This window comes from Physcomitrium patens, chromosome 10 (genome assembly GCF_059467195.1).
Source record: "Physcomitrium patens ecotype Gransden chromosome 10, ASM5946719v1, whole genome shotgun sequence".
Lineage (NCBI taxonomy): Eukaryota > Viridiplantae > Streptophyta > Bryopsida > Funariales > Funariaceae > Physcomitrium > Physcomitrium patens.
In genome coordinates this window covers 4,606,651-4,678,739 of record NC_143419.1, presented here as the reverse complement: position 1 = coordinate 4,678,739, position 72,089 = coordinate 4,606,651, and the positions used below count along the sequence as shown (strand labels likewise).

Sequence of the window (72,089 nt, the reverse complement as noted above, 5' to 3'; positions counted from 1 at the left end):
ATGCCAATAATAATACTTAGAATTATTATTTCGTTGTACTTGATTTATATAACTTTTTTTTGATGAATTCACATTCTTGTCTCTTTATATCTTCCTTAACATCTTGATTGTAATCTATGTTTATAATAATTTACTCTATATTCTTTTCTATAATAATATCTTTCTTCGCATCTATAAGTATTATTCCATGTAGTATCTTCCTTCCTAAAGTATTGTTGATTTGAAGGACATTGACTTCTATCTTGATTTATGGATAAATTTCTTCATATAGGTTTTTTCTTCTAATATTATTTAATTATAGTTGTACCTAATGAATTACTTAAATTCTATCTTTATATTATTGATTGTAAGTACAATCATTAGTTTGATGTATGTACGTATTATAATTTGTGAAAAAAATTTCATATGACACTCAAAAAATAAATGTCCTTTATTATTGCATTTCATACAAATAACATCTATTCTAAATTTCTTTGATCCAATACTCAATTGACTTATTTCTTCTTTTAATTTCCTTAAATATTTTTTAGTTGTCTTTTTATTTCTTTCTTTTAATTTTCTTCCGTTTTTTTTATCTAAATATTCACTAGAATCTTCAAAGTCTATACTATAAGTTTTTCTATCCCTATATATACTTAGTTCTACTTTTCTTGTTGATTGTAGAGTTTTTTTTAATATATCTATTGGTATTAAAGCTACACATTTTCCTACTTTTTTTAAATCTATTTAATTTAATTTTTTAAAAAATAATTTATGGGATTGAAGAAAAAATTTATTAGCTATTTGTATTACTCTTTCAAAGAATTCTTTGATATCTTCTTCCTTCTTTTGCTTGAAATGTGAAAGACTATCATTTTTTTTTTTTTTATTAATCTTTTGTCCTATGAACCAAATAATGAATACATGTCTAAGATCTTCTTAAAAAATAAAGTATCCTATAAGATACCAAATATATCACTTAAGTGCCTTCTTTCTAAGTATTACTAAAAAAAATATTAATTTATCTTCATCTACTAATTTTTTATTAGCTTGACAGAAATTATTAAAATTTTAATGTAAATGTATGGATTTCTTTTGTCCTTAAATTTGAATAATCTAATTTTTTTGTATCTAATATTTAGTACCATATTAGTTGTTGCTCTTTGTTGTAATGGTGTGGATAAATTAAAAGACTATTGAAAATTATATAGGTTCTATATTTGTAGTATAGTTTACTAAATTTAATTCTCTTATAAATTCTTCTATGATTAAAGGACTTCTTGATTTTCTACCAGCAGTACTTGTCAAATTTGTGTTGACTTCACTAATAGAATTTAAATCTCCTATTAAGATTTTTAACTTAAGTCTTCTAAAAGAATTTTTTCTTTTATTGTATCATCTTTTTTTTTACTATTTTTTTTGTTGATTATTTTTTTTCTTACTTCTTCTTTTTTTTATTTATATATTCTAAAAATATGATGTCATTCAACAACTTGTTTCCTTGGAATTTTTGGACTTCTAAAAGATCCAATTTCTTGATTCATTACCTAATGCAGTGTCTAATTTTTGTAGTCATTAATTTTATATCGTTTTGTGGTTTTCTTATTGCCAAAGTTGACTTTCATATAATATTCCTTGATTTAGATTCTTCTTTAATATGCATCTTATTTTTACCTTTTTTTTAGCTAAATCTAAATATTATTATTATTATTATTATTATTATGATTTGTCCTACATGTTCAATTCTTTTGGTTTGATGTGCAATATAGAATTGTTTTGTACTATCTTTATTTATGGTTCTTAATACTTTTGATAAAGTTGCTAAGTTTCATTTAAGAATATGACTCATCTCTATTAAATAACCTGTATTAATTTTTAAAATTTTATGAACTTAACTACTAAGACTGGTGACGTTGTTGTACTACAATTGTTTTTAGTATATAAAAATTAATTAAAATATATAATATATTTAGAAGTCTTGATGTATATTAGAATTATTAATAGATTAATTTAAAGAGAATTGATGTAAAATAATTTATTTAAGGTTATTTATTTAAAGACCTACATCTTTTTTGAAAAAATTACTACATTTAGGGTTTTTATGAAAGAGTTATAGGGCATTAAAGACAACACATGTAATTCGAAGGCAATAAGTGAGTTGTTTTATTGATAGTAATGGTTGAAGCCATATCTTGAATTGTTGAACGAATTTTTGACTCAAAATTTTTAAAAATATGAGCTATTAGGTTAATAAGCTATATATCAAAATTTAATGGTATTTGAGTACTTGATTTGTGAAATGTGAAGAAAATTGCATGTAAGTGTATGTAAGCAAGGGTTTAAAGCCACTATTAGGATTTTGGCAATATCCCAAGATCCATAATAAATTTGCAATTGAAATTCGTTTTGGTAGTTTTTTAAAGTACATCAGTACTTCATGCAAAATTTTAGTATTTTTAGACAGTTTGATTGTGAGGTATGACTGTTGAAGTTTGGAAAAAATTCACCTTAAGGATATATAAGGATTTAGAATATTTTTATCATATTTTGGGTGTTCTTTGGTAATTATGGCTTACATATTGATGTAATTACTCCTATAGGGATAATTTTATATACAAACTTGGTACTTTCTTATTTTGAGACTTAATTAAATAATTAGTAATAGCTAAAAGTTTAGCTCTTTCTTGAAGCGACTCTCTTTACCTTGACAATGTATCCCTAATATGGTTGCTAAATAAATACTTAGATTCTTGTATCTCAAGAATCTCAAGTATACCTTCTATATTTTTAAATATAAACTATCCATGTACTTATCTTAAATCTTCAAGGTTCTTATTTTTATCAAAGTTGTGGTCAAACAATTCAGCTTTAAAACTATCTTCAATTTATTTGTCAATTTTATTTGTCAATTTTATCTTGTCTTATTTAATCTAGCCTTCAAACATCTATATCTTCATGGATTTTATCTTATCTTCATCTTCTTCAATCTAATCTTCAAACATCTATATTTTCATAAACTTCATCTTGTCTTTAACTTCTTCAACCTAATCTTCAAACATCTATATCTTCATAAACTTTAACTTGCAATTCTTACAACTTAATACTAGATCAAAAGTGTATGAAATTCCATACAAGTATGTCAATTGTAATCTCTTTATTATGATTTTATTTTGATAATAATAACTTAATTTTAAAGCTTTTTATAGCTTTTTATAGTAAATTTCTTCTAAAATTATTTAAATATAATAAAAATAATGTATTTCTAACTTCTATAACTATCAAAGGTGGTTTAACCACCTTATCTTTTACACACATAGATGGCTAATTCCTTTGCCTTTTCATACTTTCTCATCTTTTTTTAACCTTATTTATATTTATTTCTATAGGATATTTTTTTATTAAAAAATTTATTCTTTTTTCTTTTTTTTATACTGCTTTATTTTCTTCTCATTTTTCTACAATACATCTCTTTAATAAAATAATATCTTTATTTTATTAATTATAATTTTTAAAGTTAATAGGATTTTATTAGGATTTACTTAGGATTATATTAGAATTTATTTAGGATTACATTAGGATTTGATTAAGGTTTACTTAAGATTTTTATTTTGTTATTTTTTTAGGATTTCTTTATTATATATATTTCTTTAAGATTAATTTATAATTTCCTTATGATTCTTTTATAATTTTTTTAAGACTTCTTTTGGATTTGATTAAAATTTGATTAACATTGTTAAGATTTAATTGGAATTTATTTAATATTCTGCTTGAGTTGTTAAGACCTTATTGTTGCAATTTCCATTTTAGCTTCTACAACTAGGTTCCTAATGCAATCTCAAGCAAACTTCATAGAATATAATAATTTCTCATCTCAACTTTGAATTGAGATGCAAGAATCATTTGACTATTTTCATATATTCTAGCTACTAAAAAAAATGCAAAACTCATCTTTGAGTCAACCTCAACTTGGTATGCATGTCCTATTAAAATTCCACAACCATGATATCAAGAATTACACCATGTATCATTATTGATGCTGTTGTGCATGGTCAACAACCAAAGAAACAACCTTCAATCTATCCAATTGCTTCCCACTACTTGAAAATTGCTACTATTCACCTAAATCACATTGTGTCAAGAAAAATTGCTCAACTATGGCATTGCAACTTTGGCCACATCAGTACAAACATGTTGAAACAACTTGCACAAAATAAGGCAATTATTGGCTTACTTCTCAAGCAAGTTTGGCCCAATGTATGTTCAACCTGCATTTACGGAAAACCAACAATCACAAAGCTACAAAAATTCACAATAAAAAATTAAAAGAAATCTTTTAGAAATTTGAAGAAATTAAATGTATTAAAAAAATCAACTTTGACTTTTTTGGCTCTTTATTATTTTGAATATAAATTAGTTGTAGTACATTTGGCATTACATTTAGAATAAATATAATTAATAAAACAATAAAATTTAAAAGTTTATTTTATCAAAAATATCTATATTTTAAATTGAATTTTGTTAAATTCAGATAATTTAGTATAGTTTTAATTGTATTATTAAATTTTAAATTCTTATTTATCTTATCTATAAAAAAAATTATTAAATGATAGTTTTTAGGATTTGTTAAGAAATATCAGTTTAAGATTTCCACTCACCTCCAATCAAATTTATAGTTGAAAATTTATTTGGTATTGGTTTCTTTGTTTTGTGACCAACATGGTGGTGAACAAGGGATTATTAAGGCTTGTTCTACTATTATGTTTGAAATTGGATTGATTTACTAAATCTTTTAGTTGTGGTGTGGATTACTAAAGTAATAGTTTAGATTTATTGTATCCAGATTGAAAATATACGGATATATATATATATATATATAAAGAATATTGTTTTCTATACTATTATGTCATTGTATTAGATCCTACATCTAAAGACAAGTCATGTGACCTTTCATATTAATACATAATCCAATGGATGATAGATTAATTTCATCTTGAAACTAGGCTACCAATTTCAGTTTAACATTTTATATCTCAGAAAGCCACAGTCAAAACTACTAAACTGGAAAACTGAAAATAATAATTATTGTGATATTCAAAATTAAACAGTTGTCAATTCTGTAGTTGTATTTTTTCTTTCACTTCCAGCTTTCCATGTAGGAAACAATCAAAACTATTGAAGTCATATCGAAATAAGACCAGAGCCCTCACAGCTGAAACAATATCAAATTTACTAGAAGTTTTTTAATACAGAAATGCATTTCTTATTTATTTTTTCCCCAATAATATTTTTTGAACAAAAACTCAGTATAACAATATGTTCAAAACATAAAGAACAAAAGCTTTTTGATCCAGCAACAACAGAGGAAATAATATTTCTGTCAATGACCAAACTAAAAAAAAACACACGTTGCCTACCAAATCTAGTACACCAGAAACTACATGTTGCCTACCATTGCCACCACACCAGCAACAACATGATACACTTTTGTTCATTCCGCATATTATAATAAATGATCTTCAAAGTTTTGTGCAAAAATTGGTAACCTGTGAAACACTCGACAACAGTATAACCAATTGTGACTGTGATTGTCGAGTGTTTCACTGTTGTAAATATTGTGGGGAGTAGCTTAGTGCATGCCGGATATGAGTGTAAATGTATATATATATATATATATATATTTGTGTGTGTGTGAGTGTGAGAGAGAGAGTATCTCTGTCCGAGATCCACGTCAACCACAGTTGGATTCCAACTTCACATGCACGGTGTTGACAGGGTGATTAACTGAAACAATTGGAATTGGGTTCTGAGAGCATTGTTCTGGCGAGGTTGTGTTGACTTTCGCGAAACGGACGGCGTTGTTCGAGTTTCGTTGCGGTGAGGTTTGTTAGAGTCCAGATTTGACCGAAATTATTTCTGCCTAGGAATGAGGTTTGCATATTGTCTGCAATCAGTTCGTGCGGAGTTTTCTATCAGTGACTACTGGTGTAGTCACGCTAATTTCTTTCAGGGAGTCGTCTTCGAGTAGAGAATTTTTATCGTTTCTTGGTTAAAGAAAATTTCCAGTATTTCTTCACTGTCGTCGACGCTAATTTTCAGTGTTTCTTCGCTATTCGTTAATTTGTCAATTCATTATTTATATGAAGATTTAATTTATGATAACGCACACGAAGACTTTGAAAGCAGCTTTCAAGGGTCTGTGATTTGTTCCCATTTTGTTTGTGCATCCTCCAGGCGCCATGTTTCACTCTAGTTGTTTGAGTGTCATGCCCGATCACATCTTAGAAGACATCTTGGCACTTATTTCTCTGACCTCACTTGTCGTTGGTACCTACGTTTGCAAGAAATGGCGATCTATCATTAGCTGTCCAACCTTCCTTGACCTCTACAGCCAAATCCAGGAGCATTCTGAGAGCTTTCTATGCGTGAACGGATTTCGATACAAAATTACGGACGCAAATGCAGATAACAACGGTTCTAGAGGCGAAGATCCCGCCGAGCCCGTCGTGTCAACAATCTGGAGACACTATTGGGGCACCGGATGGCTTATCTTCGATCTCTCCGAACAATCAGCACTGCAGAAACTTTCGTACAAGCTGGGAATTCTCGACAAGCAATGGAAAGAGACTCCCGCGCTCATCTATTCTCGAGTTTTGCCCATAGTTGGGATGCTTAAGCGCCTAAGGAACTGCAGCCACATGGTGATTTGCATAGGGGGTTTAATTTCCAACACGATCAAAGAGTCCATTTCCAAGGTTCAAATCTTCGACTCCGAGTCCAACGCCTGGGAAGAATGCGAGGATTTACTGGTGGAATTCCATGGTATATCCACGGCGAAAGCAATTTCGACTTTGGTCTGCAACCAGAAGCTCTTCATCTTTCACATTTACTCGGGAATTATGGGGTCCTTTGATGGGAGAACGAAGTGTTGGAGCCAGGTGAAAACATTCCGTCCACCAGGAATGCAGTATAACTACTTGGCGCTTCGGATGGGTAGGCTGTAACTCGTGGGAGTGAATCCGGAGAATGACAAGTTTTTGTTTCGGGGCTGGGACGTAGATGATGTTTCAATGGAATATTCAGGGCCATCGCGGCCCCTGCTGTTCAATTTCGTACGCACGAAAACTCAGCATGATTCACGCAAGTTGAAGGCCTATGCAGATGTGGTTTCTCGTCCACCAATTCCGTCTCTGGATCTTTCTGCTTCCATTCCCGCATGTCCAATGCTTCTTCACTACTTGATTGCCATTGTGAGATGCTTGTCGAGAAGCACATCTAAGGTTTTCGACGCTTGCGTATGATCGGTAGGTTAGGCGGTGGATCAGAGTAGAGACATAATGCAGAACTTGTACATCATTGCAGTGCTGCAGCTCTTAATTTAATTAATTTCTTGAAGACCATATCATTCAGTTCACAATGGAGACTCGAAGCTCATGTAGGTTATTTACTGTCGCTGAATCTATCAACAAACTTATCAAGTTTAAAAACAGAGATCGTGCTTTTCTCACTGTTGAATGCTGTGATTCTTCACATCTGAGAATCAATCTGGGGCCCTCTACATGTCATGAAATAGAGCGATGTGGATTATCACCTGATAATGCGCATCCGCTGTCAGAAACCTTGACAATTTCAACTACTTGACTTAAACACACGAAAACGGCCTCTCATAAATGTGAAGCAAGTCCCACTGGTGGATGTTACTGGAAGAATTTCTGCTTTGTTGAGAATTGAAGTTACAGTCAAGAGTTTTATGGCTATATCAATCTGTTTTGTTTGTTAGATGCGCCTAGGAGTTGTTTGATTGTAACTCAGTTCATCTCTCATAAATAATTCTCCACTCTTGCAGTGCATGTTCCTTAAAACTCACAATTCTAGAAACGCCAATGAAATACTAGAGCCAGATGTTGATGCTTGCCATGTTTAAGTGCAGTGAGAGCTTACGAATCACAGGCATCATGAAACGTGAGATTGGGGATGAAAAGTGAGTGACAGTGCTGTTGGAATCCTCAGGACAAAGCTATGTCGCTTAAATTGTCATGTGCTCAATTGGGTTCTCTTGTAAGCTTGTGTTAAAGGAGTTTCAAACTCAGTTGCACCAGAAATGAGCCTACAAAAGCCAAAATAAGCAAACAGTTTGAACAACTGTTCAAGTACATCATGCATACATCACCTTCCAAGGACAATATGCAAGCATCACTCAATGAACTTAATAGATAATTATCAGAATAATATTAACGTATGTTACTAGTGATACCATTTCAATGATATGTGGGTTTGATAGAATAAAATTAAGAATAATAGGGTTAGAATCTAAAAATAGGGACTTCTTAAAGCCACATCCCAACTTTGTTAAAGCCACACCTCCCTTTCCACTAAATGATTTAAATTGTATTAGTCCCATGGTTTGGACCTTGTTCCCATCCCACATCTCCATTCCCTATTCCTGTTCTTCGATCCCAAACACTGCCCCCACCTCCCTGTCCCAATCTCCCCATCCCAATCCCTCATCTTGACCCTGCCCTTGTCTCCATCTTGTCCTGACCCCGCCCCCATGCCCACCCTCGCTGTCTTCACTCTTCCATAAAATAATTTTATAATATTGTTACTTTCAATATTCAATAAATACATTTTTTTTTTTATCATTTCTTCTTTTTGAGTTAATTTTTGAATAAACAAACAATGTATTGATTTAATTGCAAAGTCATGGTCAATTTAAAATACACAAGAAATATTTAGAGCCAACTATAGTATCAATTTTCTTTTAGTAATGTAAGCTTTTTTCAAAAGAACATTGAAGTAAAAGAATTACCAATTAATAACTTAGAATTTTTCTATATTTTATGTAGAATATATAAAAAAAAAAAATTATAAAAAGAAGAACCTTAAAAAATCAATAGAAAAATCATCAAAATATAAAAACTTATTCAAGTGCTTCATCATGTAGTTTTCTTAGTTTCATAACATCTTTTTACAAAAACATATTCCACAAAGCCCTTCTATATGTTTACTTAGTACAAGAATCGCCATTTATATTGCAGCCAATTAGCATATCATCCAAGTAAAATATTAATCTTGTATATAATTTGCATGTAAGTATTATTCTTTGAAATAATTTATGATAATTTTTGGTGAATTTTTACAAAAAATACCAATCTTAGTAATACAAATAGAAGTTATTAAATAATAGATGATATTAAAAAATATGTTTAGATTTTTTTTATAAAATTAAGTAAGGCACTTATTTTAATTAATTAGACCTCTTATATGTGAAATCTACTATCAATTAATAATAAAATTAAAAATTGCAATAATCCTTACAATAGTACTATTACTTTATTTTATAATAAAAAAATATATATTATTCTTTTTGTGTTGCAAGTATTATTACGGATTTCGTATTTGAAATATATTCATATTAATAATAATATGGCTGTTATTATATCATGCATTATTAAAGTTAATTAAATCTTTGGTTTTAAATATTTTTTTATATTACTAAAAAAATTAATTAATATTTTTTTTAAAATCATATATGTATATATGTATAGTTTTTATTATGTGATAGAAAATAAAATACTATAAAAGATGTAGTCTGATGATTGAATACTTTAATGAAAAATATACAAAGTTTGAAGTACTATTTAAATCAATTTTTTAATAAAAAATCTTTGCTATTAAAAATAAAAATAATCTTTTCTTTATTATTTAATTTTAAAGAAGATGATTTAAAAACATGTATATTTTCATTTTTGTTAATGTATTTTAAATTATATTTGAAAAAATAAAATAATTAATGGAGTTTTTTTCTTAAATAAATAAAAGAACATTGTATAAATATCTTACATCAAAACTTATTTTATGGGGTGGGATTGGAGGTGGGGTTGGGACATGAGGGGGTCAGGGATATGAGACTAATACAATTTGAATCAGTGAGAAGGGAGGGTGTGGCTTTAACAAGTCTCTAAAAATAATGTAATAATAATGTAATGTATATCAATGGACTTAAAATTTTTAAATTTTTAAATTGGAATCTTTAAATATTTAATAACTATATTTTTTAATATTTAATATTATTATGAAACTTACATTTTTTACAAAATCACCTACAAAAAGCAACTTAATATTAATCAATTGTATTAAAAATTAGATACTTTTTTTATTATTGTTTAAATAAAATAATGTTACTATAGTTGTCTATTTTGTATTTAATTCTTTTTAAATACTTTTTTAGACTATTTTTTATTTTTGATAATTTTTTAATATCTATATATATAATTCAAGGTGATATAAATCTAAAAGTATATAATTAATAAAAAATAACATAATAAAACTTATAAATTTATCTAATTTATTTTTAATATATTGTAGTAAGATTTGATACTATTATTAAATTTAAAATATGCATAAAAGAAAGATTATATTTCATTTTTCTTACATCTTAAATTTTTTAAAAAAAATTAAAGTATAAAAAAATCTATCTAAAATTTTTAAATTCTATATTACTATTTTTTCTAAAATATAAAAATATCATAATTCTATTCTTAAATATTAAAATATTTCAAAGAAATCATAATAAATTTTAAAAATTAAATATAACATCTATTAATATATATATATATATATATAATTATATTTAAATCAAATAAGATCTAAATAAATATAAATAAATTTTATTAATTTAAATTTTTAATTAGATTTATATTTCTAAATTTTTCATATTTAAAATATCTACAATATATTTATACATTAAATCATATATATATTTTTGTATTATAACATATTTACTAAATAAAAGAATTGGTGAAGACCAAAATAAATACATAATCAAGTACAATATTAATAGATGTTTTTTAAAATTTTATTACTTGTAGATTGAGCTTAGCTATAAAATTAAATTTTTATGCTACTATATGCAATAGAAAGACTTTTATCACCTTAATAGGATTACGAATGAATCAAAATAAGATAGAATGGGTCAAAAAACTATGCAAGTATTTTTATTATAAATTTAAAAATAGGTTCTTATAAAATTTATTATAAAAGTAGTATAAATAGTATCCAAGAGGTTTTTGAGAGATAGAATGGATCAAATTCAAACTCTTAGCAAAAAAAATAAGAATTTGTAGCAAATAGGGATTTTTGAGAGATTGAAGAGGGAGATTACTTTACTAATTTTAAGAGTATTTTTAGAATATAAGAGTAATAGGATTATAACTTAGAAGATGCCTTAAATAAGGTAGTAAAATTTGGGATTTGTAAATCTTAAGTTTATAGTTAAATTTTTTAAATTAAAAATTTACTTCATTATTATAATTAATTAATTAACTAAAACAATCAATAGTAGAATCTATTTGAATATAAAATAATTTAAAATCAATTTTAGGCTCTAAAAAATATAATCTAAAGAAATTAATTATAAGATTTATTAAATTTAGATCTATAAATAATACAAATAAATATTATTTATAGTTTATTAGATAACATTTGAATTATACATGATTATAAGTATCAACATTTGTTGCATATTATATATGATCTATGTGGTATATTTGTAATAACATAGACCATATATGTCAATATCTATGGCATATTGTTAATGGCTTCTTATTCAAGAATTCTATAGTAGCAAAATTAACAACTAGTTTGGTAGTGCAATCTGAGTTCAAAAAGTAGGTAAAAAAAAGTAAAAAAATCACAATGAATACCTTCAATAATTCATAATAGTGATTGGTTATTGGCACTTATTGCTACTTTATGAAAATGGTGCATCTGTTAACTTCAAATATTGAATTTCAATCTTCATTTGTGCTCATCTTTGAGATCTTAAATTAGCACATACATTATTAGTGCAATATTCAAACTAAATTATATATCATGAAGAAAATTTGATTCAAGATGATGACATGAGGACTTTCTTTTGTGACTTTGGACTTTTATATCGTCAACCATTTAACAATCAAAAGTTATGTATATTCCAAAAGAATTTCTATTCTATCATATTTTTGTATTGTGTGCATTGTCATGTTGTAACATGGCTATTAGGTGAAAGACGAAATGAAAGATTATATTATAAAGGAGCTTAAATAAAAATATTTTAATAACTTATCTTTAAAATATAAATAATAGATAAAGAAGTAATAAAAATGAATAAGTACGAATATTACCTTCTTATAAAAAAAAACTTCTACTTCCAACAATTCCAAGGTTCTGTCAAGGACAAAAACTTGAAGAAAAAGTAATTCAGACAAGTAAGCATTCACTCAAAGAAAGGTAACAAAATATAAATAAACAAGTATGTATATTGAAAGAGAAACTGGAATGGCTATTACCAAAGATTAGAAAACATGAAGACTCTTGAAACTAGACTGGAAATAAGAAAGGAGTTGAAAAGAGTGAAGAAGACTTCACTCTTGTCTCTATATATACTATCTAACTAAGAGCTATGTGGTGACGTTCTATAGGACCTCCAATATGTGTTGACTTTGTAGGACACATGTCTTGACTTACAAGGCAATTTTTTCTACGTGTGGGCTATATTGTTAGCTTAGTCTTCAAGCTAACAACATGTGTGGCACATGGCCAACTTGTTGACCACGTTTCTAATCCAAAAAGTCAATTAAAGACACCTATAAAGTCAAAGCAGTATCTATAAAGCTTCTAAGATGCTTTCATATCAAATACTATAGAATTAACTTACTTTTATCTATTTTTACTTACTTCTACCTATTTATATATGTAAGTACTGGCTTACATGAGTATGTCTATGATATTATCCTTCTTTCTAGGGACGAGTTCCATGAGAGCGGTCATCATATGTTGAAGAAATCTATGATGTGACGAATTATATTCGCCACATACTCTGATCTTTGTTCTCTTCGAAGATGATTGATAGGGCCTCTCAACTATCGGTAGTATCTCATACCAGGGCGGGAAGACCACCCAATCATTTGATCATTGTTGAGGCCTTCATAACTTCCTTCAAATACAACATTTGGAATACCATCAAGAGTTATTCTTACTTCTAGTAAAATCACCAAACATCGAAAGTTCCTTCCTAAGTCGTGATATCAAACGCATTGTATCTTGCCATCTATTCGAGGAAGAACATGTCATTCTTGAAGATCTTCATTTTAATTGCATTGTCTTAAAAATTGTGATAATTGTAATATCTCATCCAATATGTCAACAAATGAAGGCTCTTGAGTCGAATCCGCTAGTTGTTGGTTCTCCATCTCCTGAGCGTCACTACTACAAAGAAGCTATGAACAAGAATTGAAAGTAGAATGTTATCTTGCCTAGATGTTGTTTCTTTTATAAAGAAGGTTTTCATCTTCATTTTGATAGATTTTATCAATGAAAACCCTCCACCGCCTTTATTGCGTTTGGAAGATTCTTTATTGGCTTCCATGTACGTTCACTAATATCATATCCGTGCCAATGGACAAGATATTCTAATTTATTTTGGCATCGCCTTAAATCTAAGACTTCTTCTACTTCAAACTCTTCATTATTGTCCACTTCTATAGGAAGAGGTGGAGCTTGTCGTCTTCTTGGTATGTCTATTATCTTGTATGGTTTAAAAAGAGACACATGGAATATTGGATGGATTTTTATTGACTCCGGTAGATGTAAACGATATGCAACTGGATTGATTTGTGCAGAAATAGAAAATGGTCCAAGCCTTCGATAGTCCAACTTGTCACAAAGACGAGTGGTCTTGATATTGCAAAGAAGTAGCCATACCTTATCACCTAAGTGGAATGGTGGTTACTTCTTTTGATAGACATCCACATTGAACTTTTGTTGTTCTTGAGCTTCTTTTAACTGCGCCTTCATCGTTGCATGTAGCTGTGACAAATGAATCGCCAAATCTTTTGTAGCAAGTTTATCAACTTTTGAAAAGTCAAAAGTATCAAGTCGTAGATGATAACCATAATTAGCAAAAAAAGGTGTTTGTTTTGTAGAAAAATGTACCATGTTATTGTAAGCAAAGTCTGCCAATGGCAAAACAGTTGTCCAATAATCTTATTGGTAGTTAATGATACAACTTAGATATTGCTCCAAAACTTGATTAACACGCTTTGTTTGTCCATAAGTTTGAGGATGGAATGCCGAAGATAGTTTTATATCCACTTTTAGAATCTTGAAAAGAGTCCGCCAAAATCTTGATACAAATTGAGTTCTCATATCTAATATAATATCCTTGGGTAATCCATGATAGTGATAGTTATTGTTAAGAAAAAGCTTAGTTGTTTCTTTACTTGTGATAGATTTTTTACATGGTACAAAATATGCCATCTTCGTAAAATGATCTACTATCACGAATATAAAGTCATAAGAACCTGAGATTGGAAGATCCGTGATGAAGTCCATAGAAATAGAAGACCATGGTTGTTCTGGAATGGGTAATGGTTGAAGAAGTCCAAAAGGTTGATGATGAGGAGTTTTTTATCTTGAGCAAATATCACATGATTGTACAAAATTTTTGATTGCCTTCCATATTTGAAGCCACCAAAAATCCCTAGATATCAACTCCAAAGTCTTATTGTATCCAAAATGTCATGCTGTTGAAAAATCATGATGAACTTAAAGAACACGTAAATGTGCTTCTCCTTCTAGAACATATAGGCATTCTATTCCTTTGAAATAGAATAGATTATTCTTGAATTTGAATTTAGAAGGATCATGAGATTTAGAAGAATTATTCTTGATATCATGAACAAGAAGGTCTGAAGACATACTTAATTGGACTTGCTTGAAAAAAGTTAAATCAACATTCAATGTTGATTTTATTGCTCGAAGATGAAATTGCTTCGGCTTCAAGAAAACTGTTCTTTATTACTCAAAATCGCATCTCTTTCTTTTGGTGCAAGATAAGAATGTCTAGACAAGGCATCAGACAAATCTTGTTGTTTTCTCGACCGATAAGTGATGATGAACTCGAATCTTGATAAAGACATACTCCAACGAGCTTGACGACGATTTAATATGCGAGCTGACATAAAATACTCAAGATTCTTATGATCCGTATACACGGTGACTGGACTGGAAGCGCCTTCTAGATAATGACGCCATTCTTGAAAAGAATCCACAATTACAAGAAGTTCTTTGTCATGGATCTCATAATTGATTTTTGGTGCTAAGAATTTTCTTGAATGAAAGGCTACTAGATGAAGTTTATCATCTGTTCCCATTTGTGACAAAACCACACCCAAAGCAAAGTCTGATGCATCTGTTTCTATAAAGAACGCTTTCAAAAAATCAACATGATATAAGATTGGTGTAGAAACAAATGTCATCTTCACAGATTCAAAAGCAACTTCCGTTTGTTGATTCCATTGGAGTTTGTCTTTACAAGTCAAACGTGTAAGTGGAGCTGCAACTTAAGAGAAGTCTTTGATGAAGATCCAATAGTAGTAGGCAAATCCCAAAAATCATTGGACATCTCTTACCGTTTTTGGGATCTTCCAATCTATAATAGTTTGAACTTTCTTAAGATCTATCATAAGTCCATCATTTGAAATGATGTAATCTAAGAAATCAACTTGAGTAGTGGTGAATACACACTTTTCTATCTTGGCATAGAGTCCTACATCTCTTAATTTTTGTAACACATGATGAACATGAAGTTCATGTTCTTCTGAATTCTTATAATAGATCAAGATGTCGTCTAGATAATAGACCATAAAATCATCCAAAAACTCTCAAAAAACATCATTCATTAGATGTTGAAAAGCAATAATTCTTTCATGAAAGATGTAGGTCTTGAAATCGCCATTCTAGTCGCACCTTTCGATCTTCAAAAGCTGCTGTAAAACTCCTCGTACTCTCAAAAGAGTAACAGTATGTCTTAAATAACACCTTAACTTCAAACGATTATAACTTTTTCACCCTAACTCCAAATCCTCTAATTTTTGTACACAAATTGTTCTCCAAACCCTAAACTTTACAACCTTAGCTTCTAATCTCCGCAAGCCCCCTTTGAAGTCGCCGAAACCCTTCTTAAGATCGTAGGCAGCCTCCTCAAAGCCCATTGGGCATGGTATTCGACCAATAGGGATGAAGTTCCCCATTCCTTGCCTTCATCCGACCATGCCTTCCTTTCATCCCTCCCAATTAGCTTCTTACTAGTTTAGATTTTCATCCTTAGGTTTCCACCTTTTCCCAAGGTTTCATACTAAACATTTAGGTCACATATATATATATATATATATATATATATATATATTAATATCAAAATCAAAAGAAATAAAAAAAACAAAGTAAAGTTTCTTATTCCAACTCATTTTAATTTAATCTAATAGCCACTCTAATATACATTTAGATTTATCAACATATAATATGTTTTAATTAATTTTTACATACTGTAAGCATTTACAGTACGACAATGTTGTATTCAAAATATCCATACCTAGTTCGAAATGCAGTCTTCCATTCATCTCCTTCTTTGATGCGTTCTAGATTGTATGTTCTCCGAAGATCTATTTTTATATAGATCTTAGCTTGATTCAAGTGATCAAAAAGTTCAAATATTAAAGGTAGTGGATACTTGTTCTTGATGGTAATCTTATTAAGTCATCGATAATCAACATACATCCGCAATGATCAATCTTTTTTCTTTACAAATAGAATTGGAGTCCCTATCGGAGATTTAGAATGGCGTATGAAAATTTTGGCTAGATTTTTTTCAATATACTCCTTGAGTTCAGTCAACTCATTTTGTGATAAATTATAGATTGGTCCGAATGGCGGTTATACTCCTTCTTGAAGGTCAATTGAACAATCATAGGGACAATGTTTCGGGAGTGTATCCGCATTCTTTTTTTCAAATACATCTTGAAATTTTTGATATTGACTTGGAATGCCACGTGAAGTCTTTGCACCATTATGAACGGATGTGGCATAAATAATATATGGTGATTCTTTCATAGCAGCATGCAAGAAAGCTTCTGCAACTATAAAAACAGGTTTAATTGAACTGGACTTATGACTCTCTACTTGATTAACTATACTGGTAGTTATACTTTTAGAGAAAGTAAGAGTTTAGAAAATCCATTCTATTTGAGGGTTGTATTTTTCTAACCACGATAAACCTAAAATGACTAGATTAGAGGGAGATCTAATGATATTAAATACTACAAAGCTACTATGACTATTGATTATTACTTCTATAAGAAGGGTTTCATGAGTAATATCTCCAGAAGATAATGGACGACCATCTATGATTTCTACATGAACAAGTTTAGTTTCTTTACTAAAGATATGCTATGTCTTTTAGTAAATTCTTCATCTAAGAAACACGCTAAGATTCTTGAATCTAACAAGGCATAGGCTTTGTAATGTTTAGGTCCTAAAATAATATTTAATGTAAAACAAGGAGAGGGCTCTGAGGAGAGAATATGACCTTTACTAGATGTTGTGCAAGGTTCCAGCCACACGATCCCTATTGTAGTTGGACAAACTCGTTTTCTGACATATTGTCTTCTTTGACAGCCATACTCCTCATTTTGTGGTTACATTGTTTCTTTGGACAATGTTGAGTAGTTTTTTTTGGTTCTCCACAATACAAACATAATCCTTCTTGACAACAACAAGTCTTTTCTTGTTCAATAAGACGTTTGAAATGTATTGCATCGATTTATATATCTTTTACTTCTGAAGATATGTGTTGAGAAAACGTACGTGTTGCCATTGAATTGTAATAATGTTGAGGCCTACTTATGTGACTCTCAGATCGAAATTCAAAAAGTTGATTGTCACATTTTACTACAAAATCAATTGCTTAACTCAATGTTTGAGGATCGAGTAAATTAAGCATCAATTTTTTTATCTCATATTGTAGTCCATAAAAAAATTGGCTAATGAGTGCAGCATCATCTCACATGGTATCAATTACAAGTTGTCGAAATTGTAAAGCATATATTATTACAGATTGATTTCCTTGTTGCAAGATATGGATCTTATTTGTTGCAACACGAACTGTATCATGTTCTCTATACATAGATCAAAATTCTACCATGAAAGCTTCTAAATTATCCAATATTGGATCTTATCGTTTAAGAAAAGATGAAAACCATGATAATGCAAAATCAAAAAGTAGTGTTCCAATAAACCTGACTTGTGATCCTAGAGTTGGATAGCTTTGGGATTGAAGTTCGATTGTTAATTGTACTTGATTGATGAATCCTCAAAACTTTGATCTTATACCATCAGATTTCTTGAGTAAGGTAATTCTTGGTTTTCTAGCATTTGAATGGTGTTCTACCATAGAAGAAGGAACACGATTCGATGTAGATGTTGAGGCAGCTCTGACCATCTCTATATCTTCACTTTCTGTTATTCTTATTCTTCCTTCTATTGGTGAATTAAGTTGATGCATCATAAGCATTAATTATTTCAGTTGTTCTTGCATTTGTATCATTGTACTTTTCAATTCGACAAGCTCTGCCATGATAACACCTAAGAAAAAAATGTCTAATATTGCTCAAAATAAGTAAGAAAATAGACTTGAGAACAAAAAAAATACTAAAAATAATATCAATTTAAAAGAGGGTAATCTGCAACTCTTAATATGCTTATGTCTTATCAAGAAAAAGGGATAATCCACTCTTGATTAAGAAAAGACAAAGCTCTGATATTGTAAGTGTACTCTTGTCAATCTGTCAAGAACAAGAATTCGAGGAAAAAGCAATTCAAACAAGTGAGCCTTTACTCAAAGAAAGATAACAAAATATAAATAAACAAGTATGTATATTGAAAGAAAAACTAGAATTGCTATTGCCAAAGACTAGAAAACATGAAGACTCTTGAAACTAGAGTAGAAACAAGAAAAGAATTGACAAGAGTGAAGAAGGCTTCACTCTTGTCTCTATATATACTATCTAACTAGGAGCTACGTGGCGACGTTCTATAGGACTTTCAATATGTGTTGACTTTGTAGGACACATGTCTTGACTTACAAGGCAAGTTTTTCTACGTGTGGGCTACATTGTTAGCTTGGTCTTCAAGCTAACAACATATGTGGCACATGGCCAACTTGTTGACTACGTTTCTAATCCAAAAAATCAATTAAAGACACCTATAAAGTCAAAGCAGCATCTATAAAGCTTCCAAGAAGCTTTCATATCAAATACTATAGAATTAACTTACTTTTATCTACTTTTACTTACTTCTACCTATTTATATATGTAAGTACTGGCTTACATGAGTATGTCTGTGACAAATTCTTTACTTGATTAAAAAACAAGATTTGAGAGGAAAGTACTAAAAAGTTTTTTAAAAATTTGTTTTATATGATTTAAAAACATATTATATTTTTGAGGGCTTTTCAAAATAAGAAATGTACTCAATGGTTTTGGATTTTAAAAAATAAAAAGATATTTATTATTTTAAGTATGGTGTGAATATTATAGCACATTTATAAGTGAAATTTTGAAATTTTATCATTGTGCTTATCTTCAATGTGTTTAAAAAAATTGATGTCAATTAAATAGTTAGATTAAAGGATATGAAAGTTTTATCAAATTAGAATCTCTAATTTTTAAAATTTATGATTATTGAGAATTTTGTGATCCTAAAATATTTTCCAATTATATTGAAGAAAAAAAATTAGTAAAAATAATTTAAACTTAGAAAGCTATACACAAGCTAATTTTTTAAACAATTGAATAGTTCAAAAAGAAAAAATTGTTGCTAAAAGATCAACATCTAGGTTGAAGGAGGAAAGTCAATATCTAAGTGGTTTAGAAGCTTTTTCTTTTGATTAATGAATCTGATTTTTAAAAAAATTGTATACTTATTAAGTGCTTAAAATTTGAAATGTAGGTGAAATTTGAGTTGAAATTAATAATTTATTTAATATTTATTTAGATTTTAAAACAACTGTAAAGATTGATTAGGATTTATTTTGAATATTTTTGAGTTTGTTTAGGATTTTTTTTAGATCTTTTTAGAATTTAATGAGAATTTGATTAGGATTTGAATATGATTAATTTAGGATTTTATTAGGATTTAGGATTTGTTTAAGATTATATTAGGATTTATTTAGGATTTATTTAAGATTATATTAGGATTTATTTAGGATTTGTTTAAGATTATATTAGGATTTATTTAGGATTATATTAGGATTTGATTAGGATTTATTTAAGGTTTCTAATTTTTATATATCTTTAAGATTTTTTTGATATTTATTTAAGATTTTTTATTATATATATTTCTTTATGATTCTTTTGTACATTATTTATAATTATTTATTATTTTTTTAAGATCTTTTGGATTTAATTAAAGATAGATTAATATTTTTAAGATTTAATTAAATTTTGTTTAGAATTCTATTAGAGTTGTTAAGACTTTCTTATTGAAAATTCTATTTTACCTTCCATAGCCAAGTGCCTAATACATTCACAACCACATTTTAAAGTATATGACAACAATACATGTAGTTGGTCAACAAAATAGTTATCCAAAAGACAAGAACTTGTTGTAACATGGATTGAGCATCTTATACCATCTTTTCAACTCAAAAATATCAAGCAAGAATTTTTAAAAAATTATAGTACTAAGATGACTAGAGCAATAGAGCTGAAAACATTCCATAAAAGTTGCAATGAGAGGAAAGTACTTGATGTTACATACATGTTGTCTTAAAGTATGTTATTTGTTTAAAAAAGCACCAAAATATATAATAATTTAAATTAATATTTAATTTTCCTTATCTTGGTAAAAATATTCTAAAATTTAAATTTTAAAATTATAAATTTGATGCTCAATAATACATTCATATACTTATACCATTATTTTTTTTGATTTTTTTTATAATATCTCTTAGCTTTAAAAAATCGGAATTATTTTTAAAACATAAATTTTATTTATTTATATATTTATATAATTATAATAATTTATATTTTAATTTTTTAGCATAAAATTATTTTGTATATAAATAATTCTTTAATTTTAAAATTATTTCAAAAATCTATTGATCTATTTTATTCTATTTTCTAATAGATTGATTTTTAAACATCCATATGCAACCTTATTATTTTTTCTAATAAAATAATTATTAAACCTATTTATATTAATTATATATGGATATAATTAAAAACTTAGAAAAATTGGAATAGATGCTTATTGTATGAAGTAAATAAAAATATACAAAAGTGGGTAGAAATATCTAAGATAGATAATATTGTCTTTAAGAGACTTCAAAGAAGTTCTTTAGATATAGATAAGATCTTTAGGTTTATATAGATATGCCAAGTGGCAATTGGAACTTGTCTTATAAGTATTTTATTTTCACAAAGTTGTATTAGAAGCAATCTATAACTTAACATTTGAGCCATAAGTAAAAATTATATGCACACTTCTATTTAGAAATACTCTTTTTTTGTTTGTATCTTTGATAAAAAAATAATTTAAAACTTTTGTGTGATTTAAACTTATTTTTAGAGGAATTTAAGACTACATTTGAAGAAAGCAACCAAAAAAGAGTAAAAAAAATAAATTTGCAATCTTTACTAAAATGATCATATTTAATTTTTATTTATATTGTAGAATTCTAAAAAAGTACTTGCAATGTGGATTGAAAATTAATGTTTTTATTATTTAATTTTGATATAATTTTAAAAATACTATTAAAGGTCTATTTTTGAAAATTTCAAAAAAAAATTATTGCAATAATTCACCAGTGAAGTAATTGCATACAAGAATCAAATCTTTGAAAGATATTAAGAATAAAGATTTAGTTGAGGAGGAAAAAAAAAGAAATAAAAATGACTTCTGGAACTATAATAAATTATTTATTATGACCAAAAGCTATGTAAAGTGATACAATTCAATTCAAGTAATTAATATCAAAGCATAAAAACAAGTATTGTTGTAAAAAAAAAAAATGTATTTATATTGTAAAATTTTATGTCATAAAATACAATATTATCATACAATTACATCTCATTGCCAGCAAAGACAAAGTATTGTTGTTGTATTGTACCACAGCTATTAGGTAAAGAAAGATAAAGAAAAATAACAACAACATTAATAATAATAAGAATAATGTGGAAGCCAAATGTAGATGTGTATAAACATAAGCCACAAATCAATTCCTTTTAACATCTTGTAGTAACAAGTTGGTGCAATAATCAATTAGAGACTAATTGAATCTTATCTATTTATTATAGTTAAATAATGTGTTTTTGTTAAATCTCTCAAAAGCATGATGTGTGTGATGAATATGATTTTGGATGATGTAAAAATTCAAGTGGTCAATCATGACTCATTATATCAAACCAACTAATCATATACTGTATTAAAAACAAATCTTACAATGTAAAAAGTTTCAAAACTACACAACTTTTCTTATTGATTTCCTTGAAGAAATCTATTATTCTATATATTGAAAACATGTCCAAAAAATGGGATATCACAATACACTCATAGAAATACTTGTATTCTAGAATGCTTTAGAGAATGTACATATGCCAGTCCAGATTTTGTGGTAGTAATGTAGTAGGAAAAATAGCCTATGATCAGGAGGACTTGTTTGAGTTACTTATGAACATAAAGAGGTGAAGAGTATCTGCAAAACTCTGAAGGATTCCATGTAGAGACAAGCCATACAGAACTTGAAAGAGGTTTAGAGCTTGATAGCCTATTTATCAGCCAAAACGGATCTGGAGCACAACAGTGAAGATGGCACAGAGCCCACCATAGCCACCGAACTCTCTCCAAAACCTCCTAAATCCTATAAACAATCACACCTAAACCCTGAACCCAACTATGAATATCGTCATCTCTGTGACCAAGAAACAGGTGCATGCACATCAATTGGTTGCATGCAAAAAAATCTGTCAGGGCGGAGTCGGATGTGCTGAAGATGCTTGCGGATCACAGACCGAATCCCAAATTTGGACATTCATATTTGCGCTGTGTCTTTGACAAATCAGCACAGGACGTCTTCAGTTCCAGAAGTGACTAGGCTATAGAACCTTCTTGAGAATCGAGAGGAACAGGCCTCAAGGGAGGAATTTTGCGACGAGGTTCCATCTTGCAATGGCGATGTTAACCAGGACCGCGCAGTTGTGCATTCTGGGTAGGCTTCTGGAGGGCTTCCAAGTGGCTTCTCGGGGTCCCTGTAGATCTGTTGCGTGCGGAAGAAGACCCTGTGCATAAGAGCTTCGCGTTTCATTGTGAGCTTGGAAGATCGGAGAGGTGTTTGTTGTGATTTGTGTGAAGATTATTACTTTTGTTGCATTGGGCAAGCTTTAGATTCGAAAACAAGGGCACCGGCCTTCTGATTTGCGCAGCACCTTTTCTGTCAAACTGAAAATTGCGTGGTGCGACTTCGTTATCACAAGTTCAATTTTTTTCTGGATTTAATGTGTGCGGGATACGGTTGATGCGTAGATTACTTGTGCTATGATTTTCCTTGTTTGTGCCGAATTTCGAGTGTGATTCCATTGGTTGCTGTTGTTTCCCTTTCACAAGTTGGAGATTTCATCAACATTGTTGTTTTTTGAACATTGGGGTTTTTAGAGCATGGCCTAAAATTCGGAAGTGAATCTACCACTATAGATAGGTGTGCTGGATCTTAACAATGGAAGGTGCAGTAAGGTTTGGGGTTTGATGTTGAATGATTTCTCATTATCTGTGATCACTTGACGATAGTGGCTAAGAGCTGCTATGTGATGATCCACTGTTACAAACTAGAATTCAGTTGCATTCAACTAGTTCAGTCTCTCCTCCCGTGGTCATGGAGGACCTATTGAAAAATAACTAGGTGTGAGATATCTTAGCTCTGCGACATCTCAAGTTGTTGGTATTGTGGTTACTCCAGGAAGACGGTGATCCGAATTTGATCGCATCAGTTGTGCGCTGCGGAGTAGGGGGTCAAGGAAAATGGCACAGAAGAGCCCCTATTTGAAGCAAAGAGATGGCAATGGGAGCGGCTTGAGAGTTGGATACACCGTGGATGACCAGGAGCACGATAAACAGCCACTAGACCCTGGCCTTCCTCTCTTACAGCATGCCGATCTGGAAGACAAAATTGTCCTCCTCCGTGTTGACCACAATGTCGTCAAAAAAGGTCAGATTTACCACCACACTACTCGAAAGCTATGTAGCTATTTAAATACATCCTGTAATCGCCTGAAAGAATCTCATTGTCTTAGGTTCGTAAATCCAAATCAAAAACCATGTCTCTATAAAAGGGTTCATTCTGGACTTAATAACTCCTTCAAAGCTTTTCTGGTTTCAATCTTTGCCTGTAGCAGCAAAAGCACTCAGGTAATCAAACATGAATGTCATTGAGCAATCGTACGCAAAATGTGAAGCGAGAACGCATTCATCACGAGTGTAGGATCTAGGAACTCGAAGGTAGGCATCGATCCTCTAGAATGTTGGGAGAGGTCAAAGGTATCGATCGACAAAGCCATGATGAACTAAGTAGGTTTTGAGACACAAAGATCAGCATGAAGTACTCTAGTCAAGCTCTCACTTCTGAAGTGAAATTATATCATTTTGGAGGAAGTGCAAAATCGAGCTCTCTATTTGAAAGATAAAAAAATCCAAGTCCAACAGATCAAAGGAAGCTGTAGCCAAACAATGAAGGGAAAGCTGAATATATTAGTTGATGAAAAGTTCCGTTTTCACAAGATTGTGATGTTGATTGTGCATGATGGGTGTGTCAGGAAAAATATTGGATCAGTATCGTATCGACGTGACATTGGCCACTATGTACAACATCATTGAACGCGGTGGCAGGTGGTCCTCTTGAACCGATTTCTTTACAAGGTTTTAGCATATTGAAGGCAATTTGGAGCATTGTGTTTTCGTTATCAATCACAAAAGGTTTAAAATGCTTCTGTATTTGAGACGAAAATTGATATGCAAGTACCTTTTTATCAATAAGAATGTCGTCTACTGGAGTCAGAGTTTTTAACCAGCTAGACATGCATTTCATTAACGAAAGTCGCTTCTTGACAGACTCATCATTATGACTCACGTTGGGCGTCCATACGACAAAAAAACAAAAACCCTGGTCGTCAAGCAAGATGATGCAGTGGATGCAGTGGTGGGATACTTGCAACGAAAGCTGCGCATCAAGTTTGCGGTACCTAAGTTCCATGTTTTTGAGAAAGAGGGGATTCACGACGTTGATACCTCTATCAACTGGTTAATTCAAGACTTGCGAGCTCGCAAAATTGGTGGCATCTACCTTCCAAATACTCGTTGGTTTGCAGTAAGTTCATCCTGATTCATCCGTTGAAGTGCAGCCACCACTTATTACAACGTCCTCCTACATTGTCAACTTTTGGAAGCTTGGGTTGAATTCTAGTTATGGGGATGTCTGGTATGAATTTTTTTCTAGAAATTTGAGTATGCTTTGGATAAGAGAGTCACTTAGGTATGTAATTTTTTTATGACACTGAATTGTTTGGACCTCCTAGTATCGTCATCATTGTGAAAATTTTAGATCATAAACCTACAACTTCACATGTTGTGTACAGGGAGAAGAAGATAAAGGTGAAAAAATGGAGCGCCTAGCAGTGCAGCTAGCTGCGTTAGCTGATGTATATGTAAACGATGCCTTCGGCTCATGGCAACCACACACCTCTACTTATCATGTTGCGAAATATCTGCCCTCCTTCGCTGGCCTTTGTATGCAGGTAATGTGGATGTAAGTTAACCGCTGGGGTGTATCATTAATTCTTCACGAGACATATTACCACGCTTCATGACTTGACACTTCTTTATATTCCTATCATTTAAATTGAATGTACCGTAGCTCCATATCATTAGTATCGACTTGCTCATGCTGTGGATGCTTTTCTCTCTCTGACATTTGCAACTCCTCTCATGCCAAATACTAAGCAGCACTGAGGTTTGACTTAAACAAATTCTTAATGAGAAAGTTGCGTTAAAGATCTGAAACTAGAGGCATTTGCTTACTGACGTCTTCATTTACTCTTATTTAGGACGAGCTGTCCAACGTAAGGGCGGTACTGGAACCAAAGAGACCGTTCCTTGCAATAGTTGCTGGTGCAAAGTATGATACCAAAATAGGTCCGCTGGCAGCGATTTACAAGAGAGTGGACCATCTCATACTCGGTGGGCTCATCTACAATACATTTTTGTGCGCCAAGTACGGTGTAAAGATCAAGGGTGTGGAGGTGCGTTATAAGATGTTCGCTCTAAGTGGTTGAAATCAATTCCCAAATAATGCCAGAATTATGGTTTTGAGAATTTATACTCAGCACTTAAACCACGCAAACCACCGACTTCTCGAGTACTTTTAATGTAAATTTACAGTTTGCATGATTCCTGCAGGACTCCGACATTGCATTAGCAAAAGATCTCGTGGAACAGGACAAAAATGAGAGAAAAATTCTGGAATTGCCTTACTTAGTGGAATCCGATACGTTGGAGGGCCGCATCGAAGGAAAGTTTCGAACAGTCCACACCAAGGTACTTTCCCTGCTATATTTGCTGTAAAGGTCGACTTCTAGTGCTTCATGTGGGACACTGGTTATTCGTTAGTTGCAGATTGGGAGGAGCGACTCGAGACAAGTGGTTTACCTTGGTTAATGTTCTTTGCTTGCGAAGTAAACTGGCTAGTTCCTGTGTTAAGGAATTTGTGTTGCCCTTGTATGTAGGACTTCAAGCCAGGACAGGAGTTCCAATTTATTTTGGATGTAGACCCTGCATCTTTCGAGGATCCGGAAGTTCTAGAGGGGCTCGCCTCTGCAAAAACAATATTTGTTAACGCCGTTATGGGCCTGATGCCAACGTTTTGGCACGGAACTAGCAAAATGGATGAAACTATTGACAACAATCGCACTGCTCAAAAATTCTTTGGTGGAGGTGACACTCTCCAGGAATTTAAAAGGTCAGTTTTTCAATACCAAAAAATTTATCGCTCTTTTCCTTTGCTTCAAATTAGTTGTTGAGTCCTAAATTATCAACGCGTGCATATGGTGCGCAGTAAATAAATTTTATTGGCAGCATATGTGATTTTTTTATTGATTGGTTCAGATGTTGCTTCCAGCTGATGTCGTCAAATAGTATGGATAATGTTCTTCTCTATGGTGTTTTTGTTCCAGTTGTGTAACGATTCGTTTGCATTTGTATTGATGCTACTAATTTTGCTCTCTTCCTGAAGTAGAATCATTCACAGAGGTAGTCCTTGTCCAGTCAACTATCCTGCATCATTTGCGTCTGGAGCTCATACTTGCTTACGATATTTCTGGCATTGATGTCAATCGTTCAAAACACATTGTTTTATTGCAGAAATGACTGTTGCCGAGCAGGCCAGAAATGTTACGGTTTGCTAAGTAGTTGACTTTTCATTTTTTGCAACAGTTTGCACCCAGGTTTGTACCATGCTGCGCTGGACAGTCCCAAGTACTACATGTTCACTGGAGGAGGTACCGTTCTTAAGGTGTTGGAGGAAGCCGATCCCTTCGGCCTGCCCACTGTAAAAGCACTTTTAGCAAATGGAGAGGCGTTTGGGTATCAAAATTGGCGTAACGCCTCTGCAATGTAGCACTGGCTGCAAACTGGTTCAAGTTGATGGGGTCAAATTTTACTTTGAAGTGAAAGTACTTACATTCTTGAGAGCAGCATGACCTACAAGTAACCAAGAGAACTTAAGTGTAAGCGAGGCAAATAGTTAATGAATTTTGTTGACCAGTAGCTACGAGTTCATGTGATCAGCAGAAGGGGGCGCTTTGGATTTTACAGTCTGAGAAAATACACGCACATACGCAATCACTTTGTTCATCTGTTTTGTAAAGTTGCACTCTTCGTCCAAGTGCTCAGACCATGAAAAGTCTAGCATAACAGGAAAGTGGATTGGTATAACAGGAGCATAGAGAGTACTGTATTTTCTACCTTTCTACTTACTTAGTAAGAAGCCTTAACCATTGTAAGCATATTTAGCATCACTGCCAGAATTTAGAGATGCCGATGAATAGAGTTCAGCATGCAGTCCGACCCACTGTTTTTGGACCCTTGGAATAAACTCTTCATAATCTAAAATAAAAACCTGCAAATAAGCACTAAATACACAACTTCCCTGTTTCACATCCATGTACTGGAACCAGATCCTTCCAAGTTCGATCACCAGAATCCAAAGATTCCAAACTCGCTGTTCAGTAGCATCCATTCATGCAATCGGTTTCAGTTACTCTATCAAAATTCCTGGAACCAGCTGACTCTCGTTTGATAGAACCCTCGAACCAACTCGTCCTGTGAAAGAATCCAACTCCCATCAACAAGTTAACGACAACTGACACTGACAACACTCAACAACGACATCGCTCAACCACTGTGGGTGTGAGCTCCATGGACACAGGTCTACTGTGCAGAGGCTCTAATTTTCTGGACTCTGTTCTGCGGCTACAGGTGGCCAGCTCGCAAAGCAAGAGCTGCTGAGCCCACGATGAGGATGCAGGTCAAAGAGATAGCATTTCAGAAGTGGTTTCAAAAGGGGCTTCCCAGGCCAACCCAGCTTGAGAATCTCCACCACATCCTTCAATTCGACAAGAGGGGATGGTGAGTGTACCGAGGGCCCTTTGCTGGCATTCTCTGCTAATGGGTTGCTTTCCTGCGATGCTCTCCACCACAAGCACACAAAGCGCCATGGATTCCACAAAACAGCGAAGTACAAAAGGGGCAAAAAGAGGACAAGCACAGCAGAGGACCATGTTGCATTCCCAGCGTTGAACGATGCGAGAGGTCTCCGAACACAGATCTGTTGCCGTGTATGTGGAGCCTCATCGACATGGGAAAATTATTGCTAAATTCTCGTTAATTTTCCTCACTTTCCAACACATTCTTTGTGTGGGTTTTGGGATTTGTACCCTTCCTCCTAACCCTCCCTGGTCTGGCACCCAAACGATAAAGAACCAATGGTGCCTTGACTATGAATCCTTCACAACCCATTCTCTCTCTCTCTCTCTCTCTCTCTCTCTGTGTATATGTGTAAGACAATAATTAAGTCTCTAAAAATATATATATATATATATATATATATATGTCCTTGTAATATTGATAATTGAACACTCTTCTTTTTTGAATTGGATTGTTAAGTCAAAATATGTGTTTTTTATTTTTTATTTTTTATTTTATTTTGTCTTGAACTTAACCCCCACTAATCAATGCATCGGGTATATATATATATATATATATATAAGTATATTCACAGTATTAGCAAACATGACTATGGAGGCTTGATGTTTTTTTTATCACTGAATGTGGATGTTCTTGTGAAGCCATGGCACTAACACCACACATTGTTGTGCAGAAATATTATGATTTCTTGAGAAGGGATATTGTGAATTAACTCCAAAGATGAAATTTAGGTTCAAAGTAATGAAATAGGCCTCTTTTGTTGAGATTCCTCACAATTATAAGTGTGTAGAGTAACCTTTAGCATCTAACAAGATCATAATAAATATTTTTACAAAACATGTTTTTAATATTCTATTGGAAAGGTGGTAAAAGTAGACATTTGAAGGTGGAATAAATAGTGTTTCCACAACTTAAGCAACAAAGTACAATGGCAAGACCAACAGGTCTAAAGTATACTACTAAACCTTTTGTAGATTATGAAGATGATGGTCAATGTCAATATGTTCTTGCAACCTTCCAAAGAACATTTACAACACCTTGGATTGTTTCTGTTCATTAATTTGCAGAGTTTTGAAAACTCATTATCCTAAATAATTATTCTTTCAATGTGTTCTCCAATATGCAAGTAATATACATGTATCACTAAGCATATGAGAACTAAAATTTTAGAATCTACATAAATAAAATGTGTTTGTTAAAATGTCACTAATTACAACTTTTATTGCACATGATTTATGTTAACAAATATGAATTTCTGAAACTTTTGATTGTAGAAAAATTAAAATCAATTTTAGTGAAATCTCGTATATTTCCTTTTTCAGAAAAAGAGTAATTTATTTAAATAGCTAACACCAATCAAAAGGCATAAATATTTAATGTAAGTTAAAAAATACTTAAACAATTTCATAATATCAATAGTTTTGATTATCTAAAGAACTATAATAAAGAAACAAAATAATCGGCACATAATCTCATGAAAAAGCTGAAAAATGTTATTTTACAGTACATAAATTTTAAATCAGGATTCACAACATGGATTTTTAAAATAATTAAAAATGATTATATAATAATACCAAATCTTAGCTTGATATATTAAATTTATATACTAAATATTAAAATACATAAATCAATGTGATAATTTTTGAGATGTCTCTTAAAGAATTGAAGATGCTCCAAATTTGTGAGTGATTTATTTACATAAAACTATGCAAATTGAATATTTAAGATATCCTATCACTTTGCATTGCTTTCAATGGCACTTCTAAGCATAAGCAATCAAAGATTTAAAAGTAAAATAAAGTAATATAGTCTTTGGAGAACAATAAATTAACCTGTCTAAATCTTAAATCAGCCCACCTTACTTCCATGATTCAATTTTTGTGATTACTTTTCTAATATGGGAACAAAATAATCTATGAAATCAATGGATAATGACAAAAATTAATCCAATATTCTCCTTGGAGGAGAAGGGATTTGGAGTCTCTCTTGCATTGTCTTGTGTTGCCTTTGATTTTGAAGTATACACACTTTGGCAGCATATACTCCTCCCTCCTCCTACTCATCCCTCTCTTGTGCCATAAAACATGGTTATTACACCTTCATATTTGCAAAGGGTATATTTTGAAAAATTATTCATTTAATTAAATAGATAAATTTTGAAAAAGAATGTAGACAGATTTAATGACTTCTTTAATATAGTATATAGGTTTTAAATCACAAGTATGGCATTTAAAATTATATGAAATATTTATTTGAAAATTATGGATTTTAAGATGTAAATAAAATTATGCATTTTATAACCTAATTAGTTTTAAAAATATATTATTTTTAATTATAATTCTTTGTAATATTTATATGTATATATATATATATATATATAAAAATTTTATTCTATTTTGTTATAGTCCTAGTACATATTTTTTACATTGTTTAGTTTTTTATTTATAATTATTTTTTGTTTGTGGAAACTTGACATGAAATTTTAACTTTTTAGCAATTAATACGAGATTTTTTATTTTTGAAATTTAAATTTAAAATTTTATTTATTTTAAAAAATATAATATTATTAATTTTTAATTACTCAAATTTTAAATTCTATTATGTAAGTTATATAAGTTACGTAAGTCACAAGCCTAATACCTTTGAAATATATATTTCAATTGTTAGTGGACTACAAAAATCTTGCTTATTGTCATATTTACATATGTCTATTTAAAGATTTTTATTTAAACTTATACATCTTCTAATTAATATAAATACATCCTTGATACAAATTTAGTTGCATACACATTATAATTATTTTTTAAAATATATGTATTATTCACTCTACTTTACAATACGATTGCCAGTTCTCTTGACACAAATTTCCCACATTTTACAATCAAGCACCTCAATCAATCACCTCCATTGCATTCAACACCTCATTTAAGCGCATACCTCAATTCCAGACACCTGGAGTGGATCGGTACCTCGATCGGTACCTGGGCCATGGGGTTCAATCTCGAGCTCCATCGTCGACGCTCGGCAACAGATGCCGGAGAATCGCTCCTTTAGATTTTTGTTCAAGACTGAAACCCATCGACTACTCAGATTGATTGTTCAACAGAAATCCGTGCATTGTGTCTCTACGCCTTCGATCCGTTTGAAGCTCACAATCCCACAACTTTTTTTACTTTTATTTTTCTTGACTTCGTTAAAGTGATCGAGCATTGAGTGAACGACAAAGTGGTCCAGATCGACGAGTCCGCTGCCTTCAAGAGGATTAGTTGCCTTTAGCAGGAGTCGAGGCATCGGAGACGACTTATGGAAATGAACGGTGCAGAGATTGAGAAGAACGCTTCGCGTGGGGGTTGTGACAGGACACCATCGTCCAATTCGACGACACCCACATGGTGCTGCTCGAACTTCGACGACCGCGGAGCAGGTCAAGATCGCGACCAGGAGCTTGGTGATCCGATCGGAGGTGGTTGAGCGCGTTCTGTGAGGTTAAGCGCTACGGAGTTAGAATCGGTCCTTTCCTTCCAGGACTTCAGCTCCCCACCCCCACAGATCCCCATCCCACGCCCTGCGGCGGCCTGCACCGCCGGCGCGACGACGCTGGCGGTGTGGCGGTCATAGATTTCTGTGGGTTGCTGATGACGGCAGTTTGAAGACAAGGGAGACAAACAAAATCAAAACAAACAAAAAAAAAAAAAGTATTGGAAGGGTATCTTATCTTCATGAACTTTCACTAGAATTGATATCAGTTCTAGATAAATCTGCAGATTGAACCGACGCAATCGTTGGTCACAACCCGAATCCAGTCAGGTAGAATCATCGATTACCGGAGCCTTCGAGCTTGACTGAATTGCTGGCATTACAAATCCTCACAGGAGCAGGCAGGTCGAAGATTCACGACGTGTGCTTCTGGATTCATCGGGGTGAACGACCACGGCCGTCAACGACGCTGGAACCAGCACAGTCTTGCTGTTGCTTCTCATGCAAAATTTTATGTGGGTTCCTGCATCACACATAAAATAGGGTTATGTAAAATAGATACTTTCCTGTGAGAGTTAGTTAGTTTGTTTGTTTTCTTTTTTCCTTCAGCTCTGAATAGAAACGAACGAACTCTCTCTTTGGTTCAAAACTGATGGTACATGTGTGTTTATATATCTATATAATAAGATCACTTAAGGAGACAAGTGGTGGCTCTCATTCACTGCATGCACGCCTCTTGGTTTTCATCAAAAAATTTAACATTGTTTAGAGTTTGAAAGGAAGCAAAAGCTTGACCAAAACCCAAGAAAAGTTCACAAGGAGTTCACAGTGTTCATTTTTTTTTGCGATTTTGTAATTGAATGCACTCAAGTGGAATTCACAAGGAGTTTATAGGGCTCATTTTTTTTTTTTTTTTTTTTTTTTTCTGTGATTCTATGATTGAATGTGAAGCCACATTTTTTTTCTATAACTGAATGTGATTGAAGGTGAAGTTCAATAATTTGGAGAGAAGCTGGCAATCAAACATCAACAAGGCAAAGTACAAGGTGTGAGGAGCGATGGGATTTTGTTAGGTACATATCTCATCCTAAGCTTTGACTATGTCAATGAGAATATAAATGGCGATGAGCCATAGCCCAACGCATCAGCTTTTGTAAGTGGTGTTGTTTCCAATTCAATGGTATTGAGAATTGGTTGACTGTGCTGGGTGATTACTTATTTTTTATGTTACATTTAGGTACAAGTTAAGGAAAATGTGTTGATAAATGGCGTTTGGAGTGAGGTAGATGTTGGACATGAGTATGGAGGTTGTTTGTTGCAACTGTTAACAATGCATTCCTCTATGTAACAAGGCTAAGAACATTGTCTCAAGTCATGCAAAATTTTAATTTGGAACCGTTTTGGTTAGAATCAAACTCTGATGCAAACATGGTGGATTGAATTGTTTGTCACCAACTCATTTCATCATACTTTAAATGACACTTTAAAAGAGGTGAAACTCCATTTATGTTACTGTCAATAATATTATAATGAATAACATTATATTAACAACATTGATTATTATCAAGGATATTATATTATTGTAGCAATCAATAACATAGGAAGTTCATAGGACTCATGTTTTTCTTACAATTGAATGCAATTGAAGATAAATATGCAATTAAATGCAAGGCATTAGCTGTGAGAGAAGAGAGATAATAAGTGTGTTATGTAATAAGAATAAATTTTTATTCTAATTTATTTTAAAAGGATTCTTTTTCAAGCTCAAGCGTGTTGCATGTTGTAGATTCAATTGATTTATAGAGACGGTGGAGAATCAATATTTGTTGCTACATTATCTTCACTGCTACAAAATTTGCAACCCCTATTGATATAACCTCATCATCAAATCATATCAACCCCATTCCATGACAATGATATAGATTCATCTAGCAATAGAGTTATCAATAATATTATACTATCATAATAATAAATGATATAGAGAGTTTACAAAGTTTTTTTTTTTTCTATAACTAAATGGGATTGAAGATGAATGCATAATTGAATGCAAGATACAAGGCATGAGAAAAGAGGGATGATAAGCATGTTGCATAATAAGAACAAATAGACAATCAAATATTAGCAAGACAAGGCACAAGTTATAAGAGGCAATGAAATTTTTCCAAGTGCACATTTGACCTTGATCAATATTACAATACATAACATGTAATATGGATAATGTAATTTAATTTTTTTATATCTAATTAGTTCTTTGAACAAAATTAATTATTTTTTTTGCATATTATCTATAACAAAAATATGGATTTTTCTAACCTACTTCATAGCTAAAAGTTCTATTGTATATATATATATATATATTTTAATTTATTTATACTACATTATATTTAGATTTGAAAAATATTCTTTGTCTCAAAAAATACTTCATTTGAGTCACACTTTCTATAATAACAATATAAGCTCTTGTTCACCACATGCATCCTTCTTGGTTTTGATCAAAAAACTTAATATTGTTTGGAGTTTGAAAAGAAGCAAAATCTTGACTAAAACTCAAGGAAAGTTCATATAGAATTTTATAAGTAGTTCACAAGGCTTATTTTTTTTTTTGCAATTTTCAATTGAATGCACTCAAGTAAAGTTTATGAAGAGTTCACAAGGCTCATTTTTTTGTAATTTTGTGATTTCTATAATAATTTATATAAATTGTATGATTTCTATAAAAATTCTAAATAAAAATAACAACCGAGAGCTATTTGAAGTCATTCTATAATGCATGGTACATGGTCTATGTGGAATGTGAAATCATCAAGCCCCTTGCATAGAAGACAATCATTATACAAAGAAATATATAAAAATATTTGTATAAGAAACAACAATGAATGTCCATGGATAACTTTAATATTAACAAAGAAATGATAGAAGAATATTTGAAGTTCAAGGAATGGTTGTTGACAATAGGAATGTTGTTTCATTTTTTCCAAAACTATCTTAGAAGTACAATTGTCATATTCATGTTGAGATATATGCAACTATTTGTGCCATTAATTATATCTATAAGTATATCTATAATGGCCATGTTTGTATTGTAATGCAATTTGAAAACCAATAAGCTAGGATCAAATAATATTTGGATGCAAGATACTCTAGAGCTTTGGAGGTTGCTTGAAGGATTTTTGGCATGTAGATCCATGAAAAAATACCAAAAGTTATTTTTTAGGTTGTTCATCTTTCAAAAATACATGAAATAGTATATAATCCAATTGACAAGGCAGTTACAATTTTAGAACATATTGAAAGAGAAAAGACAATATTAACTTTATTTTTTAAGATGTGTATAGTAATAGTAGTGGCAAGACAATATACATACCAATAGTTTTTACAACATTTTATTTAGCATAAGATAAGAAAGATATGGACGTTAAAAAAACATGGATTTGCTATTGAAAGATTATATTTTATAAATCCGGCAATGGAAGAAAGATATTATTTGAGGCTTTTGTTAATCCACATTATATAAATCTTTGATGCAAAGGATTGCTATAAAAAAATTTTGAATTGCTACTTGAAAGAAGAAGAACCACATATTTTACATTCAAGATTCTATTAGATTGTAACAAATACTATTTTTGTTCAATTACTAAGAATTTCGACCATAATAAGTTTATTTTCCAAACTTTACTTATTATTTGAATGAACTTCTTATGCAATATTATTATTGTCCTAAGACAATTGATTGTTCTTTTAGAGACATTTGAGATATTGATTGCTTATTTTGAAGAGCTACAATAGTTTTTGGTGGAGATTTTTGCTAAATATTTTCAATAATTATAAAAAGAACTTATAAAGAATTATAGCAACATATTTTTGATGTTCAATATTTTAGCTTCAAATAAAAATCTATACATCAAAAGAAAATATGAGGTTGAATTTAAGAGCACTTTAAGTAGATATTAAGTTTTCTAATTGACTTCTTTAAGAATAAAATACATACATATTATATATATAGATGGTGGAATATTTGAATTCTTTATAGTTGCATTATTGTTGATTAATATTTCTATTTTTTAATTATCAAATTAAAAATGGTAACAATTTATTGCTCAATAATATAGTTATGCTTTTTGATCACATGATTGTTGATCAATAGTTGATACCCTTAGTTGATATTGTTTATTTAAGGCTGATAAAATAAGATATAAAAATGATCATTTTTTAAGAAATAGAATCATTTTATCTACACGGAATGATCATATAGAAGATATTAATGAAAAGATTATGGCTATATTTCCTAGGAGAGAACAAGAATATCTAAGTCCTAATGAAGTTGTTGTTGAATATGGTATTGACAATAGTAATATTTATCTATTCAAATTTATTAAGTCGCTTAATCCATCTAGAATACCCAGATTAAGGCTTTGTCTTAAGATTGAAATTCCAGTATGCTACTAGAAAATATTGCTTCTAGCTAAGGACTTTGCAATGGAATCTAATTCATAATTACATGACTAATAGATCAAGTTCTTGAAGCACGAACTATTAGAGAAAAATTTGTTAGAAATTTAGTATTCATTATGTGGATTATATTAACTTCCACAATTAAAGAACTTTTGTTAATTCTAAAGAAAAAGAAATTTCCAATCCACCTTTGGTTTGCAATAACAATAAATAAATCCCAAAAACAATTGATAAAGCAAATTAGTTTGGATCTACATCAACCTATTTTTTTCCATAGCCAACTTTATGTAGCACTTTTTAAATACTCTTCTTCCCACTCTATCAAGATTCTGCTTCCTAGAAATGATAATTTTAATTCCACGCTCAATATTATTTTTTCAAAAGTTTTAATTAGAAAAATATTAAAAATTTTATATTTTATATTTTATATTTTAATTTATTCACTTTATTTATTTTAGTACATCTTTGAATGTCTTAACATAATTTTATGATTTTTTAATATAATTTATTATTATTTTAAATATTTTCACAAGTAGTTCCTTGAAAAAAATTAACTACTTATTTTGTATATTATTCATGACAATGGCATGGATTTACCTATCCTACTTTGTAGCTGAAAGTTCTATTGTGTATTTTATTTCTTTGTATCTATGTTATATTGTGTTTGTATTTGAAAAATATCCTATGGCTTAAAAAATACTTTATTTGAGTCACACTCTTTGTGACAACAATATAAACTTATTTAGTATATATATATATATATATATATGTGTATAATTTGAAAGATAAATATATGTGATAATATGTGTAATTATTTCTTGAATATAAAAATAGAAATAAAACCATATTCACATATTGATACATAAAAAATAATCAAATCATATATATTACATGATATTAAAATTAGAATTTATAGATTTATATTTGCTTTTGTTATTATAATATCAAAAAAAGTAGTTATATATATTATAAATTTGATATATTTTACCTAAATATAATTTTTATTTTTATAAAATTTTAAAAATATAGAATAAAATTTTAATTTTTCTTTTAATTACTAATAATTATAAAACTAAATATATTATGTATGCATTGATAATGGCTTTAAAATTTATTATTTTATTCTCATATAATATCATTCTATTGAAATAAAATTTAAAAAAGTTTCTAATTAAATATCATATATATTACTTAAAATAAATATATCATAGAAAATAAGCTTATAGGTCTTTTAAGATCTAAGATTATTTATTAAAGTATACTAATTAAAATATATATAATTTTTTGAAATGGTAATTATTAAATAAATTAATATATATGCTTCATTTAAAAAATAAGAAAAATAATTATATATATATATATATATATAAAATAGATCCATCAATTTGCTAAATCTATCATTAGAGAAATAGATGATCTTTAAAACCATTAATACAATCATGGCCCTCGTTTTGACCCCCTTTGTTTTCAATCCCTACTTCTTGCATTCATAGCCTCTACTCACTTAAATACAACAAGTACTCATATGGTTCATTTATTCTTCCATCTTTGACTCATTAATAATTCCAATGCTCTCTTCTTTGGACAAAATCAACCTCACACACAAGATAGATTGCAAACTTTACACCATCCACTCCTTCAAAACTTTTATCTATATTTTTAGTCCAAATAAAATTATCAAAAGAAACAATGTTCCTAAATTTTGCCACTAAAGGCTTTCACAACTATGCAAATGACTTGCCTTGATTAAGCAAATTGCATGGTGATGATGCTCCATATTTTGGAGGTTTATAATGAGGTAAGAGTATGTATACATGAGAGGTTTACAAATTCAAAACTTTCACATAGAATTGTATTGTCTAAGCTGAATCACTAGGAGGTTGAGAATGAATATTGAGAAGCACAGGCTAAGAACAAAGGAAGTAGGAAATAAAGGCTGGAAGTAAAGATTAGAAACAAGAGGAGTCGAGATAAAGACCATGATTGTAAGATTTATTGTAAATACACTTTCCTTATGCCATGCATACTTTCATACACACCCTTGCAAAAAAATAAATATTCTTGATTTTTACTCATTATTCTTGTTATTTTCTATAACTATAATATTAAAATTTCATGTACAGTTATTTATTTATATTCTATGGTTATAAACCATCTTAGTCTTTAATTTTTTTATCATTGTAAAGTTTTTTTAATTAATTTTTTAAGTAATGAGAAAATAAAATATTATATTTTAAGATTTTTTTATATTTTAGTATGAAAAATTAATAATTAATTTGAATAAAAAAATTACGGTATATATGGAATTATGTTTGGCACAAGGAATATCAATGGAATAAAAAAAGTGTGTTAGCCAAGCAAATAATAAGATTTATTATATCATGTTAAATTACTTATATTATTTTTAATTATTTATGTAAATATTGATATTTATAATATCATTTTCAATAGCCAATAACATTCCATAAAAAAATCCTTGTTAAATTATCTAAATTTTTTCTAAATAAAAAATATTCTAAATTATGTTTGTTATATTTTTGATATTATAAAATATATTCAAAATTTTCTAAATAATTTTTTAAGAAATCAATATTATTAAATCTTAAAGTAAGAAGACCATCTTGCTACTTGAATAATTTTAAAGAAATATATATAAAGAAATTAATCTAGATGTTTTTTAAAAACTCTTTAGAATATCTTTTTAAATGTCTAAAAGTTAAATCTTCTTTAAGAGAACTTTTAAGAAGCTTCTTCTAATGAATCGGTAATCAATTTATATAAAAAAACTTCTTTAGAGGCTTCATAGTTGACATGGCTAACAACCATAATTTTTATAAATTTATAAAAACTTATTTAAAAGCTTAGATAAAACAATCTTAAAAAATAAAACTATAAATTATTATTTTAGATGAGAAGTATACATTGAAAAAATATGTAATTTGTATTCATATTTTATATTTTATTTAAGTCTTAATTCTTTATAAAGCTAAAGGTTATTATATTTCAACAATAAGTATATCATTATTTTACTGTAATCTAGTTATAGTTTCAGCTTGAAAATTTCTTTGAATTAAATCATTTATTTATGACTAAATTTTTTCATCAAGTGTCTGATAGTGTAATAAAATAAGTTTTTTATTATAATTTTATTTTTTAAAATATTAAAAAAATTATATACAAATATTTCTTTGAAAAATATAATACTTATAGAATAATGGATTATCTACCTTTAAGTTAATTAGTCTTAATATTTTTTCATTTTTTATTTTATCTTCTAAGTAAGATTATTCAAAATTAGATAGTTAGAATTGCAATAAAGGTATAAAATCAACTAATAAAATTTTTGAAGATTTTAAAATAATTTAATTTATATAAACAATAAAAAATATCACTTTTTTTAAACTTGCAAAATCACAATAATAAGTATACCAAAGTATTTTATTTTTTATGAATTAAACTATTATAGGCACTTACAAAAGGAAGAAAAATTTGGTACAGCAAAGAAGTTTTATAAACTAAAATTCTATTTTAGAGGATTTATTTATGAGGTATAACATGTTATTAAGCTTTAATTAAACATCTATCTGATTCATGAAATTTGAAAAAATAAAATCAATCAACTGCTAATTTAGAAGATTATTTCATTATAAATTTATTTTTTAAGCAGAAAAAATTAATGAAAAAATTAAACAACTTTTTTGGAATTTATAAATTAATTATATAATAATTTGAAATACATTGTTTAGTTTGATTAACAACCAATACCATTAATTATTGACAAAATTCTAATTGTAAAAGAAAAGAAAAAAATAGATATCTAATAAATTATAATAATTAAATAATTAAAATTAGATATCTAATAAATTTTGATTGTAAAAGAAAAGAAAAGAAAAGAAAAGAAAAAAAAAAAAAAAAAACTCTTTCTAAAGAAAATAATAAATTATATGATAAATATTTAAAATTAAATTTATTTTCAAAACAAATGTATGTATGTGTGTGTAGAATAGATATTAGTTCGTTTTTGTAAGATATTGGTAAAATAGACTAATAGTCCATAGAATAGTCAATTCAGGAAGAGGGATGGTTAAATCATTTATTAAAAGCGGTTATTATAGGATTACAATTAGAATCTGGAAATCAGTAGCAATTATATAGGAGTTGTAGAAGTTAGTTTGAGGGGCCAAACTATGAGAGTCGTAAGCCAAGGGCTAAACTGTGATAGTCATGAGCCGGAATTAAGCTTGGTGCTACCTCTTTGTTTTCTTTGTTTTCTTTGTTGTTGAAGAATAATGGATAGTTTTTGAATATTGAGAAGTGAGTCTGTGGAATATATCAGAGATTGATTTATGAATTATTGATTATGTAATTGGAGTATTATGTGATTGAATTATATGAGAAGTTATTAGAAGATTGATTATGATTGGAAGATTATGATTGTTGTTTATCGAGAGTTGTGTGTGTTTTGGACAGAGTAAGTCTGTGATTACACAAATTGTGTGGATCTAGATTGATTGGAGTGAAGTTTGTTTTCCTGGTATTGGATGGAAATTATTGTGTTTTGAGCAGTCTTTTGAGAGTGCAGGGTTGCATATTGTGGTTATCAGTTGATGAAGGAGTATTGTTCCTGGAAGGAAGCATTGTAGTGTTTCTTGGTATTTTAGTGGTTTGAAATATAGTTAATCATGTGACCCTAACAAGTAAAGCTCATGCGCTTAGTCTTTCCTTGAGTTCGAATTCTCCTATACATATTTATTCTCAAAAGAAATTTGTAGAATAAGTAAAATGACAATTATATTTTGGTGCCGCTACCGGGGATTGATAATAGGATTGAGGATTAGGAATTAACCGTCGAATGAGTAGATGGAAAATAGGAAGCAAATTCAGCAGTATATAATTGAAGATTATCATTATTAAGAATGAGAACATTGCAATAAAGAAAACACGTCAGGCGAAAGAAAGACAAGAGAGAGCACAAGCAAGAGAATCATTGTAAAACAAGCAAGAATGCAAGTTAAAAAGGAAGCGTCGACAAAGTAAGATTAAGCCATGGTTGCATGCCTATCGACATATCCGAGCATACCCAAAAGCTGACCAATTTCTAATATTTTACACATATATATCATTACGAAAATTACCAAGAGCACTCGAAGGAAATTTTATCAATATCCAGCGTATTTTTTGAGCTCGTTAACTACAAGTAGAAGAAACACAGAAGAATTGGGTACTCCATTGGATACCTTTCTAATAGCGAAAACTACCGATTCTATAAAAATTGGTTCTGTAGAATGACATAAATTGCTTGCCAATAAGGACCAATTCAGCTTACATCAAAATCTATCGTTTTTACCTCCAATTCAACTAATAAACTTATTTAGGAATAATAATAATAAATTGAAGAGGTTGAAAAGTCTAAAAAAGACAATTAGAAAAGATAGTGGTAATTTTAATAAGAGATTAAATGGCACATTGTCTTCTTCAATGATAACAAGCAGTCCAAAAGTTCCAATAGCAGTCCAAATGGGTGACGTGGGCAATCGCACAACCAGCGTGGCTCCATTACCTACTTTTAGGGGCTTTTCGGATGTGGATCTTGATCAACATTTTTCTCAGTTTTTGACAGCATATGTAGCCAATAATGGAAGAATCGAAGATATTTGGTTACGATGGTTGCCAGCAACCTTAAAGGACACAGCATTTGAATGGTACAACCATCAACTAGTGGGTCAATTTTTCAATCGAGAAGCATTGAAGAATGCATTTTTAATCCATTTTTGCCCAATTGGTTTTGAAGATCGACTTCGAGAAAGATTAATGAGTAGCAAAATGGGTCCAAAAAAGGCAGTGGAATCATACTCTGATCATGTGGTAGATACACTCTGTAAGTGGCTAAATCACCAAATGCCAGAGGCTTTTGTACTGTCCATATTAATCAACGGATTGTACCTACTCAAACTAAAAATGTTTGTAAAAGAAGCTCAATCAAATAGGATAACTGCATCTCTTAATAGAGCCAAGGTTTGAGAAGAATGCCATTATGATCAGTTTTTAACTGCAAGAACTACGATGAATCCAGTTCAAGGCAGTTATGAAAATCCCACTTGGAACGGATCAATAGGTAATTATCCACGGATGTAAGAAAAAGGGGCCAATTCTAGTGCCAATATTCATGGGCTAGTTAAGGTCACCACATTGCAAGCTATGCCACTAAACATGACAATAGTGTATGCTCCATATTTTCCATATCAACAAAAAGTAACAGAGTTACTAATAATACCAGTCCCAAAAGATTCCAATGAAGCCTTATTATTGAACCTAACGAAGAAAATGGAGGAAATGGCTGTCAATATGGCCAAGGATAAGGAGAAGAGGTAAAAGCCTACTAATACTAGAACCAATGTTTGGTACAGTAATTGTAAGGGCCATGATCCTTTGGTAATAGAATGCCCTTCACCCTCACAAATGATGGATCAATGTACATTTTATGGAGGAAAGCACTTAACAGCTAATTGTTGGAATTTGTAAAGACAACAACAATTCAGTAATCAAACCATGATCCCACCAACTCACTAGGACGTCAATCAAGTTCAATCAAGAAATATGTTTGAATGGAATAGAAAGTGATCTAATCGAAAAAATCAAGCATTCAATAACTTTCAAAGTTCCAGTTTTAATCAGGGGTCTACATCGAACTCCCAGCACTCCGGAAATGAATAGCAGAGATATCAGTAATATGCTCCTCCGACATCATCGAACGAAGTTTTTTCCATTCCAGCGAGACAACTAGGATCATTTTTTAACCCTACATGGAACAAGCCTAGTAGGTATATATTGGTGGAGACACCCAATATGCCTGATGGGGGTATAAGAAGACCACTTCATTATTTCCGTTGCAGACAGATTGATCATTATGCGAGTGAATGTCCCAATCCCAGAGCTAGTAATGATGATGCGCTAGTTTGTGGGAATTGCAAGCAGTTGGGGCATACTTATCAGCAATATAATGCTCCATTCAATTTCAATAATCAAGATCAATAGATTTAAAATCAAGAAAAAATAGAAGAGATAAATCAAGGTCCTAAAGATTCTGTGGTAAATCGGGTGGAATGTGTCCAAGCCATTCTTATCAACAGTCAGCAAAAAGAAAAAGGACCAATTCAACATTTGGTCGATCTTGAAGTGAAGGGCCAATTAGACCCAATTATGGGGCTATCTAATCCAGGTCTTGAAATGGGCCTCTTATCCAATATGAAACTTATCTTAGTTGGGCAACCCAATGAAGTCCTGATTACAGAGGCTTTGGTTTCGTTTCAAGCTGTTTTGTTCTCTATGCCGTTTCGAAAAATGTCCTTTCCATTAAAAGATCCTCTCAGAGGCGTGAATTTTAAGAAAGCTCCGTCTTCTATTCTAATTCCGACTTTAGGGCGGAAGAATATCTTACATCATGGAGTTAAACTCAAACCAATGAAAAGAAAGAGGGCATTGAGTATTACCTTAAATATAGAACCCTATGACATTTTGAAGGATCTGGATGCTATTTGACCTTCTATTTCTATGAAGCAACTTCTACCGGTCGCATCAGAGTATCGTTCTACATTGAATTCATTGCTAACATGGCATCGGCATCGTAATAAGGAAGTTTGCGAAGTCAATTTGAACCCTGATCCAAGTGCACTAACCATCGATGTTTCGATTGACGGTGTTATGATCTTGAGCATTCAAGTAGATAGTGGTTCCAGTTTCAATTTAATGAACGCTGACACAATAGATGCTTTAGATTTAGAATATTTAGTACCCACGACATTGGTATTACGGATGGCAGATCATAGCTGGATTAAACCAATGGGTATTTTATGGAGTGTTCAAACTAAAATTACTGATAGAGCTTATGAAATTGACTATATCGTCTTTCAGCTACAACGTTCAACTTTATCATATCCAATTTTATGGGGATGACCCTAGCTTTATCAAGCAAAGGCTAAGAATGATTGGGGTCGGGGTACTTTGACAATTAGCAAGGGCGGAGATAAAATGGTATTACAAATGTACTTAGTATAGTATCACAGGGAATCTCAATTACCAGCATCTGAATTGATGTCGGACGATGAGCTTAGCAATGATGATGATGCAGTAGCACTGATTACGGAGATATTCGTAGAAGCAGACCAACACCATGGAGTGGTGTACCAATGTGGCGATCCAAGAGAGTATTTGATATACCTGACGGATTCATGAATCTTTGCTAAAGTTAATATTGATTGGATGACCAAGTATGATGTGTACCATGTTAGTGCCCTAGACATAGGATTCAATACTTTATTCATGTCAAACTTATCGATTGATTTTCAACTAGCGTAGGAGTTGAAATAGAATATCACCGTTGCACCTTTATGTCAAACTATTAACTTGGTGACCACACCAGAGCCTCGGACAATTAAGGTCTATGAAGGTATTAAGGACTAGGAATTGACCTACTGGAATAAAAAATTCTTGCATCATAAATCAGCTTTTGCTTAGACTTAAGTTGATCTAAAAGTTATGTCCATTGAAGTCTGTGAGCATCGTAACATTTTAGAAGAAAATGCTAAACCGGTACGGTAGAAGCAACATCGCTTTAATCCTAAATATTTCTTCATGGTGAAGGAGGAATTGGACAAGCTTCTTGTAGTTGGTTTTATTTATCTAGTACCGAATAATGAGTGAGTTTTTCCAATCGTGATGGTGCCAAAAAAGAATAAGAAAATCTGAATTTGTCAAGATTTTTGAAAACTTAATGCGGCCACCAAGAAAGATTACTTTCCATTACCTTCCATGGACAGTATAGATAACATGTTGTAATTATCACCAAGTTATAAAAAAATAGAAGTGGGGCACGAGTTAAAGTTATTCTGTGGTATTATTTTAGATTGGTTGGAGTGCCATTTTCTTGTATTTCTTGTATTTTTGAGAGTAGTAGTTCCAGTTAAGAGTTAACAGTGAGGAGCTAGTCATAAGTGTCAATTGAAGATGTTCCACAATGGATGAGTCAGCAGCAGCAACTATTGGAACTCTGTGATGCCCAGATTTTGAAACTGAAGGCTCAAGTCCATAAATAGGGTGAGTATAATGAAGATCTATCAAACCAATTGAGGAAGGAATCGATGTAAAGACTTGAAGAGGAGGAAGAAGATTTGCAATTGGAACCAGATTCGATGGAATGCACATTCGATAATGGAGAAAATGATCAATTGGGTGGGCCAGAGGAAATAGTACTTTTGTAGAGTTTTGTTAAATAATTTTTAGATAGATAATAATTATGTATTTACAAGAACGTTGCATAGATAAGAGTCGGGCTATGTAGAATAAATATTAGTTTTTTTTTGTAAGATATTCATAAAATAGACTAATAGTCCATAGAATAGTCAATTCAGGAGGACGGATGGTTAAATCATTTATTAAAAGCGGTTATTATAGGATTACAATTAGAATCTGGAAATCAGTAGCAATTATATAGGAGTTGTAGAAGTTAGTTTGAGGGGCCAAACTATGAGAGTCATAAGCCAAGGGCCAAACTGTGATAGCCATGAGCCAGAATTAAGCTTGGTGCTACCTCTTTGTTTTCTTTGTTTTCTTTATTGTTGAAGAGTAATGGATAGTTTTTGAATATTGAGAAGTGAGTCTGTGGAATATATCAGAGATTGATTTATGAATTATTGATTATGTAATTGGAGTATTATGTGATTGAATTATATGAGAAGTTATTAGAAGATTGATTATGATTGGAAGATTATGATTGTTGTTTATCGAGAGTTGTGTGTGTTTTGGACAGAGTAAGTCTGTGATTACACAAATTGTGTGGATCTAGATTGATTGGAGTGAAGTTTGTTTTCCTGGTATTGGATGGAAATTATTGTGTTTTGAGCAGTCTTTTGAGAGTGCAGGGTTGCATATTGTGGTTATCAGTTGATGAAGGAGTATTGTTCCTGGAAGGAAGCATTGTAGTGTTTCTTGGTATTTTAGTGGTTTGAAATATAGTTAATCATGTGACCCTAACAAGTAAAGCTCATGTGCTTAGTCTTTCCTTGAGTTCGAATTCCCCTATACATATTTATTCTGAAAGAAATTTGTAGAATAAGTAAAACGACAATTACAATATGTATATAGAAATTATCAATTTAACCCAAATATTTTCTCAATCAACCCACCCTTTATTATACATCATTCATCCTTTATTCACAAATTCTTGAATTCAATCAAGAATTATAATCATGGATCGGTCAATTCAGCAAATGGATGGTGGATCAAATTAACAATTCCTTTAAATCTATTATATGTATATTAGATGCATATAATCTTTAATAGAAAGTAAAAAGTATATTTTAAATTTATATTTTAAATAATATCCAAATAATATTAAAAATCAATATATTTTTTATTTATAGAAGATATTTTATTATTACATGAATAATTTAAATTTATATATAACTAATATTTTATAAATTATTTAAATTTTTTTTTTTTTACTTTTATATATATATATATATTTTTAATTTTTTAATAATTACTTTTATATATTAAATTTCTAAACTTTGATTGATATTTAGAGTTAATAGAAATATATTTTGAGTAAAAAAAATTATATGGATATTTATTATATAGATAATTAAGATAATAATAAAAAAATCCAATGATTTGAATTAAAAATTATAAAGTTAAATTAGCAAAATAAAAGATTTATAAATAACCAACTTTTTATCTATCTATATATTAAGAATACTCAAGAGAGATAAGTAGTAGTTCTCAATGGTTGCATAAATTTATCTTTATTTTCATCAAAAACATTCACATACTTTGAAGTTTATATAGAATTCACAAGGTGTTTTACTATTGATCATAAGGCAATCTCAAGAAATCTATAGAAATCATAGGGAGTGCACATGGTATTTTTTATTATTATGGATTGTTAATTATAGCAATAGAATTGTAAGAAAGGTAACATAAACTTTGAAGTATTGATGATGTTTGATGATCATCAATACCACACTTTGAAGTATTGATAATGTAATTTTCTATTGATGTAGAAAGGTAAGAACTTTGATGTTGTTTATTGTTAATCAAATTCAAAGCCTTGAATACTTAAGTTTGTAATATTATACTTGCTAAATTAATACATCATTGCTTTGACTACCATGTTTTTGAACTATTTTTCAATTATATGAATTACAAGGGATGTCTTTAGTTTCTTTTATAAAGATGAAATGCTTTGCAATTGTTGTTGTTACAATTGATGAATAAATTATCTACATTATTGTTGTTGAGGAATGTATCTCTATCTAAACAACTACATCTTGTACTTGAATATGTCGGCCTTATATTCAAATGGTATTTTTCCAAAATTTCATATGTATATTTGAATTTTTTGCCTAGATGTTTTGCATGTAATTAACTAAAATTTTATGATTATAGGACCCAAATTTTCTTCTTAAAGATAAGCAATGTGCAGCATTCAATGTGGAGCTCTTTTTTAGTAATACATATTTATTTATACTTGGTTCTATTGGTGTGTAACTTTGTATATACAAGAACAAAAAATCTTACATATTAAGCTTCTTTCACAACATATTGAATCTTTTATGCTCACTTTCTATTATAAATTATTAATTTATTTCTATCAATTTAATTAGTTAAATACAAAGTTTAAAGTTTGATGAATTGAAGAAAAGTTATACTATAAAAAGAATATAGATCTTTAATTTTTCTGAGAAGAAAATAAGAGTTTTCTTTAGTGTGAGTCAAAATTTTAATTTAGCTTTAATTTTTTTAATTGAAACAAAAAATAAAGCCATTTCTAGAAAATAAATTTATGTAAATTATATTCATTTTGGATGTTGTATTATCCATGTTGATTCATTTACAAGTAAGAGCATCTTTTCAATTGAAAATTACTTCAATAGTATCTTTTTGGTGTAGACACAAGAAGAAAAAATGTACATGGCATTAAAAAGATGCATCTAAGATTGTATTACTACTTCTTATTAAAAAGAAGTAGAAGCTTGATAGAGAATAATTTTTTATGCTAGCATGTTGAACCCATGCTATTGTAACATTTAGTAAGTTTTTCAACTTAACAAAGTAATATAATTTGGCCTATAAATGATATATAAAGCTTGCTATTTAGAACCATACTAAAAAATTTGGTTGTAGTCGAGAATTCTGAAAGACAAAATTTGATTAATTATGTATAGAACTATGTCATGGATATTTTTTAAAACAATATATATACTCTGAAAAAGTATTGCTTGTTTACAAATTTTTATTTTGGTACATAGACAAGGCTTCTTAAAGATGAGTTTGATATTTTATCTATGTCTATGGCGTCATATAAAACTTCTATTCTAAGGAATTATATGCTAGAATTTTTTTTAAGATCCAAACTAAAATAATTAAATTTAAGATTTTTCCATATACTACAATTTGAGATTATCAAAGTGGTTTCTTGAAATTGCAATGGAGCCTCTCTCTTGTTGTATGAACATTCATCCATTCTACCACCTATTGTGTTATCTTAAAAAAAATTTATGATTTCATGTAGCTTATGCATTACATGGAGTTTATAATCTAGGTGGATTACAAAGGATTCTTATATTAAATATATATATCTATATATATATATATATATATAATATAATATATTTTAGTCACTTTTTTTAAGCTTTACATAATCAATTTGAGTACTCAGCATCTTATTTCATCTTAATATATTTAGATAGAATATGGTCGATGTCTCTGGTTACTATGAATTTTGTTGTTAATTTGCATACTAAAAGTTCTTAGTGTGAGTCAAGTTTAGTATTCACTTCTTAAATTCAGTATGTCAAAATCATGCAATTATTTAAGAATGATCTAAATTTTTTCTTGAATTACAAATCTTAAAGTCTTTGAGTTGAATACAACTTCTTTGAAACTTGAGCACCAATAAAAAAGAGACTTTTGATAATACTTTATATAATATCTTAAAATTAAAATATTTAATCTAAATTACATATATCTTTTAAACCATTCATTTTTTTACGAATTTGGTAAGGATTTGAAATTTAACTTCCTTGATAACTTAGATCAAGTTGCAAAGTAGAGAATTGGATGAATTTTTACAAGAATCTCTTAATTATTTGGTCACAACTGAAGCAACTTTGGATATTGAATTTACTTGCAAAATTTCAAATTTACAAAATTATTATATAAAAGTCATAGATGTTTTATATTTATGTAATATTATCATTGATATTATTTAATTTTTAGTAATAAATTTTTATCTATTCTTTAAAAATTTAAACTTTTGACTATTCAAAAATATAAGATAAATTGGCCTTGTAAAAAAAAACTAAATAATATATTTAGAATATTGAAGTCATGACTTTTAGCTTAAAAATGGATAATAGTGATATTAAGATTTAAAACATATATATATATATATATATATATATATATATATATATATATATATATATATTAAAAGATCTATAAAATCAATTAAATTATATTTTAAAAAAGATAAATAATATAAAAATACTTTTAAATGAGATTATTATTTCTAAAGAAATTACATCATATACATACATATATAATACCTACATTCTTTATTTTTTTGTTTAATTTAAATATATATTATTTGAAGTCTCTTTTTTAAAAAATATACTAAAAATAATAAATAATATATTTATTTAAAAGCTTAATAGAAAAAAATTAATCTAAAAATTAAAAAAATAGAAATATTCTTTTTGTGAAAATGACATAAGTTTAATTAGTCTATATATATAATTCATAAAAGTTTTTATTATTATAGTATAATAATATATATCTAATTATATAGACAAGACATCTATATTATATGTTGGATTAAACCAATTATATCATTCGTATCTCTTATATGTCATAAATCACTTATTGATGATTAAACTAATTTTCTTGATATAATAAATTTTCAAATATTGTACCACATAAGATTTTTTTTTCCTTTTTAATATCATACATCAAGAACATAAAGCAACCTTTTTATTGGCTACTATGAATTTAACATAAAAATAATGTAAATATTCTAAAATATATTCTTTTAAGTTGTGATATAAATTTTTTTCTATTCAAGCAATTTTTTTATAAGCCTAAAAGATAGAAAATAAAGTTATTTCTTGAATTATTGATGTAAATCAAACAAAAAAATAAAACAAAAATTATAAGATTAGGGGAGGTAAGTGACCACAAGGATATGGAACATAATAAAACACACAAAGTATAATGATTGAGATGACATCAATAACCTATGACAACAAGGACTTGGCTCATTATAATGGATCAAGAAGAAACAAAACAAGAAATAGACTTCGTCTTCTAACAAAGTGAATTCACAAAAGTAAAAAAATTCATGATAACAATAAACATATGGACCAATCAAATGGAACAAAGATTGTAATAATCAATGCAATATAAAAATATTTGACCAATTATTGGACAAAAGAAGATATAGACATGATCCTTTCTTACAAATTTCAATCAACAATCAATGGAAAAATTGTAACTTCTACATATACATATACAATTTTTTATATCTCTCATAATCAATATATCATACTTTAAGGCATTTTTGCATCAAGATTGTTACATAAGATAACACCTAATTATCATGTTGTTCTCCCTTCTATGGATATTAATTATGGTGGTAAATCTATTAGAGAGTAAAATACTCCTTTTAGACCTGCTACTATTTCTAAAAAAAGAATGGAGTAGATAATTGAAACTATGTATCAAAGACATGAATCTCAAAGAACTTAAAGGTCAATGTATTCTTGTCACTCAAAAAGATTAAAAAATAATTTAAAGATAATATAGTCTTAAATAAAAAAGACTAAAGCTAAAGCTAAGAAGATTAAAAAGTGTCAAGGACATGAGCTGGAAAAGATGCATAAGCCTAAAAAATCTATGTTAAAAGAAAAGCGACAAAATAGAAATAAAGTAATATATATATTAAAAGAAAATTGGAATGGTTATTTCCAAAAGACAAGGAAACTAGAGACTCTTGAATCTATACTAGAAGCAATAAAGGTTGATAAGAGTGAAGAAGACTTCACTCTTGCCTCTATATATACTATCTAACTAAGAGCTATGTGGCAATATTTTATACAACCTCTAATATATGTTGACTTTGCAAGATACATGCCTTAGCTTACAAAATAAGTTTTCTATGTGTGTGCCACATGATTAGCTAATTCTTCAAGCTATCAACATGTGTGGCACATGGCTAACTTATTAACCATGTTTTTAATCTAAAAAATCAATTATAGACAACTATAAAGTCAAAGCGGTATCTATGAAGATTTTAAGAAGCTTCTATAGATGATATTATGGAATTAATTTACTTTTAACTACTTTTATTTAATCATATAGATAATTATTGATTTACATGTATATGTCTAGGATAAAAAGTCTTAAAACAAGACTAATGATTCAAAATGCATTGACAAGAGTGAAGAAGACTTCATTCTTCTCTCGATATATATATTCTTTAACTAGGAGCTATGTTCTAATATTCTATAAGACTTCTAACATGTATTGATTTCAAGGACATGAACTAAAAGATGATGTATAAACCAATGAGATCCATATCAAGAAAAGAATAATAAAATAGAAATAAGGAAGTACGTATATTAAAAAGGAACTTGAATGGCTTATTGCCAAAAGATAAGAAAACTTGAGACTCTTAAAACTAGACTAAAATCAAGAAAGGAGTTGATAAGAGTGAAGAGGGCTTCATTCTTCTTTTTATATATACTATCTAACTAGGGGCTATATTGTTAAGGTAGAGAGAGTTTGCCTAAAAAAAATACTGGGCTTTTGGGTGCCACTAAATACTCAATTAAGTCTAAGATATAAAAAACCAAGTTTATATATATAATATTTTTTTCTTTTTGAGCAATTACATCAAAATATTAGCCGAAGTACCAAGAAAACACCCAAATGTATGATATAGTATCTTAAAACCTTATATATCCTTATGAAGAATGTTTTTTGAACTTCAACAGCTCATATCTCACGATCGGACCATCCAAACAACCCTAAATTTTACATTAAGTACTAATTTACTTTCAAAAACTTCTAAAAAAAATTCAATTGTAAATTATTTACGAATCTTGAGATATCGCCAAAATCCTAACAGTAGCTTTAAACCCTAGCTTTCATACACCTGCATGCTAATTTCTTTATATCTCACAAAATAAGAAATTAAATACCATGGAGCTTTGATGTATAGCTTTTTAACTTAATAATTCACAATTATAAAAATTTTGAGCCAAAAATTCGTCCAGAAACTCAAGATATGGCTCCAAACATTACTATCAACAAAATGACTCACTTACTGCCTTTGAATTACATATGCGGTCTTAAATGCCTTATAATTCCTTCATCCAAACTTGGAATTCGTCAAATAGTTTAAGAAAAGTGTAGCCAAGAAAGTGTTATCTCCAATTCTAGTCGTTGATCTTTCATTTCTCTCCGTACGCATATGTTATGCTTCAATGAGTGACAATAGATACAAATTTGACACCTTAACTTTGAACACCTATATCTCTTTCAAAAAAACTTGAAATCACATAAAATCTACATCCAAATTATACCCAAAATCCTGAACTTGCTGACCTTAGCCTCCAAAGCTCAAACCACTTCGAAAGAGAAACCCTAATTCCTAATAAGGCCTCGGGCAGCCTCCTTGAAGCCCATTGGACATGGCCTTCGGCCAATATGAATGAAGTTTTCCATTCCTTGCCTTCATCCAACCATGCCTTCCTTTCATCCCTCCAAATAAGCCTCCTACTAGTTAAGAATTTCTTCTTTAGGCTCTAATCTCCTCTCAAGGCTCCATACCAAATATTTAGGTTCTATAATTGTTTTTTGAAATGCTATAAGTAAAAAGATAAATTCAAAATAAAATTTCTTAAATCCACTCTCTTTAAATTAATCTATTTAATAATTCTAACATACACCAAGACTTATGAACATATTATATGTTCTAACTAATTTTTACATACTATAAGCTTTTACAGTACGACAACGTGGCAATGCTCTATAAGACCTCCAATATGTATTGACTTTGTAGGATACATACCTTGGCTTATAAGGCAAGTTTTTCTACAAGTGGGCCACAAAATTAGCTTGGTCTTTAAGCCAATAACATGTGTGGCACATGGCCAGCTTATTGACCACTTTTCTAATCCAAAAAATCAATTATAGACAACTATAAAGTGAAAGCAGCATCTATAAAGCTTTTAAAAAGCTTCTATAGAAGATATTATAGAATTAACTTATTTTTACCTATTTCTACTTACATCTATCTATTTATATAAGTAATTATTGGCTTATATATGTATATCTGTGATATTACTCCTCCATCTAGGGATAAGTTCTACCAGGAGTAGTCATCATATGTTGAAGAAATCTATGATGCGATGAATTATATTTGCCACATACTTAGATCTTTGTTCTCTTTGAAGATGGTTGATAGGGCCTTTCACCATCAATAATGTCTCATACTAGAGCAAGAAGACTACCCTATTATTTGATCATTATTGAGGCCTTCATAACTTCTTTTGAATAAAATATTTGAAACACTATTAGGAGTTGTTCCTACTTTTAATAAAATTACCAAACATTGGAAGTCTCTTCCAAGGTCGTGATACCAAATGTGTTGTATCTTGCCATCTATTTGAAGAAAAACATGTCGTTCTTGAGGATCTTCATCTTGATTGCATCGTCTTGAGGGTTGTAACAATCACAATGTCTTGTTTGACAAGTTAGCAAATGAAGGCTCTTTAATTGAATCCACTTGTTGTTGATTTTCCATCTTCTTATCATCACAACTATAAAGAAGCTACAAACAAGAATTGAAAGTAGAATTTTATCTTCCTTAGATCTTATTTTTTTTATATGAAAGATTTTTATCTTGATTTTAATGGATTCGATGAAAAGCCTCCACTGCCCTTGTTGCATTTGTAAGATTCTTTAGTACCTACCACGTGCATTCTCTAATATCATATTCATGCCAATGGACAAGATATTCCAATTTATTTGAGCGTTGCCTTGAATCTAGGACTTCTTCCACTTTGAACTCTTTATTATTGTCTACTTCTATAGGAGGAGGTAGAACTTGTCTTCTGCTTAGTATGTCTACTATCTTGTATGCTTCAAGAAGAGACACATAGAATATAAGATGGATTTTCATTGACTCTGATAAGTATGAACGATATGCAACTGGATTGATTTGTGTAGAAATAGGAAATGGTCCAAGCCTACGATAGTCCAACTTATTTTAAGGACGAGTAGTCTTGATATTACAATGAAGTAATCATATCTTATCACCTATGTGGAATGGTGGTTGTTCCTTTCGATAGACATCTGCATTGATCTTTTGTTGTTCTTGAGCTTCTTTTAACTATGCCTTCATTATTGCATATAGCTTTGACAAATGATTTGTCAAATCTTCTGTCGTAAGATTATCAACTTTTGAATAGTCAAAAGTATGAAGTTATGGATGATAACCATAATTGCCAAAGAAAGGTGTTTGTTTTATAAAAGAATATACAGTATTATTATAAGCAAACTCTGCCAATGGCAAAAGAATTGTCCAATCATCTTGTTGGTAGATGAAGGTACATCTTAGATAATGTTCTAAAACTTGATTAATACACTCTATTTATCCATCAATTTGAAGTTGGAATACCAAAGATAGTTTTATATCCACTTTTAGAATCTTAAAAAAATCTACTAAAATCTTGATACAAACTGAGTTTTTCTATCCCATATAATAGCGATAGAAGTTGTTAAAAAAGAATTTAGCTATTTTTCCACTTGTGATAGATTATGTAAATGATACAAAATGTGCCATCTTGATAAAACGATCTACTATCACGAATATAAAGTCATAAGACCTTGAGATTAGAAGATCTATAATAAAATCTATAGAAATACAAGACCATGGTTGTTCTGGAATAGGTAATGGTTGAAGAAGTCCATAAGAATGATGACGAGGAATTTTTGATCTTGAACAAACATCGCATAAGTAAACAAAGTCTTTCATCTTCTTCTACATTTGTAGCCACCAAAAATCTCTAGATATAAGCTCCAAAGTCTTAGTGTATCCAAAATGTCCTACTGCTGAAAAGTCATGACGTGCTTGAAGAACACGTAATCGTGTTTCTTCTTTTGGAAAATATAATCGACCTTCAAAATAGAATAGGTTGTTTTTGAACTCAAACTTAGAATTATCTTGAGACTTAAAAGAAGAATTCTTAATATTGTGAATGAGAGGATCAGAAGACATACTTGATTGGATTTATTTCACTAGGGTCAAATGAAAAGTCAATGTTAAATTCATTACTCAAAGATGAAAATATTCTAGCTTCAAGGAAATAATTCTTTACTAATCAAAAGATGCATTTCTTTCTTTTGGTACAAGATAAGAATATTTAGAAAGAGCATTTGATAAACCTTGTTGTTTTCTAAGTCAATATGTGAACTTGAAATCAAACCTTGATAATGACATGCTCTAACGAGCTTGACAACAATTTAAAACACATGCTCACATGAAGTACTCAAGATTCTTGTAATATGTATATACAGTGATTGGATTAGGAGCACCTTTTAGATGATGATGCCATTCTTGAAATGAATCTACGATTGCAAGAAGTTCTTTGTTATAGATTTCATAATTAATCTTGGCTGCTAAAAAAATTTTGGAATAAAAAGCTACTAGATGAAGTTTATGATCTATTTCCATTTGTGATAATACGACACCCAAAATAAAGTTTGATGCATCTATTTTTATAAAAAAAAATACCTTAGAAAATTTGATGCAATACAAAATTGGTGTAGAAATAAAGGTTGACTTCAAATTATACAAAAGATGCTTCAGCTTTGTATACAAAAGTATCTAGACTATCTTAATTCAATTGATCGAGAAGTCCAGATATCAAAGATAGAAGATACTTATTCTTGATGGTGATCTTCTTGAATCCTTAATAATCAACACACATCTGCAATGATCTATCTTTCTTCTTCACAAATAAGATTGGAGCTTCTGTTGGTGATTTGGAATGGCTTATGAAATCTTTGACTAGATTTTCTTCAATATATTCCTTGAGTTCAGTCAATTCATTTTGTGATAAATTACAGATTGGTCCATGTTGTTCTCTTCACGTTCAAGCTTCAGTATACCAAAGCAATTGAACTAATAGAGGTAGGTTCGAACACAAGGAAAGTCTGGTTCTTTGAATTGGGTTTGTTAGTGTCACAATTGATTGTATTCTAGCTATATGAAATCAAGTATCAAACTACAAAATATGGAGGCTTACTACTTTCATCTTAGTTCAACCCATAATCCATTCTACGATTATCAATTCAACAATACTTCTCTCAATCACAATTGTTCATAAGCAAATAATAAAAAAAACAAAGAGGTAGTACCAAGCTTATCTCGGCTTATGACTCTCACAGTCTGGCTCTCGACTTACTTTCTTCAACCTATTTATCCTACCGAAAAGATGATCCGTCGGCCAGCAAATTCCAAAGGTTATGATCCTTTGAATTCTTAACCATTTATTCCACTAACAACCTACTGTCACCAACTAAACTACCTAATCATCAGTCTAATTCTCAAGGTTGATAATAATCAACCAGTAATTTATCACAAAGTTTCTTTACATATTCTACATAGTCCCATTCCTAATTGTACAGCACCCTCACAAACATTATTTAGCCTCAATTTATAAAGACGTAGTAGAGTTGGCTTACCACCCTTTGAATTGGTGACATTTTCCTCTTTACATCTTTGTTATCTACCTCAGTGTTCGAGGGTTCTCCATCCAAACGCACCGTCAAATCTTCATTCAACAAACTCAATTCCCGTACTTGAGACTCACATCAAATAATTTGATTGTCATGCTCTTCTAACATCTTTTGCCATTCTTCTGTCTGTTTCAAAGAAATCTTCAAAGATATTATTGCTAAAACTGGTCCACACTAAATTATTGGCCTCCTTTGCTAATGCAGCTAGTTTAGTCTGCAACATCACAACTTCTACTTGCAGCCATTCTTGCCATTCCTTCCAATCGGCCTCCATCCTTACTGTCTCAGATATCATGTTCACCAACTTCTCCTTAACCACAAAAAAAAACACAATGCTTGTCAAGAATCTCCCTCCTACTTCTTACTATGGTCCAATCAATTGGGCAGACTTCTCTTTTTGTAACAAAAAACCCGTCTCGGGTTTATGGATAGTAAAGTTTAAGCTGATTACCATTGATCCGTGTCGTAAATTTAGTACCATAAAATCTTCCAATTATACTGAACTATTTAGAAATCCTTCAATAACTCGATATGGCCCATGTCATCAAACTTGAAATTTTCCTAGAAAATTTTTAAATCGACTATTATAAAGAAGTATCAAATCATTTGGCATAAAAGCCTTTGATCTAAGCTTACTATCATAATAAGTCTTCCTTTTTTTTTGTGTATTTTCTATTATCATTAATGCATTGGCTCTAGTTTCATCCAATTTTTCCAATTCTTCTAAACGGTGCCATAGTGAATCCTGATCTTCCAATCTAGTATCTATAGCAATTCATAAACTTTGGACTTCCAATTCAATAAGTAGTATTGTTTCTTGGCCATAAACCAATTGAAAAGGAGTAGCATTGGTAGTAATTTTATACGCAGTATGGTATGCCCATAAAGCTGCGAAAAACTTAGTGTCTCAATCTGTTCACACTCCTGAAACTATTTTTGTTAAGATTTTACATAAAATTCCATTAGTCTTTTTCGTTTGTCCTATGGCTTTAGGGTGATATGGTGTAGTCTTCTGATGTTTTATCTCGTATTTAGACGTGAGTGCTTTGATTGTATTATTTATAAAATAAATTCCTCCATCACTAACCAATTCTCGTGGACAATCAAACCGTGTAATAATATTTTTATATAAAAATATTGCTACTATATTTGCACTATCGATTTTTGTAGCTACAACTTTAGCCCATTTTGTTACGTAATCTCTTGCTATCAATATATACCGTTTTTGTCCATTTCTCAAAGTTGGTGCAATTGATCCTACAAAATCAGTTCTCCATTTTTCAAAAGGCACTTGAGCCAAAATTGGTACCAATGGCATCGCTGAAGTTTCAGTAGGTCGATTCGTTCTCTAACATGGGTCACAGTGACGGACAAATTGGTGGGCATCTGCAAACAATGTTTGCCACCAATAATCAACCTGTAAAGCTTTACGAGTTGTGTTGTCCTCCGCAAAATGTCCACCACAATTGTCCAAGTGGCAACCTTCTAATATAGTACGCACTTCAGTCTGATAAATACAACATCGCAAAACTCCATCCTTGCTTTGTTTTTATAAAGCTTCACCAATCACCGTATAAGGTGCATATTTTAATATTAAGCATCGTTTAAGCTTGTCATTGAAACTAGGTGGAAAGGTTTGAAATGTCAACTATTGAATTATTTCACTATATTCCGGAGTAATTACATCTACCACAAACAGTTCTGCATCAGATAGTGCATCGTTAATGGGTTCATTACCCAATATATTCGATAACCGAGATAAATAGTCCACATTGGAATGTGATTTTTTTAGTCTTACCTGAATAATAAAGTCAAATTTCTACAAGAGTAGAATCCATCGTGCAATATGACCACTCAATTGAAGATTATTAATCATATATTTTAAAGCATCATGGTCGACATGGAAAACAAATTTTCTAACCAAGAAGATAATATCAAAACTTTTGTATGGAATAAATTATCCCCAATGCTTCTCTTTCGGTTGTTGTATAATTTCTTTCACCTCCTATTAATTGATGACTTGCATAATAAATAGAGTGATCAAAATCCAAGTCATCTTTCTGGCTTAGCATAGAACCAATTGTGCCATTAGATATATCCACATAAACTTGGAATAGTTTTGTCCAACAAAGTGCCACCAATATTGGTACTAAAATCAATTTCTGTTTCAATGTTTTGAATGCAATTGTATATTTCTTTGTCCAAAATGGACTTGTCCCATTGGTTGGTGGTTTCTTTAAGAGATTTATCTAGGAAAGGCATATAACTATGAATAGATAGATAAATTGTCGTTAATAACTGACATGGTCGACAAATGCTCGAACACCCATAATAGTGTTTGGTTGCTTTAATTCTACTATAATCTTTATTTTATCTAGATCTGTAGCAATGCCTACTATTGAAACTATATGATCCAACAGTTTATCAAAAGGCACACCAAATTGGTATTTTTTTGAATTAAAAGAAATTCTATATTTGATACATTAATTCAAACATTGACCTAGACATTCTAAATTCCTGGCTCTTGTACTAAATGTACAAAAATCATTTAGAAATATTTCCATTAAAATTTATAGATAATCCTAGAACTCTTGCGTCATTATCTTTTGAAATATAGGTGGTGCATTACAAAGCCCAAATGGCAAAACCTTATAGGCAAAGGTCCTCCAATCCGTAGTAAAAGTAGTTTTTAACTGGTCTTCTTTTGCAATCTTAACTTGATTATAACCAGAGAATCCATCAAGAAATGAATAATGTTCATGTCCAGCAATGGCATCCAATATACTATCCGTGAATGGTAAAGGAAAATAATCCTACTTGATAGCCGCATTTAATTTGCAAAAATCTTGACAGATACAAATTTTTCCATTTTTTTTTGATACCATAACAATTAGTCAAATCCATTCATTAAAAAGAACCGGATAGATAAATCCAACCTCGAAGAGTTTATCCAATTCTTCTTTTACCATAAGTGAGTATTTTAGATTAAGTAGATATTGTCTTTGGCGTACTCGTATAGCGTTCTCCTCCAATATAATTTGATGCTCACAAACTTCAGTTGGAATTCCTTTCAAATCCACATACGACCATGCAAAAGCAGTTTTATGTGTTAAAAAGTAATCCACCCAAATTTCTTTTTTCTTGCCTTTTATACCGTCATAAATTTGAATGATTTAGAGAGCCTCCCCTATACCTAAATTAATTAGTTGACATTGTGGAATTTCAGGTGTCTCTCGACTGATGTTCTGTTCAATTCCAGAATCTTTCATAAAATCCGATACATTAGAACTTTTTAACTCCACTAACATGATTAACATCTCGTCTATTCATCCAATATGCAATCATATGATTAGAATTGTCAATAACATCTGAAAGAACTAAGTACTCTCCCGGTCCCCTGCATTGGTATTTCATTCTAGTGTGCTCAACAACTTGCCTTGTATCAATATAAATTAGATCAAGTATACCAATTTCATCTTCTATAGACTCATCTTCACAATCTGACATGAATTTTGAACTAGCCAATTGAGTTTCTCCATAATATTGGACAGGGTACATTTGAAGCATAATTTTATCATTACCTTTCTCAATTGTCAATGTACCACGGCCTCAGTCATTTTGAGCTTTAGCTTGATACAACCACGGTCACCCCGATAAAATTGGGTATGACAATATAGAGCTTTGCAATCAAAAAATAATATAATCAATTTTATAGGTAATCTCCACAATTAGTGTATCAATACTTTGTAAAATATCCATAGGTTTAACTTGACGGGAGTTAGCCATTCTCAAAACTATTCTAGTAGGCAATAAGTGCTCTAAACCCAACTCTTCCATTGTAGTGGCATTCATAAGATTTCCACTAGATCCTTCATCTACTTGCACTCCCAATAATAACACTCCATCAATTGAGACATCAATCGTAGGTGTACCCAAATCGAGATTCAAACTTACTTCTCAGATTTCTTTATTTCGAGATCTGCAACAAATTAATGAAGAATTCAAGATAATTTGGCACTCAAGTGCTATCGCCAATAGTTGCTTCATAGAGATTGTGGACTGTATGGTAACCAAATCTTTTAGAATATTATATGTTTCTATATTAGTAGTAATTTCCAATGTCCATTTTTTCTTCCTAGTCCTAGACATTGACGCAGATAAATTGATTTTTTCTACATTAGAAATTAGTAAAGCTACTAGACTCAATTTGACGGAGCCTGTAAAATCGATTCTTTCAATGGATAAGATTGTTCTCTCAATTGAGCTGATATTGGTTCCTTGGAATTCATGCCTCTTAGAAGATCTTTCAATGGAAAGGACATTTCTCGAAATTGTGTAGAGAACGAAACAGCTTAAAACGGAACCAAAGCCTCCGTAAATATACCTCATTGGAGTACACAACCGATTCTGGTCTTATACTAAGTAAGGGGCCCATGTTAGGACCTGGATTGGATGTCCCCATAATTGGGTCCACTTTGTCCTTCGCTTCAGGATCACCCAAATGTTGAATTCATGCTTTTTTTTTTTGTTGACTTCTTATAAAGACAGCTTGGACTACTTCTACCCAATGAATTGGTGAATCTTAAGGACCTTAATTTATCTCCTCCATTTGTCCTTAGCTTTGAATCTGCTAATCTCCATTATTAAAATTAAACGGAGCATTACATTATTGATAAGTATATCCCGACTGCTTGTAATTCATACATACTGGCACATAATCATCACTAGCTTTGGAATTGGGACATTCATTGACATAATGATCAATCTGTGTACAACGGAAACAATGAAGTGGTCTTCTTGTACCTCCATCCGGCATATTGGGTGTCTCCATCAATATATACCTACTAGACTTGTTCCATATAGAGTTAAAAAATGATCCTGGTTGTCTCGTTTGTACGGAGGGTACTTAGTTCGATGACACCAATGGACCATATTGGTGATACCTCTGCTGCTCCTTCTCGTAATTCTAAGGGTTTAATATAGAGCCCTGATTAAAATTAGAACTTTGAAAATTATTGAATGTTCGATTTTATCAATTAGATTAATTTCCATTCCATCCATACGTATTTCTCATTTGAACTTGATTGACTTCCCACTGAGTCAGTGGAATCATGGTCTGATTACTGAATTGTTGTTGCCTTACTAAATACCAGCAGTTTTGGATAGAGTGCTTTCCTCCGCAAAATGTACATTGAACATCTATTTGTCTGGATGATGGACATTCCTTATCAAAATGACCTTGTCTCTTACAATTATTACACCAAACATTAGGTCTCATATTACAAGGCATATATCGTTTCTCCTTATCTTTAGCCAAATTCAAGGCCAATTCTTTCATTTTTTTGTTAGATTTAATAACAAGGCTTTATTTGGATCTTTAACAGTCATATTTGTGAACAACTCCGGTTGTTGATAGGTTGGCGATGTAAAATAAGGTGTCATCGTTATTGACGCTATTGCTTGGAGTGGTGTAGCATTAATTGGTTGTTACAACATAACATTCTTTATATTGGAGGCAGCCATTTATGGATAATTACCCATCGACACATTTTCCGGTTGTATTTGTTGGCTTCCTGAACTTGGAATCATAGTGGCCCTTACTGTTAACAATTGGTCATAATGACATTCTTTCCACACCTTTGCTCGTGCCAATGATGCCTCTACCGTAGCTGGTCGAGCCTCTTTTATAAATATTTTTAATTCTGTTGGATGTAAATCGTTAATTAATATCGACAATATAAATACATTTGGCATTTGATTATTTGACCATTTATAAAGTATATCTGTGATTCGGCCATAATAGGACTCTACGAATTCTCTCGCAAACATCTTGCTATTTATAAAACTTTCTCAAAGTCGATCTTCAAATCCAATTGGTCTAAAACGGATTAAGAAGGCCTTCCAATTGAAAAATCTACCCATTGGTTGCCAAATATACCATTCAAAAGTTGTAACTTTTAAAGTTGCTGGCAACTATTTCAACCAAATGTCTTCAATTCTACTATTATTAGTCATACAGGCTGTCAAGAATTGAGATATATGGTGATCGAGATCAAAGCCCGGCCAACCACTAAAAGTAGGTAATGGTACCACACTTGTAGTTCGGTCTCCTACTCCTCCCATTTGTACTGCAATTGGTACTTTTGGCACTCTCGCGGCCATTGATATTATCATTGGTCTCCTTACTATTTGAATCAGAATTTTTCTTCATTTGATTTTTTTTGGACCTGTAATTTCTTTTTGTCGTTCCCGTAGGATATTTCTTGTGTGTAATCGCTCTTGTCTTTCTTTTGCTTGTCAATTAATTCTTTGAAAATCCTCCTCCCCATGATTATCACTCATAATCTTTCATTCTTCTTTACAAAATCAATACTACCTTGAATTATAATTCACATATTTGTAATCCTAAAACTGGTTCTTCTCACGTTTTCATTCAATATATAATTCCATCTTCCATACAATCAATTTCTAACATTTCATATTGTTATCATTTCCCCGGCAGCAATGCCAAAATATTATTCTCATTACATTCAAGCTTCAGTATACCAAAGCAATTGAACTAATAAAGATGGGTTCAAACGTAGAGAAAGTCTGGTTATATGAATTGGGTTTGTTAGTGTCACAATTGAGTATATTTTGGCTATCTAAAATCAAGTATCAAACTACAAAACACTGAGGCTTACTACTTTCATCTTAATTCAACCCATAATCCATTCTACGATTTTTAATTCAATAATACTTCTCTCAATCACAATTTTTCATTAGCAAATAATAAAGAAAACAAAGAGGTAGCACCAAGCTTATCCCGACTTATGACTCTCACAGTCTGGCTCTCGGCTTACTTTCTTCAACCTATTTATCCTACGAAAAAGATGATTTGTCGACTAGCGGATTCCAAAGGTTATGATCTTTTGAATTCTTAACCATTTATTCCACTAACAACCTACTGTTACCAACTAAACTCCCTAATCATCAGTCTAATTCTCAAGGTTGTCAATAACCAACTAGTAATTTACCACAAAGTTTATTTACCTATTCTACAGTCCAAATGGTAGTTGTGTTCCTTCTTGAAGGTCAATTGAACAATCATAGGGATGATATTTTAGAAGAATATTCACATTCTTTTTCTCAAATACATCTTGAAATTCTTGATATTGGCTAGAAATACCACTTGAAGTCTTTGCATCATTAGAAATAAGTGTGGCATAAATTAAATAAGGTAATCTTTCTTTTCAAGCATGCAAGAAAGCTCTTGCACTTACAAATATAGGTTTAATTGTACTAGATTTATGACTTTTTGGTGGATTAATTTTACTTTTGATTATACTTTTAGAAAAATTAAGATTACGAGAAATCCAATCTATGCAAGGATTATACTTTTTTAACCATGATAAACCTAAAATGATTGGATTAGAGGGAGATCTTTTTATATTAAAGATTATGCAACTACTATGACCATTCATTGCTACATCTATAGGAATTATTTTATGAATAATATCTCTAGAAGATAACGGATGACCATCTATGACTTCTACATGAACAGGTTTGGTTTTTTGTACTAATGATATTTTATTATTTTTAAAAAATTATACATCTAAGAAACAAGTTGATGCTCATGAATCTATCAAGGTGGAGGCTTTATAATTACTAGGTTCTAAACATACATCTATTATAAAATAAGGAAAGGATTCTGAAAAGAGAACAGGACCTTCATTAAAAATTATACAAGATTTCAACTGCACAGTGCCTATTGTAGTTAGACAAATTTGTTTTCCGACACATTATCTTCTTTGACAAATGTGCTCCTTATTTTGTGATTTTATCACTTCTTTAGACAATATTGAATAGTACCTTTAGGTTCTTTATAATATAAGCACAACCTTTTTTAATGGTGACAAATCTTTTCTTGCTTGGTAAGAAGTTTAAAATATACTTCATCAATTTACATATCCTCTACTTCTAAATGTATGTGTTGAGGAGATGTTGGTATTGCCATCAAATTGTAGTAACATTGATGCCCATTTGTGTGACTCTTAAATCAAAATTCAAAAAATCAACTGTCACATTTTACAACAAAGTCAATTGTTTGATTCAATGTTTGAGGATCAAGTAAGTTGAGCATCAATTTCTTTACTTCATAATATAATCCATAGTGAAATTGGCTAATAAGTGCAGCATCATCACACATGATATCAATTACAAGTTGTCAAAATTGTGAAGCATATAACTTCTTAGATCAATTGTCTTGTTGCAAAATATGGATCTTGTTGGTTACAACATGAGTTGCATCATATTTTCTACACATGGACCAGAATTCTATAAAAAATACCTCCAAATTATTCAATATTGGATCTCATCATTCAAGAAAAAATAAAAACCACAATAGTGCTGAATCTGAAAGAAGTGTACCAATAAATCTAACTTGTGATCCTGAAGTTGGATAGCTTTGAGGTTGAAGTTCAATCATAAGATGTACTTCATTGATAAATTATCAAAATTTGAAACTTGTACCATTAAACTTCTTGGGCAAAGTAAGTCTTGGTTCTCTAATACTTGAACGATGTTCCACCATAGGTAGAAGGATATGATTTGGTGCAGATGTTGAAGCAACTTTAATGATTTCTATATCCTCACTTCATGCCATTCTTATTGATTCTTGTCGTGGTAAGCTAAGTTGATGCATCACAAGCATCAACTCCCTCAATTGCTCTTGCATTTGTGCCATTGTATTCTTCATTTCAACAAGCTCTGCCATAATAACACTCAAAAAAATATCTAATATCACTCAAGATAAGTAGAAGAAAATTGAGCACAAAGAACTTGAGCACAAAGAAAATACTAAGAAAAAATATTTAGTTTAGAAGAGAGTAATCCGCAACTTCTAATATGCTTTTGTCTTATCATGAAAAAGGGATACTCCACTTTTAATCAAGATAAGACAAAGCTTTGATATTATAAGTGTACTCTTCTCAATCTATCAAGGACATGAACTAAAAGATGATGCATAAATCAATGAAATCTATAACAAAGAAAGAATAACAAAATAGAAATAAGGAAGTACGTATATTAAAAAGAAATTAGAATGGCTTATTGCCAAAAGACAAGAAAACTTGAGACTTTTGAAACTAGACTACAAGGAAGAAAAGAATTGAGAAGAGTGAAGAGGGCTTTATTCTTGTCTCTATATATACTATCTAACTAGGAGCTACATGACAATATTCTATAGAACTTCCAATATATATTGACTTCGTAGGATACATGCTTTGACTTATAAGATAAATGTTTTACATATGGACCACATAGTTAGCTTGGTCTTCAAGCTAACAACATGTGTAGGACATGGCCAACTTGTTGACTACTTTTTTAATCCAAAAAGTCAATTATAGACACCTATAAAGTCAAAGCAGCATCTATGAAGCTTTTAAAAAGCTTCTATAGAAGATATTATAAAATTAATTTATTTTTACCTACTTCTACTTACTTCTATCTATTTATATAGGTAATTATTGGCTTACATGTGTATGTCCGTCACAATTGACTTTATTAGATATATGATTTAACTTACGAAAAAAAATTATCTAAATTTTTTTTCATATCTGATAATTCAAGAAATAATAATTCTAGAGTTGAATCTGCTTATTATTGATTCTCCATCTCTTTAGCACCATAAATACTTAGAAGCTACAAATAAAAATAGAAGGTAGAATGTTATCTTTCCTAGATCATATTTTTTTTATAGCAAATATTTTATATTCTTCATTTTTATTTTGATGGATTTTGTTAATAAAAAGTCTCAACCTTCTTTGTTATATTTGTAATTTTTTTTTAATTTTTTATGTGCATTCACTAATATTATATCTATACCAATGAACAAGATATTCTAATCTATTTTGTCACTGCCTTGAATCTAAGACTTCTTCCACATTGAATTCTTGATCATTATTCATTTCTATAGAAAGAGGTGGCATTTATCTTCTTTTCAAGATATTCACTATCTTATATGGCTCAAAAAATGACACATAGAATATAAAATGGATCTTGATAGATTTTGATAGATTTAATCATTAAGTAACATGATTGACTTATTCACAAATAGAAAAAGGTCCAAACCTACAATAGTCTAATTTGTCACAAAGACAAGTAGTCTTAATATTGTAATAAAGTAATCATATCTTATTATCCACTTTGAATTGTGGTTGTTTCTTACAATAAGCATCTCTATAGATCTTTTGTAATTTTTGAGCTTCTTTAAATTGTGCCTTTATTGTTGTATGTAGCTCTGGCAAAAAAATTGTCAAATCTTCTGCCACATGATTATTAACATTTGAAAAGTCAAAAGTATCAAATCATAGATGATAATTATAATTGACAAAATAAGGTATTTATTGAATAAAGGAATAGACCAAATTATTTTACACAAACTATATCAATGGAAAATGAGTTGTTCAATCAATTTGATGATAATTGATGATATTTTCAAATATTGCTCCAAAACTAAATTCATCTATTTTATTTGTCCATTAGTTTGAAGATAAAAATCCAAAGAGAACTTTACATCTAACTTTAAAATCTTAAAAAGATTTCTTCAAAATCTTGATACAAATTAAGTTTTCTTATAATATCTTTGAACAATCTTTGATAGCAAATATATATTGTTAAAAAAAAGCTTATCTATTTTTTCATCTGTGATAGATTTTGTATATGATATAAAATATGTCATCTTCATAAAAAAATAACCATCACAAATATAGAATCATACAAACTTGAGACTAAAAGATCAATGATAAAATTTATAGAAACAAAAGACTGTAGTTGTTTCAAAATAAGTCATGGTTGAAAAAGTCTATAAGGTTGATGATAAGGAGTTTTCAATCTTGAATAAATATCACATGATTATAAAAAGTCTTTAACTACCTTCTATATTTAAAGCCACCAAAAATCTTTTAATATTAGTTCCAAAGTCTTATTATATTCAAAATATCTGATTGCTGAAAAGTCATGATAAACTTGAAGAATACATAATCATATTTTATCTTCTAAAATATATAATATATTGCTTGGAGATAAAAATTCTTTGACTTTAACAGAATCATTCTTTGTTGATCACAAGTTGAATCTCTTTCTTTTGGTCCAAGATAGAAATGTTGAAAAGAGACATTTAACAAATCTTATTATTTTTTGACTGAATAAGTGATCTTCAAATCAAATCTTAGTAAAGACATGTTCCAAAGAACTTGGCAATGATTCAAAACACATGCCAACATGAAATACTTAAGATTTGTATAATCTCTATATACTATGATTAGATTTAAAGCACCTTCTAGATAATAATATCATTCTTAAAATAAATCCATGATTGCAAAAAATTCTTTATTATGGATTTCATAGTTAATTTCAATAATTAAAAAAATTTTGAAATGAAAAGCTATTAAATAGAGCTTATCATTTACTCTCATTTTTAATAAAATAGTACCTATAATAAAATCTAATGTATTTGTTTTTATAAAAAAATACCTTGAAAAAATCAATGCAATACAAAATTGGTAGAAAAATAAATATTTTCTTCAAGGCTTTAAAAGATGCTTCAATTTCTTTGCTCTACTCAAGTTTATTTTTATATCAAATGTATAAAAATAAAAAAAAAGATTTAAAATAGTTCTTAATAAAGATCTTGTAATAATTGATAAATTTCAAAAAGCATTGTACATCTCTTATGATTTTTGAAATCTTTCAATGTATGATACTTTGGACCTTCTTTGGATCTATCATTAGACCATTGTTGGAAATGATGTATCCAAAGAAGTTAGCTTGAATAATGTAGAATAAATACTTTTCCAACTTGGCATATAATCTTGCATTTCTAAATTTTTGTAATACATGCCAAATATGAAATTCATATTCTTTTATATTTTTAGAATAAATTAGAATATTATCTAAATAAAAAACAATAAAATCATCAAGAATCTCACAACAAACATCATTTATAAGATATTAAAAAGTTGCTCATATATTTGTGAGTCCAAAAAGTATGATATTATATTTGAAATATTTATACTTAATTTGATAAGCAGTCTTTCATTCATCTCCTTCTTTTATATGAACCAAGTTATATGCTCCTCATTGAAATATTTTTATATAGATCTTTGTTTGATTCAATTAATCAAGAAGTCTTAAAATCAAGTGTAAGGAATACCTATCTTTGATAATGATCTTATTAAATCTTTAATAATCTATATACATCTATCGAGGACATGAATCTCAAAGAAAGTAAATCCTTAAGACACTCTTATATCATTGAAAAGAATTAAAAAATCATTTAAAGATGATATAGTATTAAACTAAAATGGCTATTTTTATAAATAAGAAGACTAAAAAGTCTTAAAACAAGACTAAGAACTACAAAGGCATTGAAAAGAATAAAAAAGGCTTCATTCTTACCTTCATATATACTCTGTAATTAGGAGCTATGTGACAATATTCTTTAGGACTTCCAACATGTGTTGGCTTTGCTACCCACATGTCTTAACTTACAAGATAAGTTATTTATATATGTGCTATATAGTTAGCTTGTTCCACAAACTATTACACAGAGTTAACTTGTTCCAAAAGCTACCAACATGTGATTAACTTATTGGCCAAGTTTCTAACCTACAAACACATCTAAAGTTAAAATTGTGTCTATAAAGTTTTTAAGAAGCTTGTCTAGAAGACTTTATGAAATTAATCTATATTTACCTACTTCTATCTAATCATATAAATAACTATTAGAGTAAATATATATATCCATAATATTATCCTCCCTTTTAGAGACAAGTTTCACGAAGAGCAGTTATCATCTTTCATAAATCTTTACAATTCTTTATCTTGATTTTGATAGATGTCATCGATGAAAGGTATCAACCTTCTTTATTATATTTGTAAGATTTTTTATTGGCTCCCATGTGTGTTTGCTAATACCATATTTACACAAATGAACAAGATATTTTAATCTATTTTGGCGCTACCTTGAATCTAAGACTTCTTCCACCTCAAACTCTTGATTATTATCCTTTTCTATAGGAGGAGGTGGCATTTGTCTTCTCCTTGCATTTGTCTTTTGTCGTTCTTGATATTTCTTTAATTGTATCTTTATTATTGCATATAGCTCTGACAAACAATTTGCTAAATCATGTGCAACAAGATTATCAACTTTTGAAAAGTCAAAAATATTAAGTCATGGAAGATAACCATAATATAAAAAGAAAGGTGTTTGTTAAATAGAAGAATGTACCAAATTATTATATGCAAATTCTACTAATGGCAAAAGAATTGTCAAATCATCTTGATGGTAATTAATGGTACATCCTCAAATACTACTCTAAAACTTGATTCACCCATTCCGTTTGTCCATCAGTTTGAGAATGAAAAGACAAAGAGAGCTTTATATCCACCTTTAGAATCTTAAATAGGATTCTTTAAAATTTTGATACAAATTGAGTCTATCTATCGAATATAATATTCTTTAATAATCCATGATAACGATAGATATTATCAATAAAAAACTTAGTTGTTTCTTTACTTGAAATAGATTTATACATGATAAAAAATATACTATTTTAGTGAAGCAATCTACAATTACGAATATAGAATCATATAAACTTGAATTTTGAAGATTTATTATAAAATCCATAGAAATAGAAGACCATGGTTGTTCAAATATACGCAATGGTTGGAGGGTCAATAGGGTCAATAACTAGGAGTTTTTGATCTTAAACAAATGTCACATAACTGGATAATGTCTTTTATTGCCTTCCACATTTGTGGCTACTAAAAATCTCTAGATATAAGCTCTAAAGCCTTGTTGTATCTAAAATTTCCACCTATTAAGAAGTCATGATGTATTTAAAGAACACATAAACATGCTTCTCCTTGTGGAACATATAATCATCCTTCAAAGTAGAATAGGTTGTTCTTGAACTTTGAAACATCATGAGACTTAAAAGAAGGATTCTTGATATCATGAACAAAAAGTTCATAAGACATACTTGATTGAGTTTTTTTGACAAAGGTCAAATCAACATTCAATGTTGATTGTATTGCTCAAAGATGAAAATGCTTTAGCTTCAAGAGGATTATTCTTTGTTGATCAAAAGATACGTTTCTTTCTTTTGGTGTAAAATAAGAGTATCTAAAAAGAGCATCTAATAAACCTTGTTGTTTTCTAAGTTACTATGTGATCTTGAAATCAAAACTTGATAATATTATGTTCCAACAAACTTGGAAATTATTCAAAACATGTACCAATATGAAATACTTGAGGTTCTTATGATCAATATATATTGTGACTAGAGTTGAAAGACCTTCTCGATGCTCATGCCATTCTTCAAATGAATCTACAAATAAAAGGAATTCTTTATCATGGATCTCATAGTTAATCTCGGCTACTAAAAAAAATTTGTAATGAAAAGCTACTGGATGGAGTTTATCATTTATTCCTATTTAAGATAATACTACATCTAAGACAAAGTCTAATATATCTCTTTCTATAAAAACATACCTTAAAAAAGTTGATGCAATATAAAATTTTTATAGAGATAAATTCCTTCTTCAAAGCAACAAAAGATACTTTGGCTTCTTTATTCTACTCAAGTTTGTCTTTACAAGTCAAATCTATAAGTAGAGCTACAACTTGAGAAAAGTTCTTGATAAAGATTTGGTAA

At 30.1% G+C, this 72,089-nt stretch overlaps 1 protein-coding gene and 1 long non-coding RNA gene across 2 annotated transcripts; both read left to right on the top strand.

Annotated features, from left to right (window-relative positions):
• Positions 1 to 23,165: 23,165 nt before the first annotated feature.
• Positions 23,166 to 27,778, top strand: LOC112287899 (uncharacterized). The gene is made up of 9 exons (XM_024531504.3): positions 23,166 to 23,303; positions 23,804 to 24,052; positions 24,657 to 24,729; positions 24,952 to 25,207; positions 25,476 to 25,634; positions 25,944 to 26,138; positions 26,296 to 26,433; positions 26,622 to 26,854; positions 27,328 to 27,778. Exons 2-9 carry the CDS (start codon positions 23,866 to 23,868, stop codon positions 27,509 to 27,511), a joined length of 1,425 nt encoding a protein of 474 aa, XP_024387272.1. The 5' UTR covers positions 23,166 to 23,303; positions 23,804 to 23,865; the 3' UTR covers positions 27,512 to 27,778.
• A 4,124-nt stretch (positions 27,779 to 31,902) lies between these two features.
• Positions 31,903 to 34,072, top strand: LOC149988223 (uncharacterized). The gene is made up of 4 exons (XR_016505024.1): positions 31,903 to 32,591; positions 33,063 to 33,149; positions 33,485 to 33,568; positions 33,863 to 34,072. It is a non-coding gene; the product is annotated as an uncharacterized LOC149988223 (long non-coding RNA).
• The last annotated feature ends 38,017 nt before the right edge of the window (positions 34,073 to 72,089 follow it).

What these genes read in the sequence shown, in the direction of transcription:
- LOC112287899 (XM_024531504.3), top strand. Translation starts at nt 23,866, where the DNA reads ATGGCACAGAAGAGCCCCTATTTGAAGCAAAGAGATGGCAATGGGAGC. An exon ending in CCACAATGTCGTCAAAAAAG is followed by an intron (nt 24,053 to 24,656) that starts GTCAGATTTACC and finishes TGGGTGTGTCAG; the next exon opens with GAAAAATATTGGATCAGTAT. An exon ending in ACTCTCCAGGAATTTAAAAG is followed by an intron (nt 26,855 to 27,327) that starts GTCAGTTTTTCA and finishes TTTTTGCAACAG; the next exon opens with TTTGCACCCAGGTTTGTACC.